The following is a 72089-nucleotide window of genomic DNA, read 5'->3' as shown; positions in this document are numbered from 1 at the left end:
AGTGACAGTAGGGGCAGCAAGGCACGTATTGTATTGTTGCCATCGAGGATAACAAGATGTTTTTTTATCATATTGCATGAATTTATCCCTCTACATCATGTCATCTTGCTTAAGGCGTTACTCTGTTTTTATGAACTTAATACTCTAGATGCATGCTGGATAGCGGTCGATGAGTGGAGTAATAGTAGTAGATGCAGGCAGGAGTCGGTCTACTTGTCTCGGACGTGATGCCTATATACATGATCATACCTAGATATTCTCATAACTATGCTCAATTCTGTCAATTGCTCAACAGTAATTCGTTCACCCACCGTAAAATACTTATGCTCTTGAGAGAAGCCACTAGTGAAACCTATGGCCCCCGGGTCTATCTTCATCATATTAATCTTTCAACACTTATTTATTTCCTTTGCTTTTTACTTTGCTTTTATTTTACTTTGCATCTTATCACAAAAATACCAAAAATATTATCCTATCATATCTATCAGATCTCACTCTCGTAAGTGACCGTGAAGGGATTGACAACCCCTTATCGCGTTGGTTGCGAGGATTTATTTGTTTTGTGTAGGTGCGAGGGACTCACGCGTAGCCTCCTACTGGATTGATACCTTGGTTCTCAAAAACTGAGGGAAATACTTACGCTACTTTGCTGCATCAACCTTTCCTCTTCAAGGGAAAACCAACGCAGTGCTCAAGAGGTAGCACTGGCAGGCTCGACGAATGAGGGAGTCCTGGACTAAGGGGTCCTCGGGCATCCGGCCTGTTATCCTTGGGCCGGACTAATGGGCTGTGAAGACATGAAGGCCGAAGACTGTACCCGTGTCCGGACAGGACTCTCCTTGGCGTGGAAGGCAAGCCTGGCGATCATCTATGCAGATTCTTTCCTATGTAACCGACTCTATGTAACCCTAGATCCCTCCGGTGTCTATATAAACCGGAGGGCGTAGTCCAGATAGGAGATACTCATTACCATAGTCATACAGGCTAGACTTCTAGGATTTAGCCATTACGATCTCGTGGTAGATCAACTCTTGTAATACTCATATTCATCAAGATCAATCAAGCAGGAAGTAGGGTATTACCTCCATAGAGAGGGCCCGAACCTGGGTAAACATCATGTCCCCCGTCTCCTGCAACCATCGACCTTAGACGCACAGTTCGGGACCCCCTACCCGAGATCCGTCGGTTTTGACACCGACATTGGTGCTTTCATTGAGAGTTCCACTGTGCCGTCGACGAAAGGTTCGATGGCCCCTTCGATCATCTATAGTGACGCTATCCAAGGTGAAACCTTCCTCCCCGGACAGATTTTCGTGTTCGGCAGCTTCGTACTGCGGGCCAATTCGCTTGGCCATCTGGAGCAGATCGATAGCTATGCCCCTGGCCATCAGGTCAGATTTGGAAGCTTGAACTACGTCGCGGATATCCGTGGAGACTCGATCTTCAATGGATTTGAGACCGCGGCGATCGCTCCCCCTCGCCCCGATGAACATGACTTAAATCTGTCATCGGACCAGATTCAGGAGATGGCTCCTGTAATTGCTACGGCCTTAGGTCCGGAGCAGATTGCACCATCCGAAGCCACAGGGTCCGCGGCGTTGGAGCCGCACACAGACTCAGCACCAGGGAATATCTGCGCCAACGGAATTCCGGACTCGTTTCCGGCTATAAATTCCGAACCACATACGCTTGCAGACACCAGGCTGGATCGGTCATCGATCTTCAAGTTCAGCGCCGCAGACGTCTTCCAACAGTCGCCCCTCGGCGATGTGCTAAACTCATTAAAAAGCCTATCCCTGGCGGGGGACTCACAGCCGAATTATGTCCGGTTCGGGCTAGAGGCTGATAATGGGGAATTTCGTTTCCCACCCGCCACCCACTTCATAGCCACTGTCGAGGACTTAACCGACATGCCTGATTAAGGCTTCGAAGACATTGACGGTATAGACGACGATGCCGACAAGGAGCAAGGCTGAGACCCGCCAGTCACCAGACGTGGGATGGCCACCCCTTCGTACGACGTGTACATAGTTGACACACCTAAAAAAGCGCGCGACGATGACAAAGGAGATCCAGTTGAGAATAAACCTCCTGAGACACAGTCTAAGTACCGGCGCCGCTCCAAGTCACATCGCAGCAACGATGGCACCAGAGAAAATAGTACTCCGAGCGACGCCGAAAACAATGAAGACCCTGCTGGAGCAAGATCCGAACAGGAGGAACAGGAAAACAGGCAAGCCGGCCCAGATGAACAGGCCCTGCCCAGCGACAATTCGGAGGACGACAACTACCTTCCGCTCTCCGAAGATGAGGTAAGCCTCGGCGACGAAGACTTCATCGTACCCAAAGAGCCCCTCGAGTAGGAGCGCTTCAAGCGCAGGCTTATAGCTACTCCAAGGAGCCTGAAAAAGAAGCAGCAGCAGCTTCAAGCTGACCAAGACCTACTCAACGATAGATGGACCCAAGTCCTGGTCGCCGAAGAATACGGCCTTAGTGGCCTAGCCAAAAGCTATCCGAAGCATAGATTGCTACATCAGTTCGATGATGAGGCATTGGAGCCCGTACCATCATCATGCAATGCGGCAGGTCACCGACAACTCTGTCCGGATAAAGAAGCAACTCAAGCCGAACACCAAACCGCCCCACCTCGCCCTAAAGGCAAGAATAACACAGCTCACGATTGTCCAGACGACCTGCAGCGAGACTTGGACAGTAGAGCAGGACACGCAAGACCGATCTACGGGTCGCGAAGGCATGCCTCGATACGCGACGACAGCTACCTATTCGGATGTGACAAACCTAGCCACGCCCGAGCCGAAAGCCGCAAATGTACTCCTTCGGAGTTACGTCGCAGTGTGGCCCAACATAGAGGCGCCACACACCCGCTTTGTTTCACCGATGAAGTAATGGATCATGAATTCCCCGAAGGATTCAAACCCGTCAACATTGGATCATACAACGGAACAACCGATCCCGCGGTATGGATAGAAGATTTTATCCTCCACACCCATATGGCCCATGGGGACGACCTCCACGCCATTAAATACCTCCCACTAAAGCTAAAACGGCCAGCTCGGCACTGGTTAAACAGCCTGCCTGAAAATTCCATAGGCAGCTGGGAGGACTTGGAGGAGGCCTTCCTCGACAACTTTCGAGGCACATATGTCCGGCCACCGGATGCCGATGACCTAAGTCACATTGTTCAGCAGCCCGGAGAGTCAGCCAGGAAGCTCTGGACTCGGTTCTTAGTCAAAAAGAACCAAATCATCGACTGTCCGGACACGCAAGCCCTTGCGGCTTTCAGACATAGTGTCTGGGATGAATGGCTTGCACACCACCTCGGTCAAGAAGGACCTAAATCCATGACAGCCCTCACTGCTCTGATGACCCGCTTTTGCGCGGGAGAAGACAGCTGGCTCGCTCGTAGAAGCAACAGCGCCAGCGACCCGGGCACTTCCGAAATCTAAGACGGCAACGGCGAGCCACGACGAAGTAAATACAACAGTCGCAATGATAATGAAAGATCAGGCGACACGGCGGTCAACGCCGGATTCAGCAATCCCAAGCCCGGCCAACGGAAGAAGCCATTCAAGGCGGAACGAGACGAACCATCCAACCTGGACAGGATATTGGACCGACCCTGCCAGATTCACGGCCACCCCGACAAACCAGCTAATCATACTAACAGATACTGCTGGGTCTTTAAACAAGCCAGCAAGCTCAACGCCGAACACAAGGGGAAGAGGCCGCCAGGCGACAGGGACGACGGAGAGGTTCACCAACGAAATACCAGGGGCCTGAAGCAATTTCCACCCGAGGATCAACTACTCCTGGAGCGAAAATAACAGTCCGGCTTCCGCCGCCCACCTCGTACACCTACAAAATTTGTGCCGCGCATACATCACTACGCACTCAAGATACCATGGGCATTGGCGGAGGCACACTACGGACAAGCCTGCAAGCATCCCAGTAACATTTTTTATCCATTTTATTTTTATTTCTTCCTTCACTATCCCTTAGAAACAGGTGACGAATAGGACAAACATCTGAAACTGGCTCTATCGGAGTTCGGATCCGTACGCTCACCTGAGGGGCTATCTCCGTCAAGGATTCCCCCCGCCGAGGACTGGCGGCGCAGACGTGCGACAGGAGGTCCAAAATAACTTTTTGTAGACCGCACTCTCTATTTCGAGACTGTACTATGCCTGTTCCTCCGCCTCCGACCCCAAGCATGCCAAATAGCCGGGAGGATGGCTTTTATATACATAATAAATAATCATTGGCATATCGCTCAGCTCCAAGTATCCGAATTAATCATCCATGTTGTTTCACCACTAAATATGGCTTCCATGGTTGTTTCACAGACAAACCTTGGCATAACCTGCCAGGGGCTCGGTATGGGAATAAATGAGTTGCCAGCAAAAGCCCGAACAGCTTTACAGCGTACTTCGGCGTCGCAAGTTTGGCCTTATATGCATCAGCTCCGAATCATTGTCTTGGGTCAATAGTTGGGTTGCCCGGCTCCTGTGCTTGCTACCCTACATTCCGCTCTATCGGCTAGGGTAGTAAAGGGAGAACAACTGCGACTGTGTTTCCGGTTCATCTGGTCAAGTACCTCAGTAGAGAAAGCCGAAAACTGATTGTCATGATGCGGCGAGAGCTGGTCAACCACTTGGCGATTTCTTGGAATCTTTAGCGATTCTCCGTGTCACACGAAGGATCTTTTTCAGATCAAATATGTAAGGCACCATACGCCGCATACATACCAGGGGCTATGTCGTAGTCCCACCATAAAACTCCTATGGCTAAGTGAAAGTGTTAACACCCTATAGTCCGATTGCCTGGTTCGCCGCATTATCACCTCCTTCATAGACCAAGACATTGGATAAAGAGTGATCAAATGCTTTTCCCGAACACCCCCGTACTTCCTACGAGGGGGCTGAAGCCGATGACTGGAAAACTTTCAGATTATATTAGAACGGCCGCACAGGAGGAATTCAAGCTTTCGAGCAAAACATAAAAATAGATTAACTATAAAATTGTCTTTTACAATTTTCATACACCTCACTCGAACATTATGTCTTTCGAGCACTGACCCTCTATCAAGCGGGCGGCCTCTAGGACGTCTTCAAAATAATGCTCCGGTTCCGGACGGTCCTTGCCTTTGGGTGGACTCTTCATTGCAAACATCGATGGCCTTCATCTTCCCCCAGAACGCCATGACTCGGGCAAAAGCCATCCGTGCACCCTCAATGGACGTTGACCGCTTCACAGCGTCGATACGCGGCGCCGCATCAACAAGCCTCTGCACCAAACCGAAATAGCTATTTGGAACAGGCTCGGTTGACCACAACCGGATTATGACATCCGTCATGGTAGCGCCGGATATCCTATGAAGTTCGGCCCATTGGGACATCTGTTCATTAAGCAACAGAGGGCGCTTTGATGCGCCAAACTGCGACCAAAAAAGTTTCTCTGTTGCATACCCATCTCGCGCTTGGTAATACTGCATCGCATTGAAAGAACTCTTTGGCAAGTCCAAGAACTCGTCCGGAGAACTCCACACTTGGTTAAGCTGAGCATAGTTCGGGTCACCGAACTTAGTTTGCAGCAGAAAGGGCTTTCCAGCCGCAATCTCCCTAGCCTGCCGAACCTCCTCACAGGTTGCTCTGGATTCTGATCGCGCTTCCCTTGCCTCTTTTCGAGCGCCACCGTGGATATCTTCTCCTCGTCTTGGCGCCATGCAGCTTGTTCGGCTTTTAGCTCAGCCGATGCCTTTTCGGCAGCAGCGTTGCTACGCCGGGCCTGCTCCTTGGCCCGGGCCAGCTCCGCTCGAAGAACTTCAACGGCGGCAGCACCATCTGCAGCCATGCATATTACAGCATACAGATTTTAGCATCATGCGTATACCACAAAAACATATGGGGATTGCCTCGAATACATACCTTGCGACTCGTCAAGACGCATTTGATTAATGCAAGATCATCCCCTGCCACATCAAGCTTCCGCTACAGCTCGGCAATTTCCATAGTCCGGGAAGTGGCTAAGGGGGAAGCACCTGTGTTCAAGTTCATCAGGTTAGTCCTCAAACGATCCTTTTCGATCCTCCGTTTGCTTCCCAATGGAAGACAACCCGAGTCTCAGGTGCTACTACCTATACACAGGCGCATATTTGCAAATGAAACATAGCTAAAAACATTATGTCACAAACCTCGAAGCCCTTCAGTAGGCTCATGAAGGCTTCATTTAATCCGCTTTTCACGGACAAAATCTTCTCAATCACTGTACCCATCAAGGTACGCTGTTCCCCCGAGACAGATGCTTTCCGCAACATGTCCCGCAATATATCCGGAGTCTCCGGGTCTCCGGAAGCCGCTCTAGGAGCACAACCATCCTTTGAAGGAATCTGTTCACCCGTCTCCAGAATCACTGTCGGCTGCGAGCCAGACAGTCCGGGCCTTTGTTATCATCAGCCCCAGAATCCCGGATGGTCGGAGATCCACCTTCGGGTACCGCCTCTTTTGGCCCCTGCGTAACTTGTTGATTAAGAGGGACCCTCCGCGATGACACTTCAGAGTCATCCGCCTTATTGGGCGAGGAGGTTTGAGGAGGCGTCTCGCTCTCCATCATCTCTGGGAGGAGACTTCCCGAAGAAGAGGATCGCCCAGAAAAACTCTGTGCCGACCTGTAAAAATGCATGAATGCGTTACGTATATCTTCGGTAACAGCAATGGAGCGGGACGCTATCAAAGTACTCCGGATTCACTTATGGTTTAGCAGAGGGCTTGTCCCCTTGCTGGAGCTGTTCAACGGCGTCGCTGGCACGGCAGGGTCCGACGAACTAGCATTACTTGAACAACGTTGACGATATTGATGTCCCTCTCAATGAGGCTTCGGATGCGACTTTGCAGAGTTCGCACCTCGTCCGTTGATCCCCAGTCCAACCCCTTATTAATCCATGATGCAAGCTGAATTGGGGGGCTGGATCGAAATGCGGACGCAGCTGCCCACTTGGAGCCGCGGGGCTCGATGATATAGAACCACCCCTGCTGCCATAAATCGGAAGATTTGGCAAAGGATCATTTCAGCCAAACAGCGCTAGCAAGCTTGCTCACTGTAGCACCACCGCACTCAGCCTGCTCCCCTTCTATCACTTGCGGCTTCACATCGAAGGTCTTGAGCCACAAGCCGAAGTGCGGAGGAGTTCGGAGGAAGGCTTCGCACGTAACGATAAACGCCGAGATAAGAAGAATAGAGTCGGGGCCAGATCGTGAAAATCTAGCCCATAATAGAACATGAGCCCTCGAACGAAGGGGTTAAGTGCAAACCCTAACCCGCGGAGGAAGTGGGACACGAACATGACCCTCTCGCTGGATCTGGGGGTGGGAATAACCTGCCCTTCGACGGGAAGCCAATGATGGATTTCAGCGGTCAGATACCTCGACGCCCGAAGCTTTGCAATATCTCCCTCCGTGACAGAAGAAGCCACCCACCGGCCTTGACGGCTGGATCCGGACATGATTGGGGCTTGTGGTAACTGGAGCCTGGGTGATGGAACTCAGGGTAGCAAGGGTTGAGGAAGAAGCAAGCGTGAAAGAAAAAGACAGGTCTGTACCCCTATATAAAGGCTGCGAATATCAAACGTCTCCTCCTGGGCCTCAAAACTTGCCTATTCCCAAGGAGTTGTACCCAAGCGACGGTTGGGTTACCCATGTCCGGGTTGGCAAGAATCCCCTAAAAAGGGGGACACGATCTCCGCTTGGATAAGACATGCCAGTAAAACCATGTCCCAAGACGTGGGACGACGGGCCAGCTAACGGTTCGAAAATAATGGCCGAGCAGGCGTGATGTCATATTACCAAAAGGTTGTCAGCGCATTGGACTCGTGAAATATTATATCTTCTACAGTTGTGGACACAGGTCCGGATACAATCATTACATCTAAAGACTATCTTGGAGTTCGGAAAGGGGAACCCGCCTTCCAATGCCGAAGACAATCTGCGCCGGACTCCTTGTCATTGAAGCCAGGTTCAGGGGCTACTGAGGGAGTCCTGGACTAAGGGGTCCTCGGGCGTCCGGCCTATTATCTGTGGGCCGGACTGATGGGCTGTGAAGACATGAAGGCCGAAGACTGTACCCCTGTCCGGACAGGACTCTCCTTGGCGTGGAAGGCAAGCCTGGCGATCATCTATGAAGATTCTTTCCTATGTAACTAACTCTATGTAACCCTAGATCCCTCTGGTGTCTATATAAACCGGAGGGCGTAGTCCGGATAGGAGATACTCATTACCATAGTCATACAGGCTAGACTTCTAGGGTTTAGCCATTACGATCTCGTGGTAGATCAACTCTTGTAATACTCATATTCATCAAGATCAATCAAGCAGGAAGTAGGGTATTACCTCCATAGATAGGGCCCGAACCTGGGTAAACATCGTGTCCCCCGTCTCCTGCAACCATTGACCTTAGACGCACAGTTCGGGACCCCCTACCCGAGATCCGCCGGTTTTGACACCGACAACGAACTCATCCAAGTCGATTCCATCTGCAATTCGAGTAGCAGCAGCAATAAAAGTCTCCATGAAGGACTGGAAGTCAAGCCTCTTGGTGTTGGCAACCTTGATCGCTGCTAGCTTCTCTTCTTTGGCTTCCTCGCATTGGAAGCGAACCAGAGACAGAGCCACATCGGCACCACACCAAGCAGAAGACTTCTTCCATTCCTGCACTCTATCAGGGATTTCATTGAGTCGAGTCATCAGAGACTCGAGGTCATTCTGGAGTGTTGCCCTTGGCCAGAGCGCTGTGCCGATTCTCGACACCGCAACCTTCAGTCGAGCGAGGTAGTCGACGACGCCAGCAAGACGAGATTCCAGTCGGAGCACGTTCATGGCAGCTTCGTCCTTAACGGGGGAGCGGATGGGGTCCAAGCTCGTCTCAATCCGCCCGGTATCTTCCTCGAAGTTCTGGCACAATTCTGTACACACAATAAAACGGTGAGTTAACAGTTATATAATGGGTCGAAGCAGCAAGTCGGTCGGACAAGGAAAAGCACCTTCAAGCATAAGGAATAACTTCTTGGCAAGTCCTCCCAGATAATTCTCCAGCTCCTCTCTCTTGCGGGCGATGTCTTCCACTTTGTCGGTCAGGTTCCTTTTGTCCTTCTTCAGCCGAGTCACCTCTTTGTTGGCTTCATCAAGGGCAGCCTTCAATTTGGTGTTCTCCTCCTCCAGCTTTCTGACTGATGCCAGCTTCTGGTCGGCGAGTGCCGTTTTCTCCTCCGCCGTTTTCTGTGCTGCTGCAAGGTCAAGATCCTTCTTCGCCAAAGCCTGGTTCATTTTCTCTGAAAGAAATAACGCTTGGTTCAGATGAAGGAAATAGCACTCGGATTCAGAAAAGAATCGGTCGACAAATTTTCCATACCAGCAGCATCATCCTGAGCCTTCTGCAAATTCGTCTTGGCCAACTCTAGATCAAGATTGAGATGGATCTGCTTCTGCTCCAACTCAGCAAACCGAGCCCCAAGTTCACAAGATTTTTGTGGTCAAAGGATAGTCAGTCGACAGACGCAAAGATTGGTTGCTTCCAAGCAATAAAGTAACAAGCTCAAAGAGTTTTAAGACTACTGCCAAATCAAACATTCAACAGTAGTCTCGGGGACTACACCCAGTGGGTGCACTCAGCATGCCCCCACTGGTTCGACTGTTCAATTGACTTGATCCGTCCAGTCGAGAAAAAAAAAGAGAAGAAGAAAGTTTCTCTCGGACCATAGCCGACTGCCCGTAGTCGACTACGGTCTCGGGGACTACACCCAGTGGGTGCACTCAGCGTGCCCCCACTGGTTCAGGTTCCACTCGACGTGGTCAGCTCAGACTGAGTGGAAAAGTTTTATTCAAAAGACCCCCGCCGAATCAAACATTCAACGGCGGCCTCGGGGACAACACCCAGTGGGTGCACTCAGCGTGCCCCCACTGATTTTGAGATTCAATCGACACAACCTAGTCGACTCAAGTGGAAAAACTATTCAGCAGAAATTGAAACACCCAGTGGGTGTACAGATGCAAAATGCAGAATGACAAGTAGAAGCTCAATAAAGGTTTTCAGGTAGCATATCCTAACAGAACAAGCGACAAGCCAGAAGACCAGTCGGAAATCAGCTAACCTGGACATTGGCTTGGAGTGCTGAGCTCGCGTCGTAAGCAGCTTGGCTGGCCTCGCGAACCACTTTCATCTGATCCATCATAATGCCTGCCTGGCGTATGGCTTCCTTAGCAGCACTCACTTGGTCCTCTGGGACGTAATGGGCAGTGACAAGTGAAGATAGCGGATCAGCTGCAGCAGAAGGAGCTTGCGCAGTCGACGCTGAAGGCTGTGCACTTGACAATGGAACGGCAAAAGTAACAGAAGCCCGGTTGATGTCTCCGGACTGCTGAATTTCTGGTTCCGTCGCCGGCGTCGACTGAGGCGTCTTGCTAGATGTCTTCCTGCCCGAAGTCCTGCCTCTCCTTCCTATGGGTCTCTATAGCATGTCCTCGTCGTCGTCTGGAAGTTCAATAACATTGGGCGGAGCTACAAAGGAATCAATCGCAAGAGTTCAGTCGATCATCAAAATGGTTGATGAAGTAAAGACAAAATGACAAGAGTTATACCCACGTTGGAGGTGACTGCATCTTCCATCTCCTCCTAATCATCATCTTTATAAACAGAAGTCCCGGAGGTAGCAGGACTGCAAATTTCAAATTCACTCGGTCAGAACAGAGAAGTGAGTCGACCAAAGATCAAGTCGTGCCAAACTAAGAAGTCAAACTCAAGGACTACCCAGAAGCAATGGGGACAGCCACTTTGATCTTGGGCAAGGCCTTCCGAGGTTTTGGCGGCACGACTTTAGGCTGCTTCAGAGCTTTCTCAGTCAGCACAGGAGAAGATGTTCGAGTACGCTTTGAAGTCTGACCAGTCGGAGCAGTTGCCTTGCCATGAACACTCCCTGGGTCTTGCCTCTGCTTGGAGCGCCTTTCTGAGCAAGGTGGGGACTCGACTTCCTCGCCATCGCTTGAGTCTTCGCTCTCCTCGTCATCTCCCCCATCAGATTGCTAGTCGCCACTCTGGCCTCTGCTCGCCTCTCCCTCCTGCTCCTGCACCTGCTCCCCGTTGGGCATCGAGTACATCTGAGTATAAACCTGCAAGGCACGAGATTGAACAGTTATCAGTCAGTTTTCAAAAACAATTACATGTCAGATCGAAAGACACTCGGAAGTAAAGAGTTGGACGTTGTCTGGTTCGTAAGTGTTGTCGAGTGGAGGGATCCTCCTAGACCCCCTGGGGTTGTCCTTGTTGCCAGTGATGCCCTGCAGCCACTGCGCCACCGTCTCCTCGTCAACTTCCTCCGGGTGGATCTGAGCGGTGTCGTCAATTCCTGAGTACATCCACATCGGATGTTCGCGGGCTTGAAGTGGTTGGATGCGTCGACTGAGAAAAACTTCCAGCAAACCCATACCAGTCACGCCATCATAGACAAGTTGGACTACTCGCTCAACCAACATTTTCACTTCCACCTTCTCTACCGGAGTCACTTTCAAGGAAGAGGGCTTCTCGACTCGGTCCATGGAAAAAGGGGGAAGTCCAGTCGACTGAGGCATTTAGTATGCAATGTTGAATAATAATTTTAGTGATTTGTTATAGTAGAAAATGATAAGGCTTTTGCATTGGTTTATACTAACTTATCTCATGAGTTCTTGTTGAGTTTGGTGTGGATGAAGCTTTCGAGATTTAGGAAACCGTGATATGAGAGGAATTAAGGAGACACAAAAGTTCAAGCTTGGGGATGCCCGAGGCACCCCAAGATAATATTTCAAAAAGTCTCAAGCATCTAAGCTTGGCGATGCCCCGGTAGGCATCCCACCTTTCTTCTTCAACAATTATCGGTTAGTATCGGTTGAGCCTAAGTTTTTGCTTCTTCACATGATGAGTGCTATCCTTGAAATGTCGTTTTATTTTGTTTTGATTGTTGTTTGAACAATATCCCAAGATCTGAAATTCTTAAATGAGAGAGAGAGTCTTCACATAGCTACATAATTATTTAACTACTCATTGATCTTCACTTATATCTTTTTGGAGTAGTTTGTCATTTACTCGTGTGCTTCACTTATATCCTATGAGTAAATGGTTGAATGATTTGAATGTCATAAATCTGAAATTATATATGTTTCATATGCTTATCCCATGGGGAGTAATGACTTCACATATAAAAAGTAGAGGTGGTAAATTTATTGAAGGTTAGCAAACAATGTATTGGTCACTTGAACAATTCATGAAAGAATATTGTAGGAAGAGAGATTTCACATATAAATATACTATATTGGACATCTTCTATGATTGTGAGCCCCATTAATTATTTTCAAACCTGAGCAAATTAGTTGAAGTTGGACAAGGAAGACAACATAATGAGTTATGCTTGGGTATATTTGTATAGAAGTTATATTGTTATGGATCCTCTAACATTGGGTGCTTGTTATTTAGAATCCTTTGCTAGCCAAAATATCTGTACTAAGCGGGAATACTGCTTGTGCATCCAAATTCCTTGAACCAAGTTTCTTCCATGAGTGTCCACCATATCTACCTATATGCGGTATTTACCTGCCGTTCCAAGTAAATTTGCATGTGCCAAACTCTAAACCTTCAAATAATAATCTGTTTTGTATGCCCGAATCGCTCATGTAGCGACTAGGGGCTGTCAGTATCTTCCATGCTAGGTGGGTTATTCTCACGATGAGTGGACTCCGCTCATCATTCACGAGAAAATGGCTGGTAACTGGGATGCCCAGTCCTATGATCGAAAGATCAAAAACAAAATCACAAATAATTCAAACAAACTCCCCCAGGATTGTTGAAAGTTGCACGGCACCCGTTGTCTCGGACAAGCCATGGAGTGTGATTGTTGGTGGAGGGGGAGTAAAATCTTTACCTTTCTGTTTGGGAACCGTCTATAATGTATCTAGTATGGAAGATATTGGGAACTCTTGGTCGTTATGTTGAAAATGAAAGCATACCTCTCAAAATTATTTTCATCTCTGTTTTTGCTTCAAGCTTTGGCACCTCTGCAAATCCCTGCTTCCCTCTGCGAAGGGCCTATCTTTTACTTTTATGCAAGAGTCAGTAGTATTCCTTCTCATTCCAACCTACTTTTTAGTTGGCAAGCATCATGTGGTAGAGAAAGATCTAAGCATATATGGCCATTCAAATATATTTGATCATGAATTATTATTATTGACAATTATCTATATGATAAATAAGTTGGGAGGCGAAACATTAAGCCCCTGTCTTTCTCTGTGTTCATTGGATGCTATTTGTTCTAAAAATATGCTTTGAGTGGTAGCAATCATGGAAGACTATATGATAGTTGAGTATGTGGGATTTGCTAAATCAAAGCTCTTACATAGACCCTTCCTGAAAATAAGATGAATTGCAATTGTTTGATGACTGAGAACATAGTTTGTTAGTTTTCAAGAAAGTTTATGGTCTATGCTTTAACATGTGCATAGCTTGTTACTTGATCATGAAAAGTTTTATGAGTTGAGCTACTGTTATGACATATAATGATGCTAGAAAAGGTGAATGAAATTATCATTGATCAAACTTGTGCACCTGCTAGCATTCACACTTCATAAATTATTTCTTTTATCATTTACCTACTCGAGGACGAGCACGAATTAAGCTTGGGGATGCTGATACGTCTCCAACGTATCTATAATTTATGAAGTATTCATGCTATTATATTATCCTTCTAGGATGTTTTATATGCTATTTTATATGATTTTTGGGACTAACCTATTAACCTAGAGCCCAGTGCCAGTTTCTGTTTTTCCCTTGTTTTTGAGTTTTACAGAAAAGGAATACCAAACATAGTCCAATGGATGTGCCAATTTTTGACGATTTTTTATGGACCAAAAGAAGACCCCAGAGCAAAAGAGTTGGGCCAGAAGAGTCCCGGGCTGCCCACGAGGGTGGGGGGCGCGCCCACCCCCTGGGCATGGGCCCCTGCCTCGTGGACAACTCGGAGACCCCCTGACATGAGACCAACGCCAAAAATTCCTATAAATACTGAAACCTCTAGAAAATAACCTAGATCGGGAGTTCCGCCGCTGCAAGCCTCTGTAGCCACCAAAAACCAATCGAGACCCTGTTCCGGCACCCTGCCGGAGGGGGGATCCCTCACCGGTGGCCATCTTCATCATCCCGGCGCTCTCCATGACGAGGAGGGAGTAGTTCACCCTTGGGGCTGAGGGTATGTACCAGTAGTTATGTGTTTGATCTCTCTCTTGTGTTCTTGAGGTGATACGATCTTGATGTATCGCGAGCTTTGCTATTATAGTTGGATCTTATGATGTTTCTCCCCCTCTACTCTCTTGTAGTGGATTGTGTTTTCCCTTTGAACTTATCTTATCGGATTGAGTCTTTAAGGATTTGAGAACACTTGATGTATGTCTTGCGTGGGATACTCGTGGTGACAATGGGGTATTCTATTGATTCACTTGATGTATGTTTTGGTGATCAACTTGCGGGTTCCGCTCGTGAACTTATGCATAGGGGTTGGCACACGTTTTCGTCTTGACTCTCCGGTAGAAACTTTGGGGCACTCTTTGAAGTACTTTGTGTTGGTTGAATAGATGAATCTGAGATTGTGTGATGCATATCGTATAATCATACCCACGGATACTTGAGGTGACATTGGAGTATCTAGGTGACATTAGGGTTTTGGTTGATTTGTGTCTTAAGGTGTTATTCTAGTACGAACTCTATGATAGATCGAACGGAAAGAATAGATTCGTGTTATTTTACTACGGACTCTTGAATAGATCAATCAGAAAGGATAACTTTGAGGTGGTTTCGTACCCTACAATGATCTCTTGGTTTGTTCTCCGCTATTAGTGACTTTGGAGTGACTCTTTGTTGCATGTTGAGGGATAGTTATATGATCCAATTATGTTATTATTGTTGAGAGAACTTGCACTAGTGAAAGTATGAACCCTAGGCCTTGTTTCCTAGCATTGCAATACCGTTTACGCTCACTTTTATCATTAGTTACCTTGCTGTTTTTATATTTCCAGATTACAAACACCCATATCTACCATCCATATTGCACTTGTATCACCATCTCTTCGCCGAACTAGTGCACCTATACAATTTACCATTGTATTGGGTGTGTTGGGGACACAAGAGACTCTTTTTTATTTGGTTGCAGGGTTGCTTGAGAGAGACCATCTTCATCCTACGCCTCCCAACGGATTGATAAACCTTAGGTCATCCACTTGAGGGAAATTTGCTACTGTCCTACAAACCTCTGCACTTGGAGGCCCAACAACGTTTACAAGAAGAAGGTTGCGTAGTAGACATCAGCGGCGCCGAGGGTGGAAGCGGATGCAGTGGAGAAGCAGAGGAGGAAGGAAGAGAATAGGATGCACTGTGCAAAAAACACCAGCCCCGATGCCTTATATGGTCGTATTCCCCGAGTGACTGACTCGTGGGCCCAGGCAATCCTGTCAAATCCCGCAACAGTCGCGCGCTCGATACGTGGCGAAAAAGGTGGCACGAGGATCGAGGCGCCCCTGCCTAATCCGCTCCATTTACTGCGGCTCTCTCCGTCCCGCGCGCTTCCCCAAATTTTGAATCCCGTGAGATCCGGGAACAATAGCGCAGTTGATCGCGCTGAAGATTTTATGCCATATCAACATTCAAAGCTTATCAACAAAAGTTCACTCGACAGCTTCTGAATGGCTCAAGGCGACTGAAAATGAGGTCGAAGTTTTTGCATGGTTCACCAATCCAAGTACAATGCTTCTGAAGCATGAAAATTGAGTCGGAACCATCTTCAACTTCATCTCCACTCGGACCCAGAACCATTCGGGGCCTAATGACGATGACATGTACCTAGGGTAGGGCAATAGACCTGATCTAAGCACCCTTCCCAAGGACACTACCTTATAGTCAAGGACATTCAAAGGATAGCAAGTTCTACCGACTGAAATCATCAAGGGATGCAACCCACTCGACTGTGAGTTCCACTCGGATAACCCAATTCCGTTCGACCAGGGTATACTTACTCGACCATATCAGAAACCACTCGGAGTATAGAAGATCTAAGGTCACTCTAAATGACAATGGTCAGGCGTTTACTCCGTAGTCTTAATGATCATTTATATGACTTTAATGCTGGTGTTACCAGTAACGTCTTGTCTTTATGTACATCGAACCCTGTGTAACTGAGGGCCGGAGGGGCCTGGCGAACTCTATATAAGCCACCCCCCTCCTTAGGCACAAGGGTTCGCACCCCCTGTAACTTCACGCATAAAACCAATCGACCAAGCCTCCGGGCACCGAGACGTAGGGTTGTTACTTCCTCCGCGAAGGGCCTGAACTCGTAAATCTTGCGTGCACAATCTCATCGTAGCTGGGATCTTGCCTCTCCATTCATACCCCCTATTCTATTGTCAAGTTTACACCCACGACAGGGTCCACACGCTTAACGTTCCTTGACGATATAGTGTTATATGAGTTATATGATTTGGTGAACGAATGTTGTTCGGACTCCCGGATGAGATCACGGACATGACGAGGAGCTCCGGAATAGTCTAAAGGTAAAGATCAATATATAGGACGATGATATTTGTGTTGGAAATATGCCCTAGAGGCAATAATAAAATGGTTATTATTATATTTCCTTGTTCATGATAATTGTCTATTGTTCATGCTATAATTGTGTTATCCGGAAATTGTAATACATGTGTGAATGCATAGACCACAACATGTCCCTAGTGAGCCTAGTTGACTAGCTCGTTGATCAATAGATAGTCATGGTTTCCTGACTATGGACATTGGATGTCATTGATAACGGGATCACATCATTAGGAGAATGATGTGATGGACAAGACCCAATCCTAAGCTGTAACACCCCGCATGTAACTTGCCATATTTGTAACTCCGACTCTTGCCATTTCCGGCTATGTGATATGTTTTTCCCTCCGTTGTTGGGTTTTGTCTTTCGTTTTGTATTTTGTCATGTCTTGCATTTTCATATCATGTCATCATGTGCATTGCATTCGCATACGTGTTCGTCTCATGCATCCGAGCATTTTCCCCGTTGTCCGTTTTCCAATCCGGCGCTCCTATCTCCTCCGGTGCACCCCTCTAGTTTTCTTTCGTGTGCGTGTGTCAAACTTTCTCGGAATGGACCGAGGCTTGTCTAAGTGACCTTAATATACCACCCGGAGACTACCGGTCAAGTTTCGTTCCATTCGGCGGTCGTTTGGTACTCCAACGGTTAACCGGGCATCCGCAAAGTCCATTTGAGTGTCCAGCAAAACCCCCTTCAAAACCAGCCCAAAGCCCACCAAACTCCCTTCCATGCTCTAGGTCGTTCGATCACGATCGTGTGGGCAAAAACCGCACCTCATTTGGAGCCTCCTAACTCCCTCTACCTATTTATAAGTGGGCATCCCGAAAACGGATTCGCAGACGAACCCTAGCGTTTTTCCCACCGCGCCGCCGGACGCGTCCGTCCGCGCCGGACGACGTCCAACCGCCCCGCCGCCGGCCCGCGAAGCCCGCAGCGGGCCCGCCTGAGCCCGCCGCCGCCTCCTCCGCGCCCGCGCGCGCCCGTCACCGCCGCCTCCGCCGGAGCTGCGCTGCCGCCGCCGGCCGGCTCCGCCGCGGCCACTACCGCCGCTCCGGCCATCGCCGCCGCCGCGCCTCCGGCGACCGCCGCCCCCGCCGGCGACCGCCGCCCCCGCCGGCGACCGCCGCCTCCGGCCGGCGCCTCCCCCGCCGTGCCTCCTCCTCTCCTTCCCCCGCGCCGGCGCCGCCCCTCCCTCTCCGGCCGGCGAGCGCCCGAGCGAGCTCGAGCTCGGCAGCCAGATCCGATCGATCGGTACTGTAGCTCCCGTTGACTTCTCGCTCCCCCTCTATTTCTCCAAGTCTGGAGATTCCATCAGCATATGCCCCTGTTCCCGATGCGATAGCTTTGTGCATGTAGCTCCGATTTGCGCGTACAATATGTCAAATTGTTCGTCTCGTAATGCTCTTCATTTTGTTCAATTGCACTATTTTCATTAGAGGTCATCTTGATGCCCAAATCTTCGTTGGAAGAGGGCTAGTTGCTGTTAATCTCTGGTTCTTGTCAGAACTTGGAGATTTGTCATTTTTGTATCATTTAATCTGTGCATCTTTTGAGCATGAGCTCTACATGTGTTTTGAAGTATGCCATGCCATCTTTCTAGTGGTATAGCCCATGTATTTTTGTGATCTTTTTGGTGACTATCACAAGCATGCAAAGTAGGTCCCGTAATAATTCTGATTTCAGGGACTTAGTGATTTCTCTAAGTCTTGGTTTTACTCGTAGCTTGACTTATCCGGTGTGCCCTGAGAACGAGATATGTGCAGCTCCTATCGGGATTTGTCGGCACATTCGGGCGGCTTTGCTGGTCTTGTTTTACCATTGTCGAGATGTCTTGTAAACCGGGATTCCGAGACTGATCGGGTCTTTCCGGGAGAAGGTTTATCCTTCGTTGACCGTGAGAGCTTATGATGGGCTAAGTTGGGACACCCCTGCAGGGTATTATCTTTCGAAAGCCGTGCCCGCGGTTATGAGGCAGATGGGAATTTGTTAATGTCCGGTTGTAGATAACTTGTCACTTGACCCAATTAAAATACACCAAGTGCGTGTGTAACCGTGATGGTCTCTTCTCGGCGGAGTCCGGGAAGTGAACACGGTCTGTGTTATGTTTGACGTAAGTAGGTGTTCAGGACCTCTTCTTGGTCATTGCTAGATGACGTCCGTTCCATTGCTTCTCTTCTCGCTCTCAGTAGCGCAATGTAGCCACCATATATGCTTTGCCACTGCAGCTCCACCTCGTTGCACCTCTTGTCCTATAAGCTTAAATAGTCTTGATCTCGCGGGTGTGAGATTGCTGAGTCCCCGTGACTCACAGATACTTCCAACAACAGTTGCAGGTGTCGACGATGCCAGTGCAGACGATAGCGTCGACCTCAAGTGGGAGTTCGACGAGGAACGTGGTCGTTACTATGTGTCTTTTCCTGATGATCAGTAGTGGAGCCCAGTTGGGACGATCGGGGATCTAGCATTTGGGGTTGTCTTATTTTTCATCTGGATTTTGACCGTAGTCGGTCTATATGATTGTATTTTGGATGATGTATGATGATATTTATGTATTGTGTGAAGTGGCGATTGTAAGCCAACTCTTTATCCCATTCTTGTTCATTACATGGGATTGTGTGAAGATGACCCTTCTTGCGACAAAACCACTATGCGGTTATGCCTCTAAGTCGTGCCTCGACACGTGGGAGATATAGCCGCATCGTGGGCGTTACATAAGCATAGCACAAAAGATCGTGTAGTTCGTTTGCTAGAGCTTTTCCAATGTCAAGTATCATTTCCTTAGACCATGAGATCGTGCAACTCCCGGATGCCGTAGGAGTGCTTTGGGTGTACCAAACGTCACAACGTAACTGGGTGACTATAAAGGTGCACTACGGGTATCTCCGAAAGTGTCTGTTGGGTTGGCACGGATTGAGACTGGGATTTGTCACTCCGTATGACGGAGAGGTATCTCTGGGCCCACTCGGTAATGCATCATCATAATGAGCTCAATGTGACTAAGGAGTTAGCCACGGGATCATGCATTACGGTACGAGTAAAGTGACTTGCCGGTAACGAGATTGAACAAGGTATTGGGATACCGACGATCGAATCTCGGGCAAGTAACGTACCGATTGACAAAGGGAATTGTATACGGGATTGATTGAATCCTCGACATCGTGGTTCATCCGATGAGATCATCTTGGAACATGTGGGAGCCAACATGGGTATCCAGATCCCGCTGTTGGTTATTGACCGGAGAGTCGTCTCGGTCATGTCTGCATGTCTCCCGAACCCGTAGGGTCTACACACTTAAGGTTCAGTGACGCTAGGGTTGTAGAGATATTAGTATGCGGAAACCCGAAAGTTGTTCGGAGTCCCGGATGAGATCCCGGACGTCACGAGGAGTTCCGGAATGGTCCGGAGGTGAAGAATTATATATAGGAAGTCCAGTTTCGGCCACCGGGAAAGTTTCGGGGGTTATCGGTATTGTACCGGGACCACCGGAAGGGTCCCGGGGGTCCACCGGGTGGGGCCACCTATCCCGGAGGGCCCCATGGGCTGAAGTGGGGAGGGAAACCAGCCACTGGTGGGCTGGTGCGCCCCCCTTGGGCCTCCCCTGCGCCTAGGGTTGGAAACCCTGGGGGTGGGGGGCGCCCCACTTGGCTTGGGGGGCAAGCCACCCCCTTGGCCGCCGCCCCCCCCCCCAGATGGGATCTCCAGGGGGCCGGCGCCCCCCCCCAGGACCCCTATATATAGTGGGGGGAGGGAGGGCAGCAGTACCCTAGCCCCTGGCGCCTTCCTCTCCCTCCCGTGACACCTCTCCCTCCCGTTTGCGCTTGGCGAAGCCCTGCCGGGATCCCCGCTACTTCCACCACCACGCCGTCATGCTGCTGGATCTCCATCAACCTCTCCTTCCCCCTTGCTGGATCAAGAAGGAGGAGACATCGCTGCTCCGTACGTGTGTTGAACGCGGAGGTGCCGTCCGTTCGGCGCTCGGTCATCGGTGATTTGGATCACGACGAGTACGACTCCATCAACCCCGTTCACTTGAACGCTTCCGCTCGCGATCTACAAGGGTATGTAGATGCACTCCTTCTTTATCGTTGCTAGTAAACTCCATAGATGGATCTTGGTGATGCGTAGAAAATTTTAAAATTCTGCTACGATCCCCAACAGTGGCATCATGAGCCAGGCCTATGCGTAGTTTCTATGCACGAGTAGAACACAAAGCAGTTGTGGGCGTAGATGTTGTCAATTTTTCTTGCCACTACTAGTCTTATCTTGTTTCGGCGGTATTGTGGGATGAAGCGGCCCGGACCGACCTTACACGTACGCTTACGTGAGACAGGTTCCACCGACTGACATGCACTAGTTGCATAAGGTGGCTAGCGGGTGTCTGTCTCTCCCACTTTAGTCGGAACGGATTCGATGAAAAGGGTCCTTATGAAGGGTAAATAGAAATTGGCATATCACGTTGTGGTTTTACGTAGGTAAGAAACGTTCTTGCTAGAAACCTATAGAAGCCACGTAAAAACTTGCAACAACAATTAGAGGACGTCTAACTTGTTTTTGCAGCATGTGCCTTGTGATGTGATATGGCCAGAAGATGTGATGAATGATATATGTGATGTATAAGATTGATCATGTTCTTGTAATAGGAATCACGACTTGCATGTCGATGAGTATGACAACCGCCAGGAGCCATAGGAGTTGTCTTTATTTTTTGTATGACCTGCGTGTCATTGAATAACGCCATGTAAATTACTTTACTTTATTGCTAAATGCGTTAGCCGTAGAAGTAGAAGTAATCGTTGGCGTGACAACTTCATGAAGTCACGATGATGGAGATCATGGTGTCATGCCGGTGACGAAGATGATCATGGCGTCCCGAAGATGGAGATCAAAAGGAGCAAAATGATATTGGTCATATAATGTCACTATTTGATTGCATGTGATGTTTATCATGTTATACATCTTATTTGCTTAGTACGACGGTAGTAAGTAAGATGATCCCTTATAATAATTTCAAGAAAGTGTTCCCCCTAACTGTGCACCGTTGCGAAGGTTCGTTGTTTCGAAGCACCACGTGATGATCGGGTGTGATAGATTCTAACGTTTGCATACAACGGGTGTTGACGAGCCTAGCATGTACATACATGGCCTCGGAACACACGCAATACACTTAGGTTGACTTGACGAGCCTAGCATGTACAGACATGGCCTCGGAACACGGAAGACCGAAAGGTCGAGCATGAGTCGTATAGAAGATACGATCAACATGAAGATGTTCACCGATGTTGACTAGTCCGTCTCACGTGATGATCGGACACGGCCTAGTTAACTCGGATCATGTTTCACTTAGATGACTAGAGGGATGTCTATCTGAGTGGGAGTTCATTGTATAATTTGAGTAGATGAACTTAATTATCATGAACTTAGTCTAAAATCTTTACAATATGTCTTGTAGATCAAATGGCCCACGTTGCCCTCAACTTCAACGCGTTCCTAGAGAAAACCAAGCTGAAAGATGATGGCAGCAACTATACGGACTGTGTCCGGAACCTGAGGATCATCCTCATAGCTGCCAAGAAAGATTATGTCCTAGAAGCACCGCTAGGTGAAGCACCCATCCCAGAGAACCAAGACGTTATGAACGCCTGGCAATCACGTGCTGATGATTACTCCCTCATTCAGTGCGGCATGCTTTACAGCTTAGAACCGGGGCTCCAAAAGCGTTTTGAGAAACATGGAGCATATGAGATGTTCGAAGAGCTGAAAATGGTTTTCCAAGCTCATGCCCGGGTCGAGAGATATGAAGTCTCCGACAAATTCTTCAGTTGTAAAATGGAGGAAAATAGTTCTGTCAGTGAGCACATACTCAAAATGTCTGGGTTACACAACCGCTTGTCTCAGCTGGGAGTTAATCTCCCGGGTGACGCGGTCATTGACAGAATCCTTCAGTCGCTTCCACCTAGCTACAAGAGCTTTGTGATGAACTTCAATATGCAGGGGCTGGAAAAGACCATTCCTGAAGTATATTCAATGCTGAAATCAGCGGAGGTGGAGATCAAAAAGGAACATCAAGTTTTGATGGTGAATAAAACCACTAAGTTCAAGAAAGGCAAGGGTAAGAAGAACTTCAAGAAGGATGGCAAGGGAGTTGCCGCGCCCGGTAAGCCAGTTGCTGGGAAGAAGTCAAAGAATGGACCCAAGCCTGAGACTGAGTGCTTTTATTGCAAGGGAAGTGGTCACTGGAAGCGGAACTTCCCCAAATACTTAGCGGACAAGAAGGCCGGCAACACCAAAGGTATATGTGATATACATGTAATTGATGTGTACCTTACCAGTACTCGTAGTAGCTCCTGGGTATTTGATACTGGTGCGGTTGCTCATATTTGTAACTCAAAACAGGAGTTGCGGAATAAGCGGAGACTGGCGAAGGACGAGGTGACGATGCGCGTCGGGAATGGTTCCAAGGTCGATGTGATCGCCGTCGGCACGCTGCCTCTACATTTACCTACGGGATTAGTTTTAAACCTCAATAATTGTTATTTAGTGCCAGCTTTGAGCATGAACATTGTATCAGGATCTCGTTTAATTCGAGATGGCTACTCATTTAAATCCGAGAATAATGGTTGTTCTATTTATATGAGAGATATGTTTTATGGTCATGCCCCGCTGGTTAATGGTTTATTCTTAATGAATCTCGAACGTGATGTTACACATATTCATAGTGTGAATACCAAAAGATGTAAAGTTGATAACGATAGTCCCACATACTTGTGGCACTGCCGCCTTGGTCACATTGGTGTCAAGCGCGTGAAGAAGCTCCATGCTGATGGACTTTTAGAGTCTCTCGATTATGAATCATTTGACACATGCGAACCATGCCTCATGGGCAAAATGACCAAGACTCCGTTCTCCGGAACAATGGAGCGAGCAACCAACTTATTAGAAATCATACATACTGATGTATGCGGTCCAATGAGTGTTGAGGCTCGCGGAGGCTATCGTTATGTTCTCACTGTCACTGATGATTTAAGTAGATATGGGTATGTCTACCTAATGAAACACAAGTCTGGGACCTTTGAAAAGTTCAAGGAATTTCAGAGTGAGGTTGAGAATCAACGTGACAGAAAAATAAAGTTCCTACGATCAGATCATGGAGGGGAATATTTAAGTCACAAATTTGGCACACACTTAAGGAAATGTGGAATAGTTTCACAACTCACGCCGCCTGGAACACCTCAGCGAAATGGTGTGTCCGAACGTCGTAATCGCACTCTATTGGATATGGTGCGATCTATGATGTCTCTTACCGATCTACCGCTCTCATTTTGGGGCTATGCTTTAGAGACTGCCGCATTCACTTTAAATAGGGCTCTGTCAAAATCCGTTGAGACGACACCATATGAATTATGGTTTGGGAAGAAACCTAAGCTGTCGGTTCTAAAAGTTTGGGGATGCGATGCTTATGTCAGGAAACTTCAACCTGAAAAGCTCGAACCCAAGTCGGAAAAATGCGTCTTCATAGGATACCCTAAGGAAACCATTGGGTATACCTTCTACCTCAGATCCGAAGGCAAGATCTTTGTTGCCAAGAACGGGTCCTTTCTGGAGAAAGAGTTTCTCTCGAAAGAAGTGAGTGGGAGGAAAGTGGAACTTGATGAGGTGATAGTCACCCCTTCCGAACCGGAAAGTAGCGCAGCGCGGGAAGATGTTCCTGTGGTGCCTACACCGACTGGGGAGGAAGTTAATGATGAAGATCATGAAGCTTCGGATCAAGTTACTGCTGAACTTCGTAGGTCCACAAGGACACGTTCCGCACCAGAGTGGTACGGCAACCCTGTCCTGGAAATCATGTTGTTAGACAACGGTGAACCTTCGAACTATGAAGAAGCGATGGCGGGCCCGGATTCCAACAAATGGCTTGAAGCCATGCAATCCGAGATAGGATCCATGTATGAAAATGAAGTATGGACTTTGACTGACTTGCCCGATGATCGGCGAGCCATAGAAAATAAATGGATCTTTAAGAAGAAGACAGACGCGGATGGTAACGTGACCATCTATAAGGCTCGACTTGTCGCTAAGGGTTATCGACAAGTTCAAGGGGTTGACTACGATGAGACTTTCTTACCCGTAGCGAAGCTGAAGTCCGTCCGAATCATGTTAGCAATTGCCGCATTCTATGATTATGAGATATGGCAAATGGACGTCAAAACGGCATTCCTTAACGGCTTTCTTAAGGAAGAATTGTATATGATGCAGCCGGAAGGTTTTGTCGATCCTAAGAATGCTAACAAGGTATGCAAGCTCCAGCGCTCCATCTATGGGCTGGTGCAAGCATCTCGGAGTTGGAACATTCGATTTGATGAGATGATCAAAGCGTTTGGGTTTACACAGACTTATGGAGAAGCCTGTGTTTACAAGAAAGTGAGTGGGAGCTCTGTAGCATTTCTCTTATTATATGTGGATGACATACTATTGATGGGAAATGATATAGAATTCTTGGAAAGTATAAAGGCCTACTTGAATAAGTGTTTTTCAATAAAGGACCTTGGAGAAGCTGCTTATATATTAGGCATCAAGATCTATAGAGATAGATCAAGACGCCTCATTGGTCTTTCACAAAGTACGTACCTTGACAAGATATTGAAGAAGTTCAATATGGATCAGTCCAAGAAGGGGTTCTTGCCTGTATTGCAAGGTGTGCAATTGAGCACGGCTCAATGCCCGACCACGGCAGAAGATAGAGAAAAGATGAGTGCCATCCCCTATGCCTCGGCCATAGGGTCTATTATGTATGCCATGCTGTGTACCAGACCTGATGTAAACCTTGCCGTAAGTTTGGTAGGAAGGTACCAAAGTAATCCCGGCATGGAACACTGGACAGCGGTCAAGAATATCCTGAAGTACCTGAAAAGGACTAAGGATATGTTTCTCGTATATGCAGGTGACGAAGAGCTCGTCGTAAAGGGTTACGTCGACGCTAGCTTCGACACAGATCTGGATGACTCGAAGTCACAAACCGGATACATGTATATTTTGAATGGAGGGGCAGTAAGCTGGTGCAGTTGCAAGCAAAGCGTCGTGGCGGGATCTACATGTGAAGCAGAGTACATGGCGGCCTCAGAGGTAGTGCAAGAAGCAATCTGGATGAAGGAGTTCATTACCGACCTAGGGGTGATTCCCAATGCGTCGGGCCCGATGACTCTCTTCTGTGACAACACTGGAGCTATTGCCCTTGCCAAGGAGCCCAGGTTTCATAGGAAGACCAGGCATATCAAGCGTCGCTTCAACTCCATTCGTGAAAGTGTTCAAAATGGAGACATAGATATTTGTAAAGTACATACGGACCTGAATGTAGCAGATCCGTTGACTAAACCTCTCCCTAGAGCAAAACATGATCAACACCAGAACTCTATGGGTGTTCGATTCATCACAATGTAACTAGATTATTGACTCTAGTGCAAGTGGGAGACTGTTGGAAATATGCCCTAGAGGCAATAATAAAATGGTTATTATTATATTTCCTTGTTCATGATAATTGTCTATTGTTCATGCTATAATTGTGTTATCCGGAAATCGTAATACATGTGTGAATACATAGACCACAACATGTCCCTAGTGAGCCTCTAGTTGACTAGCTCGTTGATCAACAAATAGTCATGGTTTCCTGACTATGGACATTGGATATCATTGATAACGGGATCACATCATTAGGAGAATGATGTGATGGACAAGACCCAATCCTAAGCATAGCACAAAAGATCGTGTAGTTCGTTTGCTAGAGCTTTTCCAATGTCAAGTATCATTTCCTTAGACCATGAGATCGTGCAACTCCCGGATGCCGTAGGAGTGCTTTGGGTGTACCAAACGTCACAACGTAATTGGGTGACTATAAAGGTGCACTACGGGTATCTCCGAAAGTGTCTGTTGGGTTGGCACGGATCGAGACTGGGATTTGTCACTCCGTATGACGGAGAGGTATCTCTGGGCCCACTCGGTAATGCATCATCATAATGAGCTCAATGTGACTAAGGAGTTAGCCACGGGATCATGCATTACGGTACGAGTAAAGTGACTTGCCGGTAACGAGATTGAACAAGGTATTGGGATACCGACGATCGAATCTCGGGCAAGTAACGTACCGATTGACAAAGGGAATTGTATACGGGATTGATTGAATCCTCGACATCGTGGTTCATCCGATGAGATCATCGTGGAACATGTGGGAGCCAACATGGGTATCCAGATCCCGCTGTTGGTTATTGACCGGAGAGTCGTCTCGGTCATGTCTGCATGTCTCCCGAACCCGTAGGGTCTACACACTTAAGGTTCAGTGACGCTAGGGTTGTAGAGATATTAGTATGCGGAAACCCGAAAGTTGTTCGGAATCCCGGATGAGATCCCGGACGTCACGAGGAGTTCCGGAATGGTCCGGAGGTGAAGAATTATATATAGGAAGTCCAGTTTCGGCCACCGGGAAAGTTTTGGGGGTTATCGGTATTGTACCGGGACCACCGGAAGGGTCCCGGGGGTCCATCGGGTGGGGCCACCTATCCCGGAGGGCCCATGGGCTGAAGTGGGGAGGGGAACCAGCCACTGGTGGGCTGGTGCGCCCCCTTGGGCCTCCCCTGCGCCTAGGGTTGGAAACCCTGGGGGTAGGGGGCGCCCCACTTGGCTTGGGGGGCAAGCCACCCCCTTGGCCGCCCCCCCCCCCCTCAGATGGGATCTCCAGGGGGCCGGCGCCCCCCCCCCCCCAGGACCCCTATATATAGTGGGGGGGAGGGAGGGCAGCAGTACCCTAGCCCCTGGCGCCTCCCTCTCCCTCCCGTGACACCTCTCCCTCCCGTTTGCGCTTGGCGAAGCCCTGCCGGGATCCCCGCTACTTCCACCACCACGCCGTCGTGCTGCTGGATCTCCATCAACCTCTCCTTCCCCCTTGCTGGTCAAGAAGGAGGAGACGTCGCTGCTCCGTACGTGTGTTGAACGCGGAGGTGCCGTCCGTTCGGCGCTCGGTCATCGGTGATTTGGATCACGACGAGTACGACTCCATCAACCCCGTTCACTTGAACGCTTCCGCTCGCGATCTACAAGGGTATGTAGATGCACTCCTTCTTTCTCGTTGCTAGTAAACTCCATAGATGGATCTTGGTGATGCGTAGAAAATTTTAAAATTCTGCTACGATCCCCAACAATTTGAACACCGGAAGAGTTTCGGGAGGTACCGGGAAGTCATCGGATCACCGGAAGGGGTTCCGGGAAGCCCCGGGAGGCTATATGGGCTTAATGGGCCAAAGGGGGAACACACCAGCCCACAAGGGGCTGGTGTGCCCCTCTCCCTGGCCGCCGGCCCTAGGGGAAGGAAGGGGGGAGTTGGCCCCTCCTGCCTTTCCCTCCTCATAAGAGAAAGGAAGGGGGTGCACCTCCTCTTGCCTTCCTCCCGCGCACATACAAGGAAAGGGGGTGGGCGGCCAAGGGCAGGAGCCCAAAGGGGATTCGGCCACCCTTGGGGTGCCTCCTGGCTGCCTCCCCTCTCCCCCCCCCCCACCTATATATTTGTGGGAGGGGGTGCCACACAAGGACGATGACAATCTCTTAGCCGTGTGGGGCGCCCCTCTCCACAGTTTCGTTTCTCGGTCACATTTTCGTAGTGCTTAGGCGAAGCCCTGCGGAGATAGCATCACCACCACCATCACCACGCCGTCGTGCTGCCGGAACTCATCCACTACTTCGCCCGTCTTGCTGGATCAAGAAGGCAAGGACGTCACCGAGCTGAACGTGTGTTGAACGCGGAGGTGCCGTACATTCGGTACTTGATCGGTTGGATCGCGAAGAAGTTCGACTACATCAAACGCGTTAATAAACGATTCCGCTTACGGTCTACGAGGGTACGTAGACACACTCTCCCCTCTCGTTGCTATGCATCTCCATGGATAGATCTTGTGTGTGCGTAGATTTTGTTTTTGTTTTTTATGCAACGTTCCCCAACAGAAGTGGCAGCGGGGCGGGAGAACTTTTTCCATAAAACTCGAACTGGGAGCACGTTTTTCCATTATCCTAAAAGGCACAACCGTGCCTCTCAAGGAAGGAAATCATTGCCTCCAGCAGAAGAAAATATGTGCCTCTTGTTGGGGAACGTAGTAATTTCAAAAAAATTCCTACGCACACGCAAGATCATGGTGATGCATAGCAACGAGAGGGGAGAGTGTGTCCACGTACCCTCGTAGACCGAAAGCGGAAGCGTTAGCACAACGCGGTTGATGTAGTCGTACGTCTTCACGATCCGACCGATCCAAGTACCGAACGCACGGCACCTCCGAGTTCAGCACACGTTCAACTCGATGACGTCCCGCGAGCTCCGATCCAGCAAAGCTTCACCGGTGAGTTTCGTCAGCACGACGGCGTGATGACGGTGATGATTATGCTACCGATGCAGGGCATCGCCTAAGCACCGCTACGATATGATCGAGGTGGATTATGGTGGAGGGGGGCACCGCACACGGCTGGGAGAGATCAACAGATCAACTTGTGTGTCTAGATGTGCCCCCCTGCCCCCGTATATAAAGGAGCAAGGGGGAGGCCAGCCGGCCCCTGTAGGCACGCTAGGAGGACGAGTCCTCCTCCTAGTAGGAGTAGGACTCCCCTCTTTCCTACTCCTACTAGGAGGGGGGAAGGAAGGGGGAGAGGGAGAAGGAAAGGGGGGCGCCGCCCCCCCTCTCCTAGTCCAATTCGGACCAGAGGGGGAGGGGCGCGCAGTCTGCCCTAGGCCAGCCCTCTGTCTCTCCACTAAGGCCCATAAGGCCCACTATTTCTCCCGGGGGGTTCCGGTAACCCTCCGGCACTCCGGTTTTCTCCGAAACCACCCGGAACACTTCCGGTGTCCGAATATAGTCGTCCAATATATTGATCTTTACATCTTGACCATTTCGAGACTCCTCGTCATGTCCGTGATCATATCCGGGACTCCGAACTACCTTCAGTACATCAAAACACAAAAACTCATAATACCGATCGTCACCGAACTTTAAGCGTGCGGACCCTACGGGTTCGAGAACTATGTAGACATGACCGAGACACGTCTCCGGTCAATAACCAATAGCGGAACCTGGATGCTCATATTGGCTCCCACATATTCTACGAAGATCTTTATCGGTCAAACCGCATAACAACATACGTTGTTCCCTTTGTCATCGGTATGTTACTTGCCCGAGATTCGATCGTCGGTATCTCAATACCTAGCTCAATCTCATTACTGGCAAGTCTCTTTACTCGTTACGTAATGCATCATCCCGCAACTAACTCATTAGTCACATTGCTTGCAAGGCTTATTGTGATGTACATTACCGAGAGGGCCCAGAGATACCTCTCCGACAGTCGGAGTGACAAATCCTAATCTCGATCTATGCCAACTCAACAAGTACCATCGGAGACACCTGTAGAGCACCTTTATTATCACCCAGTTACATTGTGACATTTGGTAGCACACAAAGTGTTCCTCCGGTAATCGGGAGTTGCATAATCTCATAGTCATAGGAACATGTATAAGTCATGAAGAAAGCAATAGAAGTAAACTAAACGATCAAGTGCTAAGCTAACGGAATGGGTCAAGTCAATCACATCATTCTCCTAATGATGTGATCCCGTTAGTCTAATGACAACTCATGTCTATGGTTAGGAAACTTAACCATCTTTGATTAACGAGCTAGTCAAGTAGAGGCATACTAGTGACATTATGTTTGTCTATGTATTCACGCATGTATTATGTTTCCGGTTAATACAATTCTAGCATGAATAATAAACATTTATCATGATATGAGTAAATAAATAATAGCTTTATTATTGCCTCTAGGGCATATTTCCTTCAGTCTCACACTTGCACTAGAGTCAATAATCTAGATTACACATTGATGATTCTAACAACCATGGAGTTTTGGTGTTGATCATGTTTTGCTCGTGGAAGAGGCTTAGTCAATGGGTCTGCAACATTCAGATCCGTATGTATCTTGCAAATCTCTATGTCTCCCACCTAGACTTGATCCCGGATGGAATTGAAGCGTCTCTTGATGTGCTTGGTTCTCTTGTGAAATATGGATTCCTTTGCCAAGGCAATTGCACCAGTATTGTCACAAAATATTTTCATTGGTCCCGATGCACTAGGTATGACACCTAGATCGGATATGAACTCCTTCATCCGGACTCCTTCATTTGCTGCTTCCGAAGTAGCTATGTACTCCGCTTCACACGTAGATCCCGCCACGACGCTTTGTTTAGAACTGCACCAACTGACAGCTCCACCGTTCAATGTAAACACGTATCCGGTTTGCGATTTTGAATCGTCCGGATCAGTGTCAAAGATTGCATCGACGTAACCATTTATGACTAGCTCTTTGTCACCTCCATAAACGAGAAACATATCCTTAGTCCTTTTCAGGGATTTCAGGATGTTCTTGACCGTTGTCCAGTGATCCACTCCTAGATTACTTTGGTACCTCCCTGCTAAGCTAATAGCAAGGCACACATCAGGTCTGGTACACAACATTGCATACATGATAGAGCCTATGGCTGAAGCATAGGGAACATCTTTCATTTTCTCTCTATCTTCTGCAGTGGTCGGGCATTGAGTCCGACTCAACTTCACACCTTGTAACACAGGCAAGAACCCTTTCTTTGCTTGATCCATTTTGAACTTTTTCCAAACTTTGTCAAGGTATGTGCTTTGTGAAAGTCCTATCAAGCGTCTTGATCTATCTCTATAGACCTTGATGCCCAATATGTAAGCAGCTTCACCGAGGTCTTTCATTGAAAAACTTTTATTCAAGTATCCTTTTATGCTATCCAGAAATTCTATATCATTTCCAATCAGCAATATGTCATCCACATATAATATCAGAAATGCTACAGAGCTCCCACTCACTTTCTTGTAAATACAGGCTTCTCCAAAATCTGTATAAATTCATATGCTTTGATCACACTATCAAAACGTTTATTACAACTCCGAGAGGCTTGCACTAGTCCATAAATGGATCGCTGGAGCTTGCACACTTTGTTAGCTCCCATTGGATCGACAAAACCTTCCGGTTGCATCATATACAACTCTTCTTCCAGAAATCCATTCAGGAATGCAGTTTTGACATCCATTTGCCAAATTTCATAATCATAAAATGCGGCAATTGCTAACATGATTCGGACAGACTTAAGCATCGCTACGGGTGAGAAAGTCTCATCGTAGTCAACCCCTTGAACTTGTCAAAAACCTTTCGTAACAAGTCGAGCTTTGTAGACAGTAACATTACCGTCAGCGTCAGTCTTCTTCTTGAAGATCCATTTATTCTCTATGGCTTGCCGATCATCGGGCAAGTCAACCAAAGTCCACACTTTGTTCTCACACATGGATCCCATCTCAGATTTCATGGCCTCAAGCCATTTTGCGGAATCTGGGCTCACCATCGCTTCTTCATAGTTCGTAGGTTCGCCTTGGTCAAGCAACATGACATCCAGAATAGGATTACCGTACCACTCTGGTGTGGATCTTACTCTGGTTGACCTACGAGGTTCAGTAGTAACTTGATCTGAAGTTACATGATCATCATCATTAGCTTCCTCACTAATTGGTGTAGGAGTCACAGGAACAGATTTCTGTGATGAACTACTTTCTAATAAGGGAGCAGGTACAGTTACCTCATCAAGTTCTACTTTCCTCCCACTCACTTCTTTCGAGAGAAACTCCTTCTCTAGAAAGGATCCATTCTTAGCAACGAATGTCTTGCCTTCGGATCTGTGATAGAAGGTGTACCCAACAGTTTCCTTTGGGTATCCTATGAAGACACATTTCTCCGATTTGGGTTCGAGCTTATCAGGTTGAAGCTTTTTCACATAAGCATCGCAACCCCAAACTTTAAGAAATGACAACTTTGGTTTCTTGCCAAACCACAGTTCATAAGGCGTCATCTCAACGGATTTCGATGGTGCCCTATTTAACGTGAATGCAGCCGTCTCTAAAGCATAACCCCAAAACGATAGCGGTAAATCAGTAAGAGACATCATAGATCGCACCATATCTTGTAAAGTATGATTACGACGTTCGGACACACCATTACGTTGTGGTGTTCCGGGTGGCGTGAGTTGCGAAACTATTCCGCATTGTTTCAAATGTAGACCAAACTCGTAACTCAAATATTCTCCTCCACGATTAGATCGTAGAAACTTTATTTTCTTGTTACGATGATTTTCCACTTCACTCTGAAATTCTTTGAACTTTTCAAATGTTTCAGACTTATGTTTCATTAAGTAGATATACCCATACTGCTCAAATCATCTGTGAAGGTGAGAAAATAACGATACTCGCCGCGAGCCTCAACTTTCATCGGACCACATACATCAGTATGTATGATTTCCAACAAATCTGTTGCTCGCTCCATTGTTCCGGAGAATGGCGTTTTAGTCATCTTGCCCATGAAGCATGGTTCGCAAGTACCAAGTGATTCATAATCAAGTGATTCCAAAAGTCCATCAGTATGGAGTTTATTCATGCGCTTTACACCAATATGACCCAAATGGCAGTGCCACAAATAAGTTGCACTATCATTATCAACTCTGCATCTTTTGGCTTCAACATTATGAATATGTGTATCACTACTATCGAGATTCATCACAAATAGGCCACTCTTCAAGGGTGCATGACCATAAAAGATATTACTCATATAAATAGAACAACCATTATTCTCATATTTAAATGAATAACTGTCTCGCATCAAACAAGATCCAGATATAATGTTCATGCTTAACGCTGGCACGAAATAACAATTATTTAGGTCTAAAACTAATCCCGAAGGTAGATGTAGAGGTAGCGTGCCGACGGCGATCACATCGACTTTGGAACCATTTCCCACGCGCATCGTCACCTCGTCCTTAGCCAGTCTTCGCTTAATCCATAGTCCCTGTTTCGAGTTGCAAATATTAGCAACAGAACCAGTATCAAATACCCAGGTGCTACTGCAAGGTCTAGTAAGGTACACATTAATAACATGTATATCACATATACCTTTGTTCACCTTGCCATCCTTCTTATCCGCCAAATACTTGGGGCAGTTCTGGTTCCAGTGACCAGTCTGTTTGCAGTAGAAGCACTCAGTCTCAGGCTTAGGTCCAGACTTGGGTTTCTTCTCTTGAGCATCAACTTGTTTGCAGTTCTTCTTGAAGTTCCCCTTCTTCTTCACTTTACCCTTTTTCTTGAAACTGGTGGTCTTGTTGACCATCAAGACTTGATGCTCCTTCTTGATTTCTACCTCCGCAACCTTTAGCATTGCGAAGAGCTCGGGAATTGTCTTATCCATCCCTTGCATTTTATAGTTCATCACGAAGCTCTTGTAGCTTGGTGGCAGTGATTGAAGAATCCTGTCAATGACACTGTCATCCGGAAGATTAACTCCCAGTTGAATCAAGTGATTGTTATACCCAGACATTTTGAGTATATGTTCACTGACAGAACTATTCTCCTCCATTTTGCAGTTGTAGAACTTATTGGAGACTTCATATCTCTCAATCCGGGCATTTGCTTGAAATATCAGCTTCAACTCCTGGAACATCTCATATGCTCCATGACATTCAAAACGTCGTTGAAGCCCCGGTTCTAAGCCGTAAAGCATGGCACACTGAACTATCGAGTAGTCATCAGCTTTGCTCTGCCAGACGTTCTTAATGTCGTCAGTTGCATCTGCAGCAGGCCTGGCACCCAACGGTGCTTCCAGGACGTAATTCTTCTGTGCAGCAATGAGGATATCCTCAAGTTACGGACCCAGTCCGTGTAATTGCTACCATCATCTTTCAACTTTGCTTTCTCAAGGAACGCATTAAAATTCAACGGAACAATAGCACGGGCCATCTATCTACAACAACATAGACAAGCAAAATACTATCAGATACTAAGTTCATGGTAAATTTAAGTTCAATTAATCATATTACTTAAGAACTCCCACTTAGATAGACATCCCTCTAATCATCTAAGTGATCACGTGATCCATATCAACTAAACCATAACCGATCATCACGTGAAATGGAGTAGTTTTCAATGGTGAACATCACTATGTTGATCATATCTACTATATGATTCACGCTCGACCTTTCGGTCTCAGTGTTTCGAGGCCATATCTGCATAAGCCAGGCTCGTCAAGTTTAACCCGAGTATTCTGCGTGTGTAAAACTGTCTTACACCCGTTGTAGATGAACGTTGAGCTTATCACACCCGATCATCACGTGGTGTCTCGGCACGACGAACTTTGGCAACGGTGCATACTCAGGGAGAACACTTTTACCTTAAAATTTAGTGAGAGATCATCTTATAATGCTACCGTCAAACAAAGCAGAATAAGATGCATAAAGGATAAACATCACATGCAATCAATATAAGTGATATGATATGGCCATCATCATCTTGTGCCTTTGATCTCCATCTCCAAAGCACCGTCATGATCACCATCGTCACCGGCGTGACACCTTGATCTCCATCGTAGCATCGTTGTCGTCTCGCCAACTATTGCTTCTACGACTATCGCTACCGCTTAGTGATAAAGTAAAGCAATTGCAGGGCGATTGCATTGCATACAATAAAGCGACAACCATATGGCTCCTGCCAGTTGCCGATAACTCCGTTACAAAACATGATCATCTCATACAATAAATATAGCATCATGTCTTGACCATATCACATCACAACATGCCCTGCAAAAACAAGTTAGACGTCCTCTACTTTGTTGTTGCAAGTTTTATGTGGCTGCTACGGGCTGAGCAAGAACCGTTCTTACCTACGCATCAAAACCACAACGATAGTTCGTCAAGTTAGTGTTGTTTTAACCTTCTCAAGGACCGGCGTAGCCACACTCGGTTCAACTAAAGTTGGAGAAACTGACACCCGCCAGCCACCTATGTGCAAAGCACGTCGGTAGAACCAGTCTCGCGTAAGCGTACGCGTAATGTCGGTCCGGGCCGCTTCATCCAACAATACCGCCGAACCAAAGTATGACATGCTGGTAAGCAGTATGACTTGTATCGCCCACAACTCACTTGTGTTCTACTCGTGCATATTACATCTACGCATAAACCAGGCTCTGATACCACTGTTAGGGAACGTAGTAATTTCAAAAAAATTCCTGCGCACACGCAAGATCATGGTGATGCATAGCAACGAGAGGGGAGAGTGTGTCCACGTACCCTCGTAGACCGAAAGCGGAAGCGTTAGCACAACGCGGTTGATGTAGTCGTACGTCTTCACGATCCGACCGATCCAAGTACCGAACGCACAGCACCTCTGAGTTCAGCACACGTTCAACTTGATGACGTCCCGCGAGCTCCGATCCAGCAAAGCTTCGCCGGAGAGTTTCGTCAGCACGACGGCGTGATGACGGTGATGATGATGCTACCGACGCAGGGCTTCGCCTAAGCACCGCTACGATATGATCGAGGTGGATTATGGTGGAGGGGGGCACCGCACATGGCTGGGAGAGATCAACAGATCAACTTGTGTGTCTAGAGGTGCCCCCCTGCCCCCGTATATAAAGGAGCAACAGGGGAGGCCGGCCGGCCCCTGTAGGCGCGCCAGGAGGAGGAGTCCTCCTCCTAGTAGGAGTAGGACTCCCCTCTTTCCTACTCCTACTAGGAGGGGGAAAGGAAGGGGGAGAGGGAGAAGGAAAGGGGGGCGCCGCCCCCCCCCCCCTCTCCTAGTCCAATTCGGACCAGAGGGGAAGGCGTGCGCGGTCTGCCCTAGGCCAACCCTTTCTCTCTCCACTAAGGCCCATAAGGCCCACTATTTCTCCCCGGGGGGTTCCGGTAACCCTCCGGCACTCCGGTTTTCTCCGAAACCACCCAGAACACTTCCGGTGTCCGAATATAGTCGTCCAATATATCGATCTTTACGTCTCGACCATTTCAAGACTCCTCGTCATGTCCGTGATCATATCCGGGACTCCGAACTACCTTCGGTACATCAAAACACCAAAACTCATAATACCAATCGTCACTGAACTTTAAGCTTGCGGACCCTACGGGTTCGAGAACTATGTAGACATGACCGAGACACGTCTCCGGTCAATAACCAATAGCGGAACCTGGATGCTCATATTGGATCCCACATATTCTATGAAGATCTTTATCGGTCAAACCGCATAACAACATACGTTGTTCCCTTTGTCATCGGTATGTTACTTGCCCGAGATTCGATCGTCGGAATCTCAATACCTAGCTCAATCTCGTTACCGGCATGTCTCTTTACTCGTTACGTAATGCATCATCCCGCAACTAACTCATTAGTCACATTGCTTGCAAGGCTTATTGTGATGTGCATTACCGAGAGGGCCCAGAGATACCTCTCCGACAGTCGGAGTGACAAATCCTAATCTCGATCAATGCCAACTCAACAAGTACCATCGGAGACACCGGTAGAGCACCTTTATAATCACCCAGTTATGCTATGACGTTTGGTAGCACACAAAGTGTTCCTCTGGTAATCGGGAGTTGCATAATCTCATAGTCATAGGAACATGTATAAGTCATGAAGAAAGCAATAGAAGTAACTAAACGATCAAGTGCTAAGCTAACGGAATGGGTCAAGTCAATCACATCATTCTCTTAATGATGTGATCCCGTTAATCAAATGACAACTCATGTCTATGGTTAGGAAACTTAACCATCTTTGATTAACGAGCTAGTCAAGTAGAGGCATACTAGTGACATTATGTTTGTCTATGTATTCACACATGTATTATGTTTCCGGTTAATACAATTCTAGCATGAATATTAAACATTTATCATGATATGTGAAAATAAATAATAACTTTATTATTGCCTCTAGGGCATATTTCCTTCACCTCTCGTGGAAAAATTAAAAAACACATTTTCTCTTTTTCCGAGAGACATGATTGTGCCTCTCATAGAAGCAAATCCGTGCCTCCATGAGAAGTAAATTTGTGCCTCTCACGGAATAAAAAAAATATTTTTCTTTTAGAAAAACACGCTTTTTTATTTTTCTAGAGGCACGACTGCAAATCCATGCCTCCACAAGAAATAGATCTGTTCCTCACACGGAAGAAAAAAAAAGGTGTTTTTTTCTTTTTCGAAAGGCACGGCTATGCCTCTCGCGGAAGCAAATCCGTGCCTCCATGAGATGTAAATTTGTGCCTCTCATGGAATGAAAAAAAAGAAACATATTTTTTCCCTTTTTCGAGAGACGTGCTTCTCACGAAAGAAAGACCACCCCCCCCCCCTTATTTTCCTTTTTGAGAGGCACGACTACAAATCCATGCCTCCGTGAGAAATAGATCTATGCCTCTTGTAGAAGGAAAAAATGTGTTTTTTCCTCTTTTCCGAAAGGCACGACTGCCATCTCGCGGAAACAAATTCGTACCTACATGAGAAATAATTTGTGCCTCTCATGAAAAGAAGGAAAAAACAAAAAAAAATGTTTTTCTCCTTTTCCGAGAGGCACGCCTATGCATCTTGAGGAAGCAAATACGTGCATCCACGAAAAGTAAATATGTGCCTCTTGTGAAAGGAAAAAAAATGGTTTTTTTATCGCACAAGAAAATCCGTGCCTCCGGAAGAAGTAAAAAAACACATTGTTTGCGGGGTTTTTTTTGCCAAAACCGGCGAAAAACCGAAAAGCCAAAAAACCAAAAAATCCATCTAAATGCCAGAAACGTGTACAGGAAATAAAAAAATCAGAGGAAGCATTTAAAACGCAACACGTGGCGACGGCTGAGAGCATGGCAAGTGGCGCGCTCCCAGTCCATTAAAAATGACCGTTGCAGGGTTCCTGAAGAGTACTCACTGCGTAGTTGCTTGACAATAGTTGTACATTATTAATTGCACATGTGCACTGTGCCGAGTGCTCAATTACCATGACCGTAGAAATGGCCTGTCGACGGCATCTGGGCTCTGGCGACAGTTGTAATAAATCACTTCCTTCAACATACACCAGCTGGCGCAGACATTTGTACATCGTGCGCCAACGAAATTTACACCAGAGTAGGAGTAGTTTGGTATGGGCTGTCCACATCCATGTGCCATATGTCCTCGTATGCATGCACATGCAGTTAATGCTCACTTGTTGGTGGTCGGCCTGCCATGGGGTTTCAATTTTCAAACGCTATTGCTTTCCCCTCCAGCGGACCAAAATTTTGACAGAATAAAAAAGATCGCAGGAATTGACAGAACAAATTTTAACAACAACGCCACACAAATATCCCCCGTCTTGTTTATTTCGAAATATCTCATAGTAGTAGCAGACAATAGGGCCTTGTCAGATGAAAAGTGTGATTTTCTCGAACAACAAAGAAAGATGAAAAGTGTGAGGAACCACACGTTAATGCCGTGGAGAGGAGAGGGGAAATGTATGAACAGCCATGCTACTATTACAAGAGGAGCTACTTAGTGATGGATAACAAGATTCTGACACTTCTCCCCTTCTCTCTTGCATGAGATCCTACTAACTAATCCTATGGGTCTGTTAAGATACGTGTAGATGTTGTGCAGACAATGATGTAGAGAGTCCAGATAGTTAGCTAGACTTGCGTATCAAGTTGTAAAGCCATAAGATTCAGTTTGTTAGCTCCTGATTGTGGACGCAACAACCTCGTTGCTATGCATATAAACAGAGGAGCCGGCACCTATTGTATGCACGGAGCAAAACCCTTTCTCAGTTTTTACACTCTCGACGGAGAGTGAGAAGACGAGGCAATGCAACCTTATTTCGGAGGAAATTAAATAACTAATCAAGACTAGCCACCTTGCATAATACTACTCCGTATATGTACATAAGACCACAAGAATCCATCCGGTGTAACAATCTCCAAGCTCAAGCTAGAGGGCATGCCTGAAACACAAATTAAGCAGATCGAGCAAACAAAACTAGCTAGCACATACAGGCAGGCTCCACCGGCCGTCAGTCAGGAAACGGGACGTGGGTGGAGACGGTGGCCGGCCGGCCGTCCGTCGCGCGCGCAGATCAATCAGCGTCGGCCGCCGGCCTAGTAGAGCCTGTAGTGGCGGTAGGACTTGAGCATGGCGCCGCAGAAGGTGCAGATGATGGCGCGCCAGGTGACGCGGTGCACGGTGAGGAGGTAGCAGAGCCGCGTGGCCGTCTCCATGTCCGCCACGCTGGCGCAGCCGCCGCACCGCGAGCAGATCCCCGCCGCCGGCTTGCTGCTCCGCACCTTCCGCCGCTGGTCCACCAGGAAGCAGAAGAACACCATGCCGCCGCTCCTCCTCCTCCCCCTTCCCGGAAAACTCTCTGGAAAGAAACAAATATCGCGGAAACTCTCGCCGGAGATATTTGATGCTGGCGGTGGTGGACAGTGCAATACAGCTAAGCCGCGCGCCGCCCGTGCGATTTGTCACTGCGTCAGCGCGCGCGGGGTATATATATAGTGGCAGGAAGGTGGTGGTTGCGGTCACTGGTCAGCAATGGCGGGGAGCCAGTAAGCAGGCAATGTGCGATGGAGGGAGGGAGGGGAAGGGATAGGAGGAGGGATTTAAGGCGAGGCGAGGACGGCATTGATGGCGCTCACGGTGGTGGGGAAGGTGGCGGTTAGGGGTGGCCATAATGTCGTCCCTGCCAAGCGTATGCTTCTTGACTAAGTCTGTTGTGTGCGACGGAGCAAGTATACGTACGCACGGGGTAGACAAAAACAGGCAGGCACAGACCACTGGTTTGGTTTAGACTATCCACGATGGAGTAATATAGATAGTAACATCACACATATCTAGGTAAAATAGATGATGTGGCAAGCAATAAATAAAGAAAGAGAGGCATGTACGACTAGCCACAATGGGTAGTAACATAGAGTAGTAACATGCCCATGTTACTACTCTATGCTACTACCTCAATAGTGGGTAGTAACATAAGTGTGGTAACATGCAAAGCTTCATTTATTACGTTATAGACTCATATTGCATTGGGACATGTGATGTTACAGTAACTAGCTAAGTTACTAGTACTACATCTCTCCTCATTAACTCATTGCCACATAAGCAAAATTGCTGAGTTGGACTCGATGTTACTACCGAAGTTACTCCCACTGTGGCTAGTCTACAAGGGATAGTATGAGTAACATCACACATATCAAGGTAAATAAGTCTATAGCCTAATAAATAAAGTGTTGCATGTTACCACACATAATGTTACTTACCACTATAGAGGTAGTAATATTGACTAGTAACATAGGCATGTTACTAGTCTAAATTACTCTCCATTGTGGCCAGTCTTAACCTCGCCGCAGAGCGTCGTGTGGTCCGAGTCCATCTCCCAAATCCGTGGCGCCAAGTGGACCGTATTACTACAGTATGTTGCTGTTCTTATTGGAGTAAAAAAATTGAGGCGAATGTTTCCTAACGTTCACTTTCACCGTAATGGCTTATGTTACTAGTCTGAGTTACTCTCCATTATGGTCAGTCTTAACCTCACCGCGGAGCGTCGTGTGGTCCGAGTCCATCTTCCAGATTCGTGGTGCCAAGTGGACCGCATTACTACAGTATGTTCCTGTTCTTATTGGAGTAAAAAAATTGAGGCGAATGTTTCCTAACGTTCGCTTTCACCGTGATGGCTTTCATCTTATTCTCCTCGAGAACAGCATGAATATAACTTAGTAGTCCGGTCCGTCCATCGCATCCGAGAGGAAACCTTTCACCGATGTGTGGTTATGCAGAGACATCCATTGACGGCTCACGTTGCTTGCACGTCGACGTGCAACAAACAGCGCCACCGCACACGATGGAGTTTCGATCCTAGACGAGAATCTACCCAGAAAGATCGAGCCCAACGGAACTGATCGAAAACTTGGTCGGCTGCGTGCGTTGTTGTTCAACTTGTTCCCCTGCCACTGCCAACAACTATGGCTGTTTGGGTGTCTGTTTGGAGAGGAAAAGGTATGGGTTGGGGCGGTAGGAGGACAGGGACGGGGCGTAGGTTGCCTGGCAGAGGTTGGTTTGGACTTAATTAGGTGATGGATAGGCAGCAGGGCATGTCAGCCAGGCGACTGTCATGACATTAATGCCTGCCTCGCATTTGGCTCTCGCGAAAACCGTTTCCTCTCGTGCATGTACTACGCAATAGGTTGATATTGTTTGTGGTTCGAGACTTCCTTGCTAAGTAATCGTGCCTGCGAGTTGGCAACGTTTTTGAGCTGTGTTAAGTACACGGGCAAATCTGTTAATTCCGTTGATTAGTTGGGTGGTGGGTGCCGCGGTGACCGTGCCCTAAGCTCACACAGAGATATCTACTGACAGTCCTATACCGATCGACTTTTTCGGTATAATTCCAAGCTTCAAACATGCATGTATGTCGTCCTTGGGAGTATTTTTGTGGGGGGTGTCACGTCCTCCGGTTAGTAGTCTGTGAAGCCGTGAATCCGCCTAATCATTTGATCAAGTTTACCAGACGATGGCATAGGGATAGCGACGTTCCGCAAGGACGGTAAGCATGGAAGGGCATCATTGTACTGTATCCACGGCACATGATGACCGATAAGGCCGGCAGTACGTCATGTGCCATTGCCACGCCTAACCAAACATGCCACGAACGGAAGGGAATTCAAGCGTGAGGCTGTCGCGGCTGACAGATGGACGACGCATGTCCCATCTTTAATTAAACGAAAAAGATAACCAACGAACGAACGAGATGGCGAGCGAACGTTTTTTGTGCCAACTTTACTTGGTAATGGCAAGTCCTTCCTTTTTTCCCGCAATTTTTTATTCTTTTCAGAAATTATCATGCGTTTCCAAAAGAATTGCCACTCTCGTACCACTAAACTTGGCATCTAAACCGTTCGCAATTGCCCCTCCCTCACAGCAAAAGTTCGCTGACTATTGGCGTATGTACTTCTAATTATATAAACATGACGGTATATCATTTCGACCATTTTTTTAGGGTAATCATTTCTTTTTCTTTTTTTTACGGGGAGGGGTAATCATTTCGACCAAATTGTTGCCCTTGATTACATATTTTCTTTGATCCTATGAAAAATGTTTTGCCCCGGTTCATAGTACTCCCAAAAGAATTTAAGGAGGATAGGCGACCCATGCTGGGCTTGCTGGTACCATTAACGCCATGACTGAATGCTGATGATGGCCTCCAAAAAATCGGTGATCCCATAACAGTTGGTCTACATCATTAGTCGTGTTCCTATTCATTGCCGCCGTATAGTGTAGGTGGTGTTTGGTTCTCTAGTCCTAGGACTTTTTCTAGTCCCTAGGACTTTTTAAAAAAGACTCTCAAGGAGGTGCTTCTAAGGACTTTTAGCAAAAAGTCCCCAAAAAGTCCCCCCTGTTTGGTTTGCTAGAGACTTTAGGAACTTTTTTTAGTCCCAACACAAAAAAGTCTCTGAAACTAAACACCCCCGTAATACTATACCTCCGACTCCGAGATTAAAAGCCGGCCATGACCAGACAAGGCTTTAATCCCTGCATGGACCGATCCACCAACAGCCTACCTACGATGCTCAAGCTTTTTTTTTTTTTGCCTTTTCTCCTTCCAGTGGTCCGCTCTATGTCCATGGGAGTACCTGAAATAAGATAATTACGTTGAACATATGCACTCAGAAGGACCAAAATCTTCCAAGAGGTACCAAGGCAGAGTTAACGCCGCACAGCCATATGGCCGGTGGTGCCGTGCCCGTGAGGAATAATGAGAGGGGAAGGACCGACGATCTCGACGACGCCAGCTTCGCCTAACCGTGAACCTGTCATGGCTAGGACGGCCGTGCAGCTTCTTCTCCGGCCAGCCCGCTGCCGTCACAGGTGGCGCGCCATACACATAAACAGCTAACAAACGCTGCGCGTCATCGTAGCAAGTTGATCCATCCGACACGATGCAGGTCTTTTATTGTTTCATTATTAGTTTGAGCCAGCCCACAAGACAATTCCAAGACATCTCAAATTTGCAACCTCAAGAATTTGTTTGCATAGTCCACGAATGGATACAACCAATTGATGTGAAGTGATTTCGAACAACATTGAGAACAGGGTGCTTAGAGATTTTCTTCTATAAAAATATACCTCCAAGGGCTAGTCCTAAATGGTCTCGTTTTTTATTTATTTTGGACAACATTCTTGGGGGCATCTACTCCCTACGTCCCAAATAAATGTCATGGTTTTAGTTCAAGAAAGTGCACATATCATAATCAGTCATTTTATCTTCAGGCTTTTGTTTACATGCACAAGTGTGACCCTTCTATACTGTTTGCATCCACTCAAACAACTTTTTGAAAGGTAATGAATCATGCAACTTAGATAATTTTCTCTTCCCAACAAATTATTACTCCCTCCATTTCAAAGTAAAAAATATATAAGGTGCATTAGTTTTTTGGAAAGTCAAACTTCTGAATCTTTAACCAAGTTTATCGAGGGGAAAATTAGTTATTATATATAAAGCCATATTAGTACCATTAGCCTCATCTTTGCAATAAATCTTTTTTTATCATTTTGAGTAAAATGCAGGTAGATATAATCAGTTTCACATTTATATTCTGGGCAATATATAGCAAGTCCTTAACGGCGCTATACAAGTATGCAACACAACCTTTTTTTTCCTACTGGCTATACCACACATCTAATTCAACTGACCTCTATTATTTGTCATTCCATTTTTCTTTGTCGAGGGTTTATGTAACCTGTGCTACAATGACAACCAAAGGTTAACTGGTTTTAATATTTCTGGGATAAGCAGCAGGAACCCTTGATTGAGCTGGCTGAAAGATGTCAAATGATGACGATGCTAGTGATCTCCTGGATGCCATAGGAGAATCAGACAGTAGGGGCTCGTAAACTGAGTTCTTATTCTTGACTGGCGCCGTCAAAATGGAGTTGGTCGAATTGCCTTGCTCTGATCTGAGTTGAGATTCCAGATTTACCAGGGTGTACATTGGCCCACGAGATCGCTCGGCCTTCTGAAGAATGTTAATCGCACTCGGACTGTACGTGTATCTGAAATATTTCAGAGCTAATACAGGACCCATGCCAACTCCACTGATTAGCTGAAACATTGATATCACATCGTCGTGAGGATCGTGTGTGCAATAATAAACCAATCAAAAGAACATTATAGTAATGCTTACCAGCATTGTTATCCAGTATGACGGCTGTCTACAAAGGCGGAACATGATGGTGTACATCCCAGCAGTTGGTATAGTGCTGATACAGAGATTTATGACGTAGAAAGCAGCGAAGTTTCCCCATATTGCCAGAAACTGCAGAAAAGTGAAAGAACTGAAAAATGGAAAGACAGGTCAGAACAAGTACAGTGTACAATGTAGACGTTGTTATAAGCATTATGATTCAAGTTTTGATTTCTCACCTCATCTCCAGTGTCACGACAAAAGCCTGCAACCAAATACTTCCTGAGAGAGCAACCATTGACAACTCCTCCATCTCACTTTTTTCATTGGCATAAGCATGAATGGTGATTAAGAAAACAACAATTGCCTGAAATCAACCAAGAAAAGAAGCTCTCATCAGGCACGTCAACACCTGTGCATGGGCATTACAAATTCTAGTGAAATGCATGAAATTTATTTTCATGTTTTTTGCAACTGGCATTTGCAGACTAGAAGCATAGCATGGGGGGACAAAGATGTACTCACATGATATAACGATCGACCAAACCAACCAGCAAAAGTACTTGGATTCAAAAGCCTAAAAAATGTACATATTAGTGAAGCAACACAAACTTGATTCTAAAAAATTACAGATAATTTATTGCATATACTAAGAGGACATATAGAACTTGTGGAAGCCGTCAACAACAAATGAAAGGAGGTATAAATTTACCTTCCAGCCTGGCAGTATAGTAAAATTTCTGGGTTTTGTGTCACTGTCTTTTCAGATAAATCCTTGTCCAGAACAGTAGTTAAAACAGGAATGCTTGTGTAGAAGACATTATAGGCCATTAAACTAACTGAATTGAATAAACTTGTTCCGGCAATACCTGAAACAAAAGAAAAACTGCACGCATATAATATGAGAATGCTGACAAGAGCAACTATTATCAATATGCTTTTAACGAGAAATGGAATATGAGAAAGATATTACATATAAGAGCTCAAGGTAAAATAAGAAGGCGACCAAAATGATGTTTCGTCGTGACTTACAGTATCTGAATAAAGCAAATTAACAATGACTTGTAGAACGAATACTGCGAAAGAAAGGCAGTACGGTTGTATGAGTATCGTCCATGGACAAGAATGAGCCTTTTCAAGAACCTGAACTCTGCCAAGAAGGAAAAGCAGAAGTAGAAAGCCATCAGAAATTTCACTGTAACAACCATTATGTAGTCAAATTATGAGACCATCAGTCGAGAAATTTCATAAAACACGAAAATTATCTAGGGACACCATATTATCAAACTCTTGCCCACAACTTCGATTGTATTTTGAAAATTTCAGGGGAAGCTCTCATTGTTATGCACATCATCGTGTTAGTAAGTGTCCAATAGTTTCTGATTATTCTTTTAAACCCTTCAGACGTATTCTTTAGATACAGGGTTCATATACATACCTCATAGCATGTTATCTTTATTTAGTACTCCCTCCATCCCATAATATAAGAGCGTTTTTAACACAAAACGCTCTTATATTATGGGACGGAGGGAGTAGTAGGGTTGCTTGTAATTTCTTGCCTTTAGAAAGGTATTGCCTACATACCCTCATAAGTATACTTGAGAGTTTCATCGATGCAACCTTTTCCTTAGGATACACCGGGCAGCAGAGATTGCTTTTGCTATTTGCTCCGTATCAAAGTACCTATTCATACCTGTTTTTTTGTGACAGCTCAGACGTTCAACACAGCTTAGGATATAATTTTGGCTTTGCTAAATCTTCTGTTAGCTCCGTTTACATGTGAAACATCTCAAGAAACTAAAACATGGCCCAGTGATAATTTAAGGAGAGAGCATACACAACTCCCAGGAATGAAACCATCTATTATCCCTCCTGAAGTATTGATTTTTGTCCACTTGACCCCCCTTAGGTGGTTTGTAAGGACATTTAACCCAGGACTGTCCAGTACAAACTTGCCATGTACACTTGGGAGCAGGCAAATACCCCTGCTCTCGCTACAAAAACAATAGGTCCCATCTGCCACCGAATAGCCTTCCTCTTCCTCCGGCTGTGCTTAATCTACCAGTCAAATGCACCTCTAAGATTTGCCGCAGACGTCCATGACTAGATCGCATGGTGCGAGGCCATCAAACTGCTACTCTCTCCGTTCCAAAATAATTGAAGTTCTTTTTTCAAGAAAACGCAAAGACTTTGTGTTTCTTGAAAAGGTAGGGAAAAAGTAACATGCCTCCTAGGAGACGGTTTACAGAGAGCATTACAAAGGTTTTAATGGACGTCCCAGGTGGCTGGGAGTACCAGCCGAAGGCCTGAGGCCCCAGCCCCAGCCCAGAGGGCGGCTTCCGCTGTAATTTGACCTAACTCAAACTTCAGTATTTTAACCAAGTCTATATAAAAATATATCAACATCTACAACACCAAATTTGCTTCATTAGATCTATTACGAAATATATTTTAAAATTATATATATATATATATATATATATATATATATATTTGATATTGTAGATCTTTGTAGATTGTTTATAGACTTGATCAAATTTCTAAAAGCTTGAGTTAGGATAATCCTAGAACTTCTATTATTTTGGAACGGAGGGAGTACGTTTTAGCCAATAACAACAGCCTTTCCTCATCTCGCTGATGCTACAGCTCTTCTTCCGACCCCATTCTCGCTCATGTTTTCGTCGCCGCTGAGTACAAAGACGATCATGCACCCCCTCCACTGTGAAGCCACTCCAGCCAACTTCTACACAAATTGCTCGCATCACAATAGTCAGTACTACCAACTGGTTAACACCCATCGATTTGAAGCTCCACCACAGAAGCAAATGTTCCCATGTCCCACTTCCGCAACCAAACATCCAGCGGTCAAGGGAGAGACACCGGCAAGGAAGAACGGGAGTAGGTATCACGGGAGAGAAGGAATGGAAGAGAGAGAGGGGGGGGGGGGGGGGGGGGGGGGCTCATTTCATTATTAATTTGCATGTAGGACATAATGGGCACAATCACAACACCAAGGTCCAATGGCATTTGGTTAGTGCATTTGTTGAAATCAATTTATTATCCAGAAGAATGAAGAAAAAATGACAACACGTGGTAGATTGTTTTTTGTATAGAAACGAGATGAGGTGAAAATTCTACAAAGCAATAATGTAATCAATGTAAAAATAGTGAGAACATGAAGGTCAAATATGAAGACGACTTACTGCCGATGCTATAGTCAGCAGCCCTTGCTGCTTGAAGACCTTCTCTACCACTAATCCCTACACCAATGTGAGCCTGCTGTATCATCCTGACATCATTCCCACCATCGCCAATTGCCAAAGTTCGATAGTCACATGACTTTAGAAGCTTGACAAGCTACCCAGAAATGAAAGATGATCAACACATGGAGAAAAAATCCGGGCGAATATGCAGAATATTGAATAGGAAAAATAGGGCCCAGGTAGATTACAGATGGATATATTATGAGTGATCGTGCACATTGATCTGCTTCTTACAGAACAAATTACTGGCTGTGGGTGATATACTAGAACACATGAAATAATTGCTCAGTGCTAGACAATAAGGAGGTAATTGCGTAGCCTCCTCCTCAAAACAAAGACATGGAGACCCACCAGTTGATTTTCTCTCTCTTCTTTTCCATTTTTCATTTAGAAAGGACATGACACAATTGATGTATTGCATTTTTTTTACTTATTAGGTCTATTAGTCAAATAGCCAATAGTGATTATATACTTGGCTCAGGTAAACATGAAAATTCCAGCAGCAAAAAATTACCTGTGCTTTCTGTGAAGGTGTAACACGACAGCATATTGCTGTCTTTGAAAGAACTGCTAGTTCCGTAAAAGCTTCCTTGTAGCGTGTTAGAATAATTTCAAGAGCCCATCCATCCACAACAAACGCTAACTCCTGCTCCAAGCAAAAAACTACATCAACCAACAAATTAAACAAAAGATGAATACCCCCTCCGTGTCACATACATGTCATTAGTTAAACATATCGAGTGTTTATCAACAAATTAAACACAAGATGAATACCCCCTCCGTGTCACATACATGTCATTAGTTAAACATATTGAGTGTTTGACCATCAAATAGAAAGTTTTGCCAACATCTCCAATACCAAATTGATAAGACTAGAACCACCATAAAATATACTTTCATACTGTAAAAATAATTTTATTTGAAGAAACACATTTAACAGAAACCGATGGGCAAAGTGTAGCCTTGGAGACCCTGCCAACGTCCAAAACGACATGAATTTTGACATGAAGGGAATATAATAAATTTCTTCAGGGTGATATTTCACCGAAAGGCATTCAGGGTACTAATTATTTTTACCTACAACAAGTTAACTAACCTTAGGTTCAGAAGAAGTTATCCGCATAGTGAGTAGAACTCTTTCCAAGCTCCTGGCAACTTCATCTTCGGTTTTCCCATTGATATACAAGAGTTGACCCTTGGGCTCTAAGACAATGGAACAAAAGTCACGCAACAGTTTCGTCTTATTAGTTCCCTTCGACATGATTTTTTTTTTGGATTTAAGGACCCTCGTTCAAACTGAGTTATTGCACCTAAACTAGTGCAATCGCCCCACTGATGAGGAACAATAGAGAAGGAAAATAAAAATAAAATCAGAAGTGAAATCCATTTGACTACCTCTAGATACTTCTACTCCAATCTAGTACTTGCTTGTTTTCTTAGCTTTAGCTACTGTTCTCTAGAGTCTTCTAGCTATGGGTGGAATATTGTATCTTAAGTAATGTTTTCTAGAGTGTTCTAGCTATAAGTAGAAGTTGAGATGTGAAGGCTTCCCAAAGCCTATAAATAGAGGTCCTCACCGCTAGTTTGTAACCAGACTATGTACCCCACTACCTATAATAGAACTTGGTGTTCTTATCTAAGGATCTTGGACTAGATCTTGTGCACTAGGAGTTCTGGATTGTGAACTCCTGCTGCCATATCGGCCTATATTTGCCTCGAGCGATATCTAGCGCAGCACGCTGAAGTAGTTCCTTCACCAATTGTGCTGTACACTTCGTAGCAGCAAGGTGGAATTGCTCCTCCACAACCTTGTGCTGCTTTACCCACCCACGCATGCACACACACCTTCGCCCACACACACACCCACCCACACAGAGCAATTTCGTGGAATCAATAATCTACCTGAAATTTGTGCCATCAGACATTTTATATGATTTGAATCTTATTAGTGTCATGTTTTACTTCTTGATCTAATATATGGGCTTAGTCACATAGAAGATTAGAATGTCACATGTCAAGTAATAGAGAGGCTTCATCACACAAAATTTCAAACCAATAGGCAGAGATAGTTCATAGTTGTGCAGTGGGTTGGCAAGTTCCACCTAATACCACCAGTGCAACACCCAAATAAACAGTAAACTATTAAGTGATGAGCCCAAAGAACCTTCTAGGTAGTGAAACTATTCAGTAAAGGACAGCTACCTGAAGAAATTAAATTGCACAAAAGAGCTATTTGAATAGCAGTGCTTTGTTTATCTCCAGTTAACATCCAAAAATTGATTCCTGACTGTCTCAGTATTTCAATAGTTTCTGGCACACCATCCTATAGTCAGAACAAGCCAGAAGACAGGGACACAGGGTAAGAAAATGCCAAAAACAAATGAACGATATTAGCGTACTTCACAAGAGAGGAAATCAAAGCAAAGGTAACACCTGGAGCCGATCCTCTATCGCACTGATACCAAGTATATCCAGGGTGTGCTCTAATTTCTGGCAAACCTCAGCAACTTTCCACTGCGAAAAAGAAGCACTACTGTTTTTAGTTTCAGTATAAACGTATGTAAATAAAGAAAATAACTACTACTCCCTCCGAGCGGAGAAAAGTGTCTCAGCTTTGAACTAAGGTTGTACTAAACCAGCGACAATTAATATGGATCGGAGGGAGTATGATAATTACCTCCCGGTCAACTAACGCGCTGTTGGCCTCCTTAAATAACCGAGACCATTCTAGGTACTCCTCCAAACTTAGTTCACGCCATCCCAAGCAGAGTGTGCGTAATCCCAGCTGAGCATATTTGTCAACCGCGTCAACAAATGTCTTTATTTGCTGTCCTGAAAAATTAAGATCATTAAATCTAATGGTCAATGCATGTGGAAATGATTGAGTTGCTGACAAAGCTATGTAGTTTTCTATGTTATATGCTTCTACAGAGGCAAAGAGACAAGACATAATGGATTAGCATCCATATGCAGAGTAAGAAACCAAGTCAAGGAATAAAGAACAAAAAAGGGTGATTACCACAATAAGCCAAAGGAAGAATAGCCTCATCTGCGCCTTTGGACAAGAGGAAAATCTTGCCACTTTGACTATCCGATATTACAATAGACATTCTTTTCCGATCAGAGGTGAATTCTAGAATGTCAAGTATCTCATATTGAATCACCCGTCTGTTGAAGTGAATTTCTGCTTAAAGCATTCCTTATTATTTATCCATAACAACCACAAGGACAAGAAACAAACAAGTATAAGTCAGGAGATCATGGTGAAATGTACAAAAATTACCAGCATTATTTCCATTTTTGCTGACAAGCACCACATGCAAATTAGATGCTGCATTAACAAGAGCATCCTCATCCTGGGACTGAGCTTTATATGATATTGTTCCGCTAGGACTGAAGTGCAAAAAACAGGTAAAGGTAAGGTAAACGGAAGGAAGATGGATTGTGGAGTGTCACTATCGCACAGGCAAAGATATAACCTTTTTATAGGAATAACTGTATTGCAAAGTGCCATGACTGTCAAGAATTTAATGACATGGGGCGAATTATCGGCAACAGCATTCAGCAGTTCAATATCTACAGAGAGAAAATGACATCAGTACACAGTGGTTACATCAATACTGCTTTTAAGAGGATGGATGCAATTAACCAAATTCAGCAGAAAAGTAATTTATAAGACATGGTTAGCGATTTACTAGTTAATAACAAGACCTTTAGAGACTTAGTGATCAGAATAAACACACCCTACTATTCACAACCCCTTGAATTCAATGCTAAGCTCACTAATGAAATCATACTTCAAAAGACAATCATTTTAATAAACATGATCAGGGCCCTAGTTTTATGAGATTTTTACTGGCAGAATCAAGAAGAAAATCTTTATAAGAGATTAAATATGACCTTTAAGCGCGTCTCCACTTTCATTCCCATACAAGGTGCCCGCAATACAGCACCTCCTGAAGATCATTTTGTTCTCAGTCAGAGTCCCAGTTTTATCTGTCAAAATATACTCAACTTGTCCCAAGTCTTCACTAATTGCTGTGCTGAAAGTTAATGTGAGATGATTAGATTTAGAAAACAAAAAAAGGGAAAACATTTTACTTTCCAAAAAATGCAGATGTTCACTTACTTTGCTGCGTGAGCAGGTGTATCTGTTTCCTGGTCGTAAATCTCCTCGTCCCAATCTATGAACTTTGCATACATACTCTTAACGAAGTCCAGTGAAACCTACATGACACATAGAAAGTTCCTTTAAAAACTTGCTCAAAACTTCCTTTAAAAACTTAAAAGAAATATTAGCATTTACAACTATGTATTACTACTTTGAGGAAGCATTTAGCAGAAATTAAGTAGCCCCCAGCTTATGCTAAAACAAACAAGGACTTCATTGGTTTCTAAACTAAACTCAAATTTGACTCAAGAAAAAGTCCCTAGCAGAACCCCAAATATATGTATTTCAGTTCAAATTTCTTCTATTTTTCACTGAATAAACTTGCTTTGAGATCCTAATCTGGGTTGGGAATTCATGACTCATTAGCACCATGGGATTTCAAACACTAGTACAACTAGCAAAAAAAACGGATAGGGTCCTGTTATCTTCATATGCTTGCTTCTTTGCTAGTACCCAGTGCAATATACTATTACCTCCGTCCCAAATTACTTTGTCTTAGATTTTTCTAGATACAGATGTATCTAACACTAAAACATGTCTAGATACATTTATCTAGACAAATCCAAGACAAGTAATTCAGGACGGAGGGAGTATATAGCATACTCTAACAAAGTTCGGTATCAGTGCTTTTGATTCAACAGGGGGAGACATCAACCTCGGTGGAGGTCCGTTTTACTCTACTAAAACAAAAATTTCATGTGCTGCCGTTGGTAAGGGTCCAAAGATAGGGAACTTGCCCTTATCTATGACTCCATGGTTAAGAGGCTATGGGGATTTAGTTTGTCTTCCGGCTATTCCATTGCTTGATTCAAATTTAAATTATGGTTTACCCCATGCACTCAGCTGTGTTTCAAAGGTGGACTTGTTTATTTGACTAACTTGATGGTGCAAATATTAAACCACGAAATTATTAACATGAGAGAGAAAATAGTTGCATAATCACATAACAGAAGAGAAGGAATTATATCAGAATTAGATGGACTGGCAGAGTAATACCTTTATTGAAATGGGAATCATAATTGAACACAATAGCTCAAACCGCAAAGGGATAACCAAAATCTGATACCATGGTTCATCATCATCATACTTGACATACCATTGCTAAGAAATGATGCGAAGCATTGTCAGATGATTATATAAAAAAGTGCATAACTGTAACTGGCACATGATCGCCAAAAGGACAGGGTAATAGGTGCAGAGGAGCAGAAAAGGAAAACAGAAGGCTCATATTATTCATGAAGATATATGGAGCTTACAAAATAATAAATGAAGCCATGTGTTTGATTCCCGCTAGGAGGTTTGGGTTAGAGATTCTTCATGCGGGTTTTAGCTCTAATCTGGAAGGTGGTGATGGGGGAGGATATGTACAGAACTGGGTTAGTGATCATTTCTTAGATCTGCATTGATGCACTATAACGGTTGAGCTAAAGGTTTTCAGGAACAAAAAAAAATTGTCTTGAATGTGCAGATTCTATTGCTAGTTACTGACTAGTGTGCTAGTGCTGCTTAAGATCAAGACTGTTGTTATGCTAATTTCTAGAAAGGACAAAAGAAGAAGAGGAATACTAATGAAAATGATCGTTTGGCTAAGGGCAATGGTGATTAGGAATCAGTCCAATCCAGAACACAAAGCATTAACTCAATGATTAAAAGCATATAAACCATTACAGAAACCCACGAAAATAGAAAGCCCAATTGCTTCAAAAATAACCATAGTGCCAGGCTTACAGAACTAGAATGCAGATACATGTCAAGGCCAATCTAAAAATCTTTTCTTTTCTATGATACAGCCTGGAATGTTTTGGTTGGTTATGAACCATGCAGAGAAAAGTGTACTCAGGTTGGCGTCCCCCGTGAAAGTGCACTAAAACGTAGAAATAGCCCCAGTTAAGGAATATGGAATGTGCATGTTCTTAAATAGTTACAAAAGAAAATCTGAAAAGTTGCTTATAATCTTCAGGTCCTAAAACGTAGAGCATGTGGAAAGAGGTGTTTCTTAGGCTTGCACACAGACATGACTTTTGCTACATGTTTGTGAGAAGATACTTGCATTATACAAGATAACTCATCATAGGTTCCTAGGAAATAGTAATATATATATTAACAGTAGAAATATGGAAGCTGAGATTGACAGCAAATTTACCTTCCGAGCTTCAGTGTCCTTCCAAACATTGCCTGCAGATCCAAGAACGACAACAACTGCAAGTTGAAATAAGAATATCGCACCAGTAAGCTTATCAATCATTGCATCCATGGCAGTAAGCTTGGGCTCTGGGACTCCCCTACTCATCCCCAACTTAGTCTCATTGCCTGCAAAGTTGAGATAAATAAACGGTCGGGCTTATAATCTCAAGAGAAATAAAATATCAAGCTAAGATAAACTTTCTCAAATATTGTCATATGGATCAGTCAGTATTAGAATAGAAAACTGTCCACCTGGTTCCACATTCATACCTATGTAATTAGTGTTAAACTCTATCTTACTAATCCTATATATCTAAGTAAACGATTCCTATATATCTAAGTAAATGATCCCATTTAAATGCACATGCAAGCCATCCACATCATCAAGAGCATGCAACCCTTCCACTTTTCACTTTTCACTTCCCACCACTTGCAAGCCATCCGCATCATCAAACACATGCAACCCTTTCACTGTTCAATTTCCACTTTCCATCATATGCAAGCCCTCTACATCATCAAGCACATGCAAGCCCTCCACATCATCATTTTTTATTTTTTCAGTAACAAATAACTGAACTTGAATGTCACAAGGCAATATAACATGCATCCACAATCTATTTACCTCTAGGTTTGTTACCGCTCATATGGTGAGAACATGGTGCGGTATTATTTTCATGTATTCTAATTATTATTATTTTGATAATTTCATTGCTATAAATTTCCACAGCAACACACAGGGTGTTATCTAGTAGACACAGTCTTTCCTTCAAACATACATTGTCAACATGTTTGCCCTCCAGAGAGAATTGAGTATGAACTATGAAGTGAACCGATACTAACACTGACGCAAAAGTGTAAGAAAAACATACTACATGTTTGAACTACAATCTGGTTTGGTGTAGTGGTAGACAAGGTCATGACAAAATTAATTCAAAACTCACCTGTATAAACTGCCACTCCACAAGCCCATTCTGTATTTCTCAAGTAGCACGATTGTAGTAATGTGTTATTAATAGTCAATGGACAAATATCGTTATCAATAAATGGAGGAAACAGCCTGATGTTTGCATCAAATCTTCTTATGTCTTTGTCTGGGATTGGGCACTCAATGACACCCTGTGTTCAATTAATGCATGCAGGTAGTGAGGAATAATAAAAAAAGCAGAATCATAGGCATGCAGAAACAAAAATGCCAGAACCTTTATTTTGTGCAATTGTTCAGAGTCCAGTCCTATACATGTTGTTGGGATTACTCTTGTTTTCAAGTCAATTTCCCCGTCAAGGGCGGCTGTCTACAAAATAAACAAAACTCAAGAGTGTTAGGTTTACAATAGACATTCATCTGCTGTGTTTTATTTTGTACACAACAAGATTTGAAATATAGCTAGGTACTAGACAAGGAATAAAATCATCAGGAATTCAGGATATCACAAATGAAGTTTAAAATGTGGCTACCACAAAATATACAGGAAGGGCTAACATTGTTCATCAAATTAACCTCGGTTATATCGAGAATAACGTTGGGTCAGTCAGATTGCACATCATAGAAAGCAAAATCCAAGCTACCATTTAAACTCAAACAGAAAGCAACACTGCAGGATTATTCTAACAATGTATAGGCTGAACATGAACAGAGTGTGTTCTACCAATACACTGTAAAATTTGAATTGAACTATTATCTCGAGTTACATGAAGACTATTTCACGAAACAGAAATAAAAGCTATGCAAACATCCAGTTCTATGATTTAGGAGTCTAGGACTCCTTTCCTTTTTCTAGATACTCTCTAGAGCAAATCTATTGTATATCTTTTGCACTGCTTCTTTGTAGGCACTGGCTATTCTTGCTGCCTGTTTGTAGATACTCTTGTAAACATGCTCCTTTATTGTAAATAAAATATATACTGCGGAGGCCTCCCCTACAATTTTCCCGTCTGCAGATTTAACATGAGGGCAATTGAAAACAAAAACTTACCAAACACATTATGATAGTGGAATTCACAAGCATCAGTCATCATTTGTACATAAAAAAAATTCACTGAACAACTTGAGGTGCTTCACCTCAGCTGAGAGAATACCCACTATTCTCGTACAGACTAAGTTAGACATGGACAGCACTTCACATTGGAATATCGAGTTGGACATATAGCATGCATATCAGTTCGCATACACAACAGAATTCCCTTTTTTAAGCAAAATGCATTTAGGTTACTCAAGTCCAAAAGCTGAATGCAGTTAAAGGTTAATCATAAAACAAAGGTGGGAGGTGGAATTTAAGCACTGTTGGCTTCACCGCGTGTTTTACCTCAACATGACAAATGCCTTGTGGTTCAGAAGTTCCTGTTAAAACAAGGTCACATGGAACTTCTTCATTCTCTCGAATCCATACTATGTTACCAACACGGATATCTTGTGCTTGAATCTACATAAAAGAATTGGAGAACACCATATTCACAGGTGCAAGTTTCAAAATAGTACCCAGTCCATACACTTGGAAATGACAACAAAAAGTAAACATACAGTAGTGTAGACAAATAGGTATGCATCTTGATCTACATCTATACTGTTAAACAGTGTGAACCAAAACAAGTATTGAGTTTGCAAGAATATCAGACATCTCAAACAAATTATTTTCAAATTTGGATACACGTACACCATTCCTACAGTATTTGCATAATACAATTAAACGCTTCACGATATATGTCACCCACAACTGCACTGGCTAGGGCCAGCGGCAGCAGCCACTCTGTAACCAAGTTGAGATTGCATTAGTTAGCATCTTATCTCTTTAGTTGCTATCTTATCTATTAGTTAGGTAAGTTATTATTAGACTAGTCTTACTAAATGTTTCAGGCGAGCCATCTTTATAATAAGGCCTACTGCAATACTTGGCATTAAGAAAAACTAAGAATAAACAGGTTCATCCATAGCTCTAGTCTCATGTTCTACCCCTAAGGAAGCATTCCCTGGCTATCCAAGTGGTATTTGTAATAATTTTATGCTTACAATGTAACCAAAAGTCTGCAAGAAAAACATACATGTTTGCGTGCACCATTCTTTACAATCCACACTTTCTTCTCATTCGCTTGCTTGTCTGAAATGTACCTATTGTAGTCATCCCAGGCCTCTTTGGTTGCCGAAACGGCGAAAATTACTATAAGTGGGCCCCATGTGCTTGCAGGATTTACAGGAGTAATAAGTGACCACAGTTGGAGACATGCTATCAATAGGAAATATTGATTCATGAAACGCCTGAAACACCAAATCAAGCATTAGTTCTACAAAGTACAGGCAACACAACTTCAGTCAGGGCTTCTACACCAAGAAAGGCAGAAATGTACTCACATTTCTGAAGTCATTACAGAATGAATGCTAATAGAAAATACGAACCTGAATTGCTCCCATAGATTCTTGGGCAGGAAGTTCCATAAGGTATACTTTGTGTTAGAAATCTGGTTATCACAGTAGTCATTCTGGTACGATTCGTCATTTATGTAGACAAAGCGCTTCATTGCTAGAAACAACCATGCACTCTATTGTAATTTGTCCACTTTGATTATCCGCGTGAAATCGGCTGAGCACTCCTGCTACAAAACAAAAGAGGGGAGCTTAAGAATGACAGCAAGATGTAAGCTCCAAGTGAATTAGTCAACATCCGAGCAAGGGGAAAAGGAATTTTTCGAAGATGACCAGAATTCAGCATAGTTCATTCAAGCTCCTTTATCGTTGGAAGATGGTAGTTAATTAGGTGGCGCTGTAGCGAACGAATTCGTGGTGGTTTCGTTAATGAAATCGGAGCCCCCCCCCCCCCCCCCCCCCCTCTCTTGCTCAAAAAAAAAAAGTTCATTCAAGCTCCAATGTGATCTGTGCCTATGACTATGGTGGTTTGCTCAGGCAGCATCCAACTGAACTGAGCTAACATTCGATCTGCAAAGCTAAGTAAGCGAGTTACGAATGAAATCATCTACAGCTATGCAAAACTCATCCGTCCATCTGGTCATTTCCCAACCACCACCGAACGCTAAGCAAGAGCTGCCCTATCGAAATTCTGAACATCAATGTCCACGTCGGTTTCGTTTCCGATCGCCCGCGCCGGATCTAGCCGTGAGCGCGAGGGCGTAAGGATAGCGCGGGATCGCTCGGATCGGCTGAGGTTTAGGGGAGAGAGGTGAGGTGATGAATATATACCGGGTGAGCCCAGATCTCCGACGGAGGGCGGCTGCAGCTGCGGCGGCCGGCGGCGAAGGCGATAGTGGACGGAGTTGCGGAGGGGTGGAGCAAGGTGGGGAGTCGTGCTCGGGCTAGACGGGGTGGAGCCGTGGAAGCGGGACGCGGTTCGTCTGACGGACCCGGCCCGGTCGGACGAAACGGGTTCCGACTTCCGACCCAACAAAAGCCCGGAGCACACGCCCAGGCGCCGCCCCACCGCCCTGCCCCCGCTCCGTTGCTCCCCCTCCCGGCTCCTCCCACCCAGGCCCCCACCGCACGGCAGTGCTCCCCGGCGGCCGCCGCCGCCTCTGCTGCGCCGCGGGCCAGCCGGCCGGCCACCCTACGCTGCTCGGCTGCTCCCCCGCCTGCTTGTTGCTCGTCGACTCGCACAGGCAGTAGCTGCTGTTTCTGAATTTTCGGAGGAGAGGAGCGCTCATAGCCGGACAGAGGACAGGGTAAGTTCTACAGTATTTCTAAACCATAGCCAGCTCAAACTGAACTGAAATAGAACTGCGTTTATGTATTGATCGAACTCGAATTGTTGCATTTGATACCATTTATTGTTTGTTAGAAATAGAAGATGAAGAGACGCTGCTAAGATTTCATATTTGTACCAAATGATAATTATATTTTGGGAGGCACAGATTTCATATTTGTACCAATGATAATTGTATTTTGGGAGGCACGGATTTCATATTTGTATCGACGGTAGAAAAGAGTAGCAAACAAATTATAGAATTATTGAGCAACTGAACCATATTTTGTACTATGTTCTCACATGGGTAGTTGTAGAAAGTAGTTTTTTCATGTTCTCAAATGAAGAATTTGGCCCGGGTTTAACTCCAATCCTACCTCCGCCACTAACGTGTTCGTTGAAATGCCCGGTGCAGACTGAACGATGCTTCGTCAATAACACTGAGCATGAATTCGACACAGCGAGACCAGAATTTTTGCAATGCAAACTTAGCTATGGTTCATGGTGCGCTTACTCTGGGTGTTAACGACAGGGAGGAGACTTGCCTGTCACTAGTGGCCGACGAGACGGCAACGGTGCATTTCCTGTTGTGGGGCACCGAGTGCGATGCCTTCGAGCCCGGGGACATCGTGCGGCTCACGAGCGGCATCTTCTCCTACCATAGGGGCAACAAGCTCTTCCTGCGGGCTGGTAAGCGAGGACGCACGAAGAAGGTGGGTGAGTTCACCATGACGTTCGTCGAGACCCCCAACATGAGCATTGAGATGAGGTGGGGGCGGTGGGGGCCTGATCCAGGCGACCCGAGGAAGATGGTGCAGGAGGCCGTCCTGTCGCCCTACTCCCAGGTCTTCAAGCCGCTGCACTGACTGACTGAGGCTACCATTGTTGATTGGTTTGGCATCACAATTATACAGCACTGAAATTAAAATTCTCTTACGACATCATATAGGGAGCCTGCACCCTGCTCTCGCCAGACAAATGCAGCTCATTCTCGCCCCTTTGCGATCTAACTAATTCAAACTGCGACTAGCTTTTAATCGTTTGTAACCAGGCTCAGTTTCCGGTTTCTCAACTGTACTATGTGATGTTATTCTAACGTGGTGTACTATCTTTGTCCTAGCTTGTTAGTTCTTCCTTTGATTTAACCATAAAAAAGAGTGAATTAATCTGTAGTTAGATGGTTAGAAGGACAGTGGTATCCCCAGTCCAGCAGGGTTCAAATCCTAGACTATATATGAGTGTCTGCATCTGTATTGTGTTAAAAAAATACCAAAAAATAAATTATATATGACAAAAAAAGTACTCCCTTCGATCCATATTACTTGACACTCAAACAGATGTATCTAACACTGTAATACGTCCAGATACATCTGTTTCAGCAAAAACTAATATGGACCCATGGGAGTATTATTGAAAACCTCTTTTGAATATGAATCCAACAATATAAGTTTTGTGACATACAACTTATATTTTGTTAGTCAAATCTATGGTCAAAATTTCACACAGAATACCTTACAGGTAGGGTCGCTCGCCTTCTCTCCCAAGGTGGAAGCCTAAGTCTATTCACCTCTAAGGGCATGTACAATGGTGCTATCTTAGGAGTGCCATATAGGATAAATGATGAGGTGGAGGAGAGAGAACTCATAAGAAAAGGCTTGTCTTCTCTTATTTAAGAGAAGACAAGAGATGATCTCTTAGCACAATATGTCTCACCATATTGTTAGGAATAACTAGTTATTGAAGATAAGACTAAGAGATGACCCATTATAGACAATTTTTTTGACATTTCTAAATTACATGCAAGACTTAGATAAGACTATCTTATCAACCATTGTACATGCCCTAACCTGACTCGTTAGCCACCTACTTCTGCCTCCCTAAAAAAATTATTAAAAAACAAGACACTATCCGTAGATCATTCTTTTGGTCTGCCAAGGAAACTTGCTCTCATGTTAAATGTCTTATTAGCTTAAAAACGTTTGCAGATCAAGATAAACATGTGGTCTTGGCATCAAAAATTTGAATATTATCCGGACGGGGATCTATTTAATGCTATTCTTAAAAAAAGATCTTCATTTACCTGACGCAGTATCATGTTTGGATTAAAGACCCTTAGGAGGGGTGCGATTTAGAGACTAGGCAATGGAGCGACTATTAAAATTTGGTCCGATCTTTGGATCCCTGCGGCCTATGATCGCAAGGTATTGACCCCTAGCCCCCGCAAAATAAAAGGTATTGACCCCTAGGGGGCATTGTTTACTGGAGACGGTGCAGGATCTGGTTGATCCTACTACCGATGAGTGGGATGTTCAGCTTATACATGATAATTTCTGGCCTATTGATGCTTCAAGAATTTTACAAATTCCGCTACCATCTCAAGATCAACCGAACTTCATAGCATGGCAACTTTGTAAGTCTGGGTGTTTTATTGTGAGATCAGCATATCATGTAGAATGGAAAGCGGAGTATCGAACCAGAGCTGGCAGTGTAATAGGAGGAGGAAGAAGTGAACCACATCCCGTTTGGAAGATTCTATGGGAAAGGAAGGTACCGCCCAAGGTGCACATTTTTACTTGGCGGGCTTTGCACGGCATTGTGCCTTGTTATTGCACTCTGGCGGATAAATATATAAAGACACCCAAGGTGCACATTTTTACTTGGCGGGCTTTGCACGGCATTGTGCCTTGTTATTGCACTCTGGCGGATAAATATATAAAGACACCGGTAACATGCCCGGTGTGCAAAATTGACCCAGAAGATCTAAGACATATGCTTTTTATCTACAAGAGAGCTTGTGAGGTATGGAAAGAACTCGGTCTACTAGATTGCGTGACAGCTATCGCGTCACGACATAGGTCAGGTTCTCTTATTTTGGACGAGATGTTATGCTCAAAGCTACCAGGTGGCTTTCAAGTTTCAGGAGAAAATGCGCTGGAATTGGTGATGGTCGCATGCTGGTACATATGATGGGAACGACGTCAGGTCTCACATGATGAGAAGATTGCAACGCCAGCTCGAACTGCTATGAAAATCAGAGGAATTGTTGCAAATTGGGTAGCAGATAAGAAGAAGCCTACCCAACGGGACACTTGCTGGTCTAGGCCGGCATCAGGGTGTATTAAAATTAATGTGGATGCCTCGTTTCACATGGACAGAGGTGCAGGTTCATGTGGAGCAATTTTATGCGACTCGAAAGGTAATTTTATTGCTGCAGCTGTGGAGTTTAAACAGCATGCACTTGATGCTCCTACTATGGATGCGTTAGCTATGTTATTGGAGCTACGAGTTGCACATGAGCTTGGTATTCTATCTATTGCAATTGAGAGTAATTCATTGGAGATTGTACAAGCTATCCAGAATCCGTCCGAGTATCGGGCTTCGGGAGCAGTGATTACTGATGATTGTTGAAAGTTGATGAGTTTTTCCGGCAAAGCGACTATAAGTCATTGTGTGCGAGAAGCTAATGGGTGTGCTCACGAACTTGCTCGCTTCAGTTTCGAAGGACAAGAAACAGGGGTGTGGAATGATAAACCCCCGGACTTCTTGATCCCCTTTATTGTAAAAGACATGGTTATTATTTAAATAAAGTCGCTAAAGTTCAAAAAAATGCATCTATAAAATAACTGTCAGTTCATGAAATTTGTCTTCAGACTTCTCCAAAAGCCAAACCTTCTCTGAGTTTAGTGGTTCCTACAACAATACCCACTCAACTTCACCGCTAAACCATCATCGCCCTCCTCCCTCTGGAAAATTATTAATGACCAAATTTAATCCTTACAAAAAAATTGTCCTCCTTAACAATGGCACCTACACCTCTTTCTGGTTCGACTCTTGGTTGATTTCCAAACCCCTTGTTGTAGCCTTCCCTCACATCTCCTCACAAGTCTTGCAGGATGGTTTACTCAGGACCTTACGGGACTGCCTAACCCATGTTGCTTCTGTCAAACTTGATGCTATTTTGTCTTTGTTGCGGGATATTTCCACTAGTACGCCCTGGACAACATGTTCCTCATCCACATCACTTCGTTCTCCACTAGGTGTGCTTACATGTTGCTCTCCCATGACAACGAGGTTGACGTCAACCCTGAGTATATTTGGAGCTCCATGACCCCCACCAAGGTCAATTTTTTGGCTGGTTTCTTTTTCAAGACGGGCTAAATACCAAGGTGAACCTGCTGCGTAAGACCATCTTCCCCGAATCCTCCTGCCTGAGGTGTGATCACCACCTGGAGGGCGCTCTACACCTCACCATCCTGTGCCCCGAGGCGACATAGGTCTGGCTCCTCGTCAACCTCGGTGTCCCATCCTCCGTTGACTACAGTTGGGATAATTGTTCAATTAAACTAGGGGTGAAAGTGGATCAAATTCGGACGGATAATGCTCATATCATATCCTATTGCATATTTGGATTCGAAAGCGGGTTAGAAGTGGATTTGAATATCAGATTATGCGGATTAAAACACTAGATATGCTGATTTGAACACGGAACGGTGACAGAAAGGACTCGGATCAGAAACGGTCATATAACTGTTGGGGAACGTAGTATTTCAAAAAAATTCCTACGACCACGCAAGATCTAACTAGGAGAAGCATAGCAATGAGCGGGGAGAATGTGTCCACGTACCCTCGTAGACCGAAAGCGGAAGCGTTTATCAACGTGGTTGATGTAGTCGTACGTCTTCACGATCCGACCGATCTTAGCACCGAACGTACGGCACGTCCGTGTTCAGCACACGTTCAGCTCGATAACGTCCCTCGTACTCTTGATCCAGTTGAGGCCGAGGGAGAGTTCCGTCAGCACGACGGCGTGGTGACGGTGATGATGAAGTTACCGGCGCAGGGCTTCGCCTAAGCACTATGATGATATGACCGAGGTGTGTTTCTATGGAGGGGGCCACCTCACACAGCTAAGAGAAACTTTGGTGTGTCTTTGGGGTGCCCCCTCCCACGTATATAAAGGGGGAGGGGGGAGGAGGCCGGCCAAGGTGTGGCGCGCCCAAGGGGGGAGTCCTACTCCAAGTAGGATTCGCCCCCTCCCCTTCCTATTCCCACAAGGAGAAGGCGGGAAGGAGGAGGAGAAGAGAAGGAAAGGGGGGCAACCCTAGTCCAATTCGGTTTGGGCTAGGGGGGGGCGCCACTCCCTGGCCTGCCTCCTCTCTTCCACCACTAGGCCCATGAGGCCCAATAACTTCCCGGGGGGGTCCGATAACCCCCGGTACTCCGAAACTCATTCGAAACGACCCGAACCATTCCGGTGTCCGAATGTAACCTTCCAATATATGAATCTTTATGTCTCGACCATTTCGAGACTCCTCGTCATGTCCGTGATCTCATCCGGGACTCCGAACAAACTTTGGTACATCAAATCACATAACTCATAATACAAATCGTCATCGAACGTTAAGCGTGCGGACCCTACGGGTTCGAGAACTATGTAGACATGACCGAGACACATCTCCGGCCAATAACCAATAGCGGAACCTGGATGTTCATATTGGATCCTACATATTCTACGAAGATCTTTCTCGGTCAAACCACATAACAACATACGTTGTCCCCTTTGTCATCCGTATGTTACTTGCCCGAGATTCGATCGTCGGTATCATCATACCTAGTTCAGTCTCGTTATCGGCAAGTCTCTTTACTCGTTGCGTAATGCATCATCCCACAACTAACTCATTAGTCATATTGCTTGCAAGGCTTATAGTGATGAGTGATAACCCACAAGTATAGGGGATCAATTGTAGCCTCTTTGGATAAGTAAAAGTGTCGAACCCAACGAGGAGCTAAAGGTAGAACAAATATTCCCTCAAGTTCTATCGACCACCGATACAACTCTACGCACGCTTAACGTTCGCTTTACCTAGAACAAGTATGAAACTAGAAGTACTTTGTAGGTGTTTTTGGATAGGCTTGCAAGAAAATAAAGAGCACATAAATAAAAACTAGGGGCTGTTTAGATAAAGACACAATAAAGTAAATATAGTGAGTGTGGAAAAGTGGTGGTAGGAGTTGTGAAATTGTCCCTAAGCAATTGACTACTTTACTAGACCGATAGCAAGTTTTATGTGGGAGAGGCCACTGCTAGCATGTCATCCCTGACTTGGAATTCTATCCTCTTATGATTGGAACTATTAGCAAGCATCCGCAACTACTAACGTTCATTAAGGTAAAACCCAACCATAGCATTAAGTTATATTGGTCCCCCTTCAATCCCGTATGCATCAATTTCTATGCTAGGTTGAAGCTTCTGTCACTCTTGCCATCCAATACATAGTCCTATCAACATACAACTAACCCTATGGTGTGATCCACGCGCGCACTCATATGATGGGCACCAAAGGATAGCAACATAACCACAAGCAAATTAAATCAATCATAGCAATTCATCAACCACCGATAGGACAACGAAAATCTACTCAGACATCATAGGATGGCAACACATCATTGGATAATAATATGAAGCATAAAGCACCATGTTCAAGTAGAGGGTACAGCGGGTTGCGGGAGAGTGGACCGCTGTAGATAGAGGGGGGAAGGTGATGGAGATGTTGGTGAAGATGGCGGAGGTGTTGGTGAAGATCGCGGTGATGATGATGGCCCCCGGCGGCGTTCCGACGCCATCGGAAGCGAGGGGGAGAGAGCCCCCCTCCTTCTTATTCTTCCTTGACCTTCTCCCTAGATGGGAGAAGGGTTTCCCCTCTGGTCCATGGTCTCCATGTCGTGGGAGGGGCGAGAACCCCTCCGAGATTGGATCTGTCTATCTGTCTCTCTCTGTTTCTGCGCTACCCTCAGCTGCCCTTTCACCGTTTCGTGTATATATGGAGATCCGTAACTCCGATTGGATTGAAATCTTCGCCATGATTTTTTCCTAAAAATTAGCTTTCTTGTGGCCGAAGAAGGGCATCAACCGCCTTACGGGGAGCCCACGAGGGTCAGGGGCGCGCCCAGGGGGGTGGGGTGCGCCCCCCTGCCTCGTGCCTCCCTCGGGCACCGTCTCGCGTGGATTTTTATTCCGGAATTCTCCAAATATTCCAAAAATATTCTCCATCCATTTTTATCTCGTTTGGGTTCCGTTTGATATGGGGTTTCTGCGAAACATAAAACATGCAACAAACAGGAACTGGCACTGGGCACTGGATCAATATGTTAGTCCCAAAAATAGTATAAAAAGTTGCCAAAAAGTATATGAAAGTTGCATAATATTGGCATGGAATAATAAAAAAAATTAGATACGACGGAGACGTATCAGCATCCCCAAGCTTAATTCCTGCTCGTCCTCGAGTAGGTAAATGATAAAAAAAGATAATTTTTGATGTTGAATGCTACCTAGCATAATCTTGATCATGTATCTAATCATGGCATGAATATTAAGACACGAGTGATTCAAGGCAATAGTCTATCATTTGACATAAAAACAATAATACTTCAAGCATACCAACCAAGCAATTATGTCTTATCGAAATAACATAGCCAAAGAAAGCTCATCCCTACAAAATCATATAGTCTGGCTATGCTCCATCTTCACCACACAAAATATTCACATCATGCACAACCCCGTTGACAAGCCGAGCAATTGGTTCATACTTTTTAACGCGCTTCAGCATTTTCAACCCTCACGCAATACATGAGCGCAAGCCATGGATATAGCACTATGGGTGGAATAGAATACGATGATGGGGGTTATGTGGAGAAGACAAAAAAAAGGAGAAAGTCTCACATCAACGCAGCTAATCAATGGGCTATGGAGATGCCCATCAATTGATGTCAATGTGAGGAGTAGGGATTGCCATGCAACGGATGCACTAGAGCTATAAGTATATGAAAGCTCAAACTGAAACTAAGTGGGCGTGCATCCAACTTGCTTGCTCATGAAGACCTAGGGCATTTGAGGAAGCCCATCGTTGGAATATACAAGCCAAGTTCTATAATGAAAATTCCCACTAGTATATGAAAGTGATAACTCAAGAGACTCTCTATATGAAGAACATGGTGCTACTTTGAAGCACAAGTGTGGTAAAAGGATAGTAACATTGCCCCTTCTCTCTTTTGCTCTCATTTTTTTGGGCCTTCTCTTTTTTTGGCTTTTCTCTCTTTTTTTCGTCCGGAGTCTCATCCCGACTTGTGGGGGAATCATAGTCTCCATCATCCTTTCCTCACTGGGCAATGCTCTAATAATGATGATCATCACACTTTTATTTACTTACAACTCAATATTACAACTCGATACTAGAACAAAGATATGACTCTATATGAATGCCTCCGGCGGTGTACCGGGATGTGCAATGATCTAGCGTAGCAATGACATCAAAAAACGGACAAGCCATGAAAACATCATGCTAGCTATCTTACGATCATGCAAAGCAATATGACAATGAATGCTCAAGTCATGTATATGATGATGATGGAAGTTGCATGGCAATATATCTCGGAATGGCTATGGAAATGCCATGATAGGTAGGTATGGTGGCTGTTTTGAGGAAGATATAATGAGGCTTATGTGTGATAGAGTGTATCATATCACGGGGTTTGGATGCACTGAAGAAGTTTGCACCAACTCTCGAGGTGAGAAAGGGCAATGCACGGTACCGAAGAGGCTAGCAATGATGGAAGGGTGAGAGTGTGTATAATCCATGGACTCACATTAGTCATAAAGAACTCATATACTTATTGCAAAAGTTTATTAGCCCTCGAAGCAAAGTACTACTACGCATGCCCCTAGGGGGATAGATTGGTAGGAAAATACCATCGCTCGTCCCCGACCTCCACTCATAAGGAAAGCAATGAAAGAACACCTCATGCTCCGACTTTGTTACATAACGGTTCACCATACGTGCATGCTACGAGACTTGCAAACCTCAACACAAGTATTCCTCAATTTCACAATTACTCAACTAGCATGACTCTAATATCACCATCTTTATATCACAAAACTATTGCAAGGAATCAAACATATCATATTCAGTGATCTACAAGTTTTATGTAGGATTTTATGACTAACCATGTGAATGACCAATTCCTGTCATCTCTCTAAATAGATATAAGTGAAGCAAGAGAGTTTAATTATTTCTACAAAATATATGCCCATGCTCTAACAAATATAAGTGAAGCAAAAGAGCATTCTACAAATGGCGGTTTTCTATGTGAAGAGAAACAGGCAATCCAAACTTCAAATGATATAAGTGAAGCACATGAAGCATTCTATAAAGCCATTCTCAAAGAATATAAGTGGAGTGCAATGAGCATTCTATAAATCAACCAAGGACTATCTCATACCAGCATGGTGCATAAAATAAAAGTGAAAACTAAATGCAAAAGACGCTCCAAGATTTGCACATATCGCATGAACGAAACGAATCCGAAAACATACCGATACTTGTTGAAGAAAGAGGGGATGCCTTCCGAGGCATCCCCAAGCTTAGACGCTTGAGTCTCCTTGAATATTTACTTGGGGTGCCTTGGGCATCCCCAAGCTTGAGCTCTTGCCTCTCTTCCTTCTTCTCACATCGAGACCTTCTCGATCATCGAACACTTCATCCACACAAAACTTCAACAGAAAACTCGGTAAGATCCGTTAGTATAATAAAGTAAATCACTACTCTAAGTACTGTTGCGAACCAATTCATATTTTGTTTTTGCATTGTGTCTACTGTAGTATAACTTTTTCATGGCTTAATCCACTGATATAAATCGATAGTTTCATCAAAACAAGCAAACTATGCATCAAAAACAGAATCTGTCTAAAACAGAACAGTCTGTAATAATCTGAACATTCACCATACTTCTGATACTTGAAAAATTCTGCCAAAATTAGGAAAAATAAAAAATTTGTATATAAAGACAGTGCAAAACGAATCAGAACCATTTGACGTTCCAGTAAAAACTTAAAAATCGCACACTACAGCCAAAGTTTCTGTCCTGCACCGTACAAACCAACAAGCATTGTAAACATCCTAAAGGCAAACCTTAGCACATTATTTTTATAATACAATGGAATTGTACAAGGGGATAATTATTTTTGTTGAAAAATTTCTATAATTAAGATTCACAAAGTTTCCGTGAGCATGAAAAAAGTTCAAGGAGCTCTCCCACTTCAACAATGCTTGTCTTTCTCACTTTCACTTTCCTTTTTGAAAAGTTTTAGGCTCCCCTCTTTATTTATTTTGTTTTTAAACTATATTAAATCACTCAACAGAAATAAATGACTCTCTAAGACTTCCGGGTTGTCTCCCTGGCAGCGCTTTCTTTAAAGCCATTAAGCTAGGCATATAGTGCTCAAGTAGTGAATCCACCCGGATCCCAAGGTATATCAAAGCCAATTTTAATTAGCAATGATTTGGCATTTAGTAGTGAGCACAAGGCAACATATATCAAGCAATGACGAAGTCTAACTCTCTTCCTATGCATTGGCATGTCATAAAAGAACAATTCATGCACACATAGTAAAGGCCAATGCATAGTATAAGCAGTTTCTTGCAATTTTATCATGTTGGAAACATAGAGAGGTGGAGATATAGTTCCTCTCTCATAATAATTGCAAGTAGGAGCAGCAAGCACATGCATATTATATCTATCAAAATCATCATGTGTAGTAGGAAAATGCAACCCATCAATATAATCCTTAATAAGGGCAAACTTCTCCGATATAGTGTAGTTGGGAGAATTCAAAAAGATAATAGGACTATCATGCGTGGGTGCAATAGCAACAATTTCATGTTTAACATAAGGAACTATAGCAAGTTCATCTCCATAAGCATAATTCATATTGGCATCTTGGCCACAAGCATAGCAAGCATCATCAAAAAGGGATATTTCAAGAGAATCAATGGGATCATAACAATCATCATAGCAATCATCCTTCAGTAAGCACGAAGGGAAATTAAACAATGTATGAGTTGAAGAGTTACTCTCATTAGAAGGTGGGCACGGGTAGCTAATCCGCTCTTCCTCCTTTTGTTCTTCGCTCTCCTCATCATCTTTTTCATCCAATGAGCTCACAGTTTCATCAATTTCTTCTTCCATAGACTCCTGCAAAATATTAGTCTCTTCTTGGACAGCGGAGTAGTCCTCAATATATGGTTCAACATAGGCATTAGAAGCATAATTATCATAGCAATATTTAAGTATGGCAAAATTTTCAGATTTGTAAAGAGTAGCACCATACTTTCCAATCAAAGAAGCAATTTCATAAGCACCCTTAAAAGCAACAAATTCTTCAATTTGTTGAACATCATAGTAATTATAAACACCCTTAGCATACGAAGATACGATTCCATTATCACTAAACTCACATTGGTAGGGAAGGTGTTTCTTAGGGTTTTCAGAACAACAAGTAAAATCATATATTTCACATAAATTCCAAGCATAGCATTGCAAACGATGAATTTGACCCAGTAAAAGTTTCCCTTTTTCAGATATGCGGTGTCGCACATAACAAGCATGCTCATCTACAGATTTGCCCTCAAGTAAGCTAGTTGGGCTTTCAGCACGAGCACATAGGGATCGAAGATGATCCAAGTAAAAAGCTTCAGGAGTGTGATAGATTTTGAGTGGTTCTTCAACCATTAGTTCAATGGGTACAATTAATTTTTTTGGTATTTTGCGTTTCCTACCCATAACTAAAGATAGAAAACAACTAAGAACAGCAAATAAAAATTACTTAGTGATAAAGCAAACAAGCACACATGAGAATATTCACCCCACGCTATTGCTCCCCGACAACGGCGCCAGAAAAAGGTCTTGATAACCCACAAGTATAGAGGATCAATTGTAGCCTCTTTCGATAAGTAAAAGTGTCGAACCCAACGAGGAGCTAAAGGTAGAACAAATATTCCCTCAAGTTCTATCGACCACCGATACAACTCTACACACGCTTAACGTTCGCTTTACCTAGAACAAGTATGAAACTAGAAGTACTTTGTAGGTATTTTTGGATAGGCTTACAAGAAAATAAAGAGCACGTAAATAAAAACTAGGGGCTGTTTAGATAAATACACAATAAAGTAAATATAGCGAGTGTGGAAAAGTGGTGGTAGGAGTTGTGAAATTGTCCCTAAGCAATTGACTACTTTACTAGACCGATAGCAAGTTTTATGTGGGAGAGGCCACTGCTAGCATGTCATCCCTGACTTGGAATTCTATCCTCTTATGATTGGAACTATTAGCAAGCATCCACAACTACTAACGTTCATTAAGGTAAAACCCAACCATAGCATTAAGTTATATTGGTCCCCCTTCAATCCCGTATGCATCAATTTCTATGCTAGGTTGAAGCTTCTGTCACTCTTGCCCTCCAATACATAGTCATATCAACATACAACTAACCCTATGGTGTGATCCACGCGCGCGCTCATATGATGGGCACCAAAGGACAGCAACATAACCACAAGCAAATTAAATCAATCATAGCAATTCATCAACCACCGATAGGACAACGAAAATCTACTCAGACATCATAGGATGGCAACACATCATTGGATAATAATATGAAGCATAAAGCACCATGTTCAAGTAGAGGGTACAGCGGGTTGCGGGAGAGTGGACCGCTGTAGATAGAGGGGGGAAGGTGATGGAGATGTTGGTGAAGATGGCGGAGGTGTTGGTGAAGATCGCGGTGATGATGATGGCCCTCGGCGGTGTTCCGGCGCCACCGGAAGCGAGGGGGAGAGAGCCCCCCTCCTTCTTCTTCTTGCTTGACCTTCTCCCTAGATGGGAGAAGGGTTTCCCCTCTGGTCCATGGTCTCCATGGCGTGGGAGGGGCGAGAGCCCCTCCGAGATTGGATCTGTCTCTCTGTCTCTCTCTGTTTCTACGCTCCCCTCTGTTGCCCTTTCACCGTTTCGTGTATATATGGAGATCCGTAACTCCGATTGGATTGAAATCTTCGCCGTGATTTTTTCCTAAAAATTAGCTTTATTGCGGCCGACGAAGGGCATCAACCGCCTTACGGGGAGCCCACGAGGGTCAGGGGCGCGCCCAGGGGGGTGGGGCGCGCCCCCTTGCCTCGTGCCTCCCTCGGGCACCGTCTCGCGTGGATT

General features: G+C 45.0%; 3 protein-coding genes across 4 annotated transcripts; 1 reads left to right on the top strand and 2 right to left on the bottom strand.

The window, feature by feature from the left end:
- Window positions 1-39390: 39390 nt before the first annotated feature.
- LOC109735993 (uncharacterized) lies at window positions 39391-40155 on the bottom strand. Its single transcript, XM_020295202.4, has one exon. It carries the CDS (start codon window positions 39895-39897, stop codon window positions 39673-39675), a length of 225 nt encoding a protein of 74 aa, XP_020150791.1. The 5' UTR covers window positions 39898-40155; the 3' UTR covers window positions 39391-39672.
- Window positions 40156-44096: 3941 nt separating this feature from the next.
- LOC109735982 (phospholipid-transporting ATPase 2) lies at window positions 44097-58734 on the bottom strand. 2 transcript variants are annotated; one of them, XM_020295181.3, is made up of 25 exons: window positions 58559-58734; window positions 57761-57957; window positions 57409-57622; window positions 56676-56792; window positions 55572-55664; window positions 55314-55488; window positions 54332-54498; window positions 53185-53289; window positions 52147-52244; window positions 51918-52060; window positions 51497-51593; window positions 51301-51410; window positions 51037-51201; window positions 50695-50849; window positions 50451-50531; window positions 50220-50340; window positions 49114-49220; window positions 48532-48663; window positions 47958-48111; window positions 45787-45904; window positions 45467-45640; window positions 45280-45331; window positions 44994-45121; window positions 44755-44905; window positions 44097-44673 (listed from the first exon to the last, which is right to left on the bottom strand). In XM_020295181.3, the coding sequence occupies exons 2-25, from the start codon at window positions 57880-57882 to the stop codon at window positions 44335-44337; spliced, it is 3318 nt and encodes a 1105-aa protein (XP_020150770.1). In that variant the 5' UTR covers window positions 57883-57957; window positions 58559-58734; the 3' UTR covers window positions 44097-44334. The 2 variants fall into 2 exon arrangements, with proteins under 2 accessions (XP_020150770.1, XP_020150771.1); XM_020295182.4 differs by having other exon boundaries at window positions 57761-57954.
- LOC109735980 (uncharacterized) lies at window positions 58429-59920 on the top strand. The gene is made up of 3 exons (XM_020295180.1): window positions 58429-58538; window positions 58641-58652; window positions 59587-59920. The coding sequence occupies exons 1-3, from the start codon at window positions 58429-58431 to the stop codon at window positions 59918-59920; spliced, it is 456 nt and encodes a 151-aa protein (XP_020150769.1).
- The last annotated feature ends 12169 nt before the right edge of the window (window positions 59921-72089 follow it).

Source organism: Aegilops tauschii, chromosome 2 (assembly GCF_002575655.3).
Source record: "Aegilops tauschii subsp. strangulata cultivar AL8/78 chromosome 2, Aet v6.0, whole genome shotgun sequence".
NCBI lineage: Eukaryota > Viridiplantae > Streptophyta > Magnoliopsida > Poales > Poaceae > Aegilops > Aegilops tauschii.
The sequence above is the reverse complement of the archived record's forward strand: the minus strand, read 5'-3'. Positions and strand labels throughout refer to the sequence as shown.

What these genes read in the sequence shown, in the direction of transcription:
- LOC109735980 (XM_020295180.1), top strand. Translation starts at nt 58,429, where the DNA reads ATGTCCACGTCGGTTTCGTTTCCGATCGCCCGCGCCGGATCTAGCCGT.
- LOC109735993 (XM_020295202.4), bottom strand. Translation starts at nt 39,897, where the DNA reads ATGGTGTTCTTCTGCTTCCTGGTGGACCAGCGGCGGAAGGTGCGGAGC.
- LOC109735982 (XM_020295181.3), bottom strand. Translation starts at nt 57,882, where the DNA reads ATGAAGCGCTTTGTCTACATAAATGACGAATCGTACCAGAATGACTAC. An exon ending in AATCTATGGGAGCAATTCAG is followed by an intron (nt 57,623 to 57,760) that starts GTTCGTATTTTC and finishes TTGGTGTTTCAG; the next exon opens with GCGTTTCATGAATCAATATT. An exon ending in TAACTTCTTCTGAACCTAAG is followed by an intron (nt 48,664 to 49,113) that starts GTTAGTTAACTT and finishes TGCTTGGAGCAG; the next exon opens with GAGTTAGCGTTTGTTGTGGA.